General features: G+C 50.5%; 2 protein-coding genes across 7 annotated transcripts; both read right to left on the bottom strand.

Annotated features, from left to right (window-relative positions):
* Positions 1-16,222: 16,222 nt before the first annotated feature.
* On the bottom strand, positions 16,223-36,238 carry LOC131742022 (solute carrier family 2, facilitated glucose transporter member 7-like). The gene is given in 13 exon segments (XM_067026388.1): positions 16,223-16,503; positions 17,119-17,246; positions 19,048-19,123; positions 22,749-22,829; positions 24,902-24,985; positions 24,987-25,016; positions 25,653-25,840; positions 26,304-26,429; positions 27,939-28,142; positions 28,881-28,945; positions 31,276-31,436; positions 34,876-34,974; positions 36,113-36,238. Coding segments are annotated over 13 exon segments (1,590 nt in total). The 3' UTR covers positions 16,223-16,281.
* Positions 36,239-43,726: 7,488 nt separating this feature from the next.
* Positions 43,727-68,614, bottom strand: SLC2A5 (solute carrier family 2 member 5). Of its 6 annotated transcripts, XM_067018067.1 has the most exons (13): positions 68,050-68,341; positions 59,985-60,083; positions 59,009-59,169; positions 55,013-55,042; positions 54,323-54,447; positions 49,479-49,631; positions 46,583-46,708; positions 46,294-46,481; positions 46,089-46,199; positions 45,538-45,639; positions 45,179-45,254; positions 44,593-44,720; positions 43,727-44,500 (listed from the first exon to the last, which is right to left on the bottom strand). In XM_067018067.1, exons 1-13 carry the CDS (start codon positions 68,080-68,082, stop codon positions 44,297-44,299), a joined length of 1,536 nt encoding a protein of 511 aa, XP_066874168.1. In that variant the 5' UTR covers positions 68,083-68,341; the 3' UTR covers positions 43,727-44,296. The 6 variants fall into 6 exon arrangements, with proteins under 6 accessions (XP_066874168.1, XP_058908363.1, XP_066874198.1 ...); XM_059052380.2 differs by lacking the exon at positions 55,013-55,042 and having other exon boundaries at positions 68,050-68,614; XM_067018097.1 differs by lacking the exon at positions 45,179-45,254 and having other exon boundaries at positions 68,050-68,326.
* Positions 68,615-70,678: the final 2,064 nt, after the last annotated feature.

Genomic DNA, 70,678 nt, shown 5'->3' with positions numbered 1-70,678 from the left:
CCAGAGCAAATCAGAAAAGGGGATGAACTGACAATTTACAGAGAGAGAAAATGGGAAGGATCCATAAATACATGAAGAGACTCAATCTCACTAGGAATTAAGGTAATAAAAATGAAAACCTTAATGCGATACCATTTCACACCCCTAGTTTGGGGTCTGACAATACCACGTGCTGCTGAGGATGTGGAGCAAACTTCCTCGTGCTGGTGGGTGTGTGAGCTGCTCCAACAGCTCTGAAAGCTCTTGGATGATACTTGCAAAATGTGCATATCCTATGACCCAGAAATCCCACTCCTAGGGATTTACCTTAGAGAAACCTGCATATATGCATGAGAAACAAAAGTGTTCACAGCAGCATTACTTGTAATTGAAAAATAGGGGAAATATGTGTTAACAGGATCACCTAAAATAATCATACTGGACAGCAGTCAAGAATGAATGAACCAGAACTACACCTACCAACATGGTAGAAAGTCACAAGCAACAGAACAAGTAGCAGGAAAAATATAGTGTTATATTATTTATAAAAGCTGAACAATAACAGGAGAATTATATACCTACATAATTTTAAGGTGTATTTAATAACACACAGTAAAGGTGATTCAGAATGTTACTGAATGCATAGTGAGGCCAAACAAACCGAAATGTCAGAGTTTGGAGCAGAGAAAGATTTGTTGCAGGGCCATGCAAGGAGAATGGGGGGCTTGTGCCCCCAAGACCCTCAACTCCCCAAAGGGTTTTGGCAACACATTTTAAAAGGCAAGGTGAGGGAGGGGCATTGTTGGTCGTTGCAGACTTCTTGGTGTTGGAATCCTTTGTTCTTGCAGCTGTCCACGTAGGTCAGGTCATGATGTTCCTGTAAACCTCCAACAAGAAAAATGTTATTCTCTGTTCTGCAACTTTTTATCTGTGTATGAATGGAAAAGTGTTATACACTTACAGGTCAGAGCCTTGAGAATAGGCTATCCTATATACTTCAGGCTATAGGCGACATTCTTAAATGGAAGCAAAAGTACTAGAATACAAAGGTTAAAGTAAAAGAAACAGATCTAATAGGGAGTCAGATTTGTTCTTCCCTATTACAAGAGTATGGTTGCATCCAGCATGGGGAGGGGGGGGTGGGAAGAAAGAGCCCTCAATTGTGTCTGTAATGACATTGCTTAAAATGGGTGGTGGATACATGGCTGGTCATTACTCTTTGTTAATTACTATTTATTCCCTTTAAAATATGGAATCACTTTCCTACTCAAAATTCTCTAATGGTTTCCCATTACATTCTGAATCAATTCCAAAGCCCTAATTTTGGTCTACATCATTTGGCTCCTGGCTACTTCCCGGACATCTTCTGTTACCACTTTCCCTTTTGCTCACTGAGCTCTGGCCATACCAGACATACCAAATATGTTCCAGCCTCAGGGCCTTTGCATATGCTATTCTCCCTGCATTGAATGTAGGGCATAGGCTCCTCCTCTTTCTTGCTATGCTTCTCTACTCACATCTCCACAAAAGCCACCAGACCACCTTCTGTTTTACCCTAGAGATTGACAATGAGCTTGAGATGACCCTGGCTCTCTTATGAAGCACTGCAGTGGGCTGCTTCTTCACCCTCCTGCCCTGAACTGTGATCCCAGGGTCGGGCCCATTGCCGTGTGGTCATTTAGGGCAGGCGCGTCTGTGGATGGGGGAAGAGGTTGTAAAATGGCTCTGGAAAGGATGTGTCATGTAGAAGGGGGGGTACTGTCATTGCGGGTAGAATCGTGGTGGTCTCCAGGGTCCTCTCCAATGAATTCCTGGGCCGGATGAGCCACGTGCTCTCTGCAGCCTCCCTGGGCCACCAGCAGATTCAGACATTGCTCTGGGGAGACACACAACTCCAAGTACAAGGTGTGAGGCTGGTGGAGGCTTTGGGATGAGCTAGGCAGGAATCGGACTCATCACTGACCCAGCTTCTAGGGAGATTTTAATTACATAAAATTAAAACTCACTCACATTTATGTTGTGCTTCAAAAGTTACCAAAAGTTCCCACAGACCTTATTGAAAGGCTGAAAATGAAAGTTTCTAATCATCAATTTTTTTTTGTTTGGCTGTACGCGGCCCTCTCACTGCTGTGGCCTCTCCCGCTGCGGAGCACAGGCTCCGGACGCGCAGGCTCAGCGGCCACGGCTCACGGGCCCAGCCGCTCCGCGGCATGTGGGATCTTCCCGGACCGGGGCATGAACCCGCGCCCCCTGCATCGGCAGGCGGATTCTCAACCACTGCACCACCAGGGAAGCCCAACTGATATTTTTATAACTTTTATAGAAACTGTAAATACTACTGTTTAATTGTATTATTACTTACTATTAATTTATGATGCTAACTTTTCACTATTACAAATGACACAGAGTAGGAATTTGGCTGAATTTAGTTTAAAAACTAAAAAAAAACAACTAAAACAACAAAAACAACAACAAAACCCCCCAAAACACCAAACACCCAAGGAAAAAAATAAAATGGCTTCAGGTGGTATTAATTTGGAGCTAATGTTATTTCTCTAGATTGTCACTGTGAACACTTTTTAAACTAAATTGCTGTCAACTTTGTTTTCCAGAAGTTTTCTCCTGGGGGCCGCTGAGGATGGAGAGCACATCCTCTCCCAGTGAAAGCGGAAAGAATCTGCTCTTTAAACAGCCTTAAAAACAGCTGCCGGTTGTCGTGGGAAGAAAGTCACCTGGCCGAGCGCCCCCCTCGAGGGCAAGGCTGGGTCCCCGGGAACAGACGCTGGGAAGACCACCCCCCTTAGCAGGCCCTGGGATGTCAGAACCCCAAAACTGGTTTCTGTGAGTGCGTGGTTCTCGAGAAAAGTTTTCAGAAACAAAATATCCCTTAGAAACAGCCCCTTAGCGGTTCCATGGTGTTCTCAGCTGATGCTCCTCTCTCACCAGTGCCAGAAATTTCCCCAAAGGCCTTCTGTGTCGGTGCCATTTTGTGAAAAACTAAGTAAAGCAAAGGTGTTTGTGGAGGACGTATCAGAGGGCTGAGTGGACGGGCTCCGTTTGCGGGGAAGCTGCTGCCCTCCAGTGGCCACTCTGAGGATGGCGAGGTCCGTGCCCAGGGGACCTGGGATATCCCGTCCACCCCTCCCATCTTTCTTATTGGTAAACTGGGATACACAGGACCCCTAAAGTCCTCCTGTACGTCACAGGCATATCAGGGACAAGCAACGCAATGCATGTTTCTGGACTGCCATCCTTTCTCACGCAATAAGACGTGGGACTGCACTGGGCTATGGTCCCTCTTGCCTCTATGTCCTGCTTTTAGAATTTCAAAGCACTGTCACCACGGATGATAGATACCCAACCGTTCCCATCTACCCTCTTGTCACCTGGGGTGCCACCTCCCCTGCCCCCGCTGAATGGACAAGGCTGGCCACTCAGATGCCCCCTCTCAGGCCTGAGTTAGCGACTTGAGGCCCAGCTGACACGAGGCCGTGCAGAGGGGCCCAGGACTGGCACCTGGTAACCCCACACCTCACATAAGTGGATGTTGGAGGAGCAGACACCCTGCCCTCCCAGGGACAGCTGTGTCCAGAGAGAAGGAGGCAGGTGCTGGAGAGCAGCAGAGGAGGACCTCCAGGCCTCAGAGAGGGGGGTCAGTGTGGCTGAGGTGGGGGGTGATGGTGACCTGCTGGTGACCACTGGTATGGGCTGTACTTCCTGCCCTTGTAAATCCCGCCTCTCCCCCACCCTCCAACTGCAGGTCTTGACTGAGCAGGTATGATTGCATTTTTGCTTTCCACAAACACACAATCCCCAACTAAGACACAACACGTCTTATTTTGTTGGAGCCTCAGAAGCAACCAGGGATGCTGGAGGGCCTGGTTTGAGCATCTCCAGTTGAAGAAACCGGGACAGGAGAGTGTGCTCTGACACACAGCATCTTAGTAGGGAAGCGGGAACTTGAAGTCCTGGGCTGCAACCACTTTCTCGTTGACCCGTTGGACTGTTGGAGCTGACTTAGGGAACAAGTCAGGAAGAGGCATGGTGTTCATTTTCTGGGGTGCAGTTCAGCAGCCTCAGCTCCACCAAGGAACACCCCTAGGCTGAGTTTTTGGGTGTCAGGACCCCAGCATCTCCCAGAAACATGGTAAATGTCCCGTTGGCCCCTGCTCCAGAGTTCCCCACCCCACCGCTGATAGCATAACAGGCTCCTGGGGGTGGAAGCTGAGAGAGAGAGAGGCCCCCCACTGCTCCAGGGTGGGGTGCTCAAGCACTGGCCCCTCTTTCAGGGGGGACGTGGGAAAAACCTGCTGATCACATCTTTCTTAGAGGCAGACACATGTGGGCAAACAGAGCCATCATTAGGCCCTGGATCAAAAATACCAGATAGGACCACTAACTTTTGTCAAGAATGAAAGGACCCACCATCCATGGGAGGGTCCTGAGGCAGTGCCCCCTCCTCATGTACAACAAGGAGGGTGTCATATGTGCTTCTCGCTCAGTCACCCCCTCTCCACCTGGTGAGCTCCACTTCACCCTTCAGGATGCAGTATTCTTAGCCACGAGATAGGGCACCCACATCATGCACATTTGAGAGTAAGGAACAGAGGTGAGGAGGTTAAGCAATTTGCTCCAGGTGCCTTGGGTACCAAATGGCAGAGCAAGATCTAGAACCAGGTCTGCTGTTTCTTAGGTTAGTTACCTTCCTACTCATTTCTCATTTGAGGAGAAGCACAGGGCTCCTGTCAGAAGTTTGTACCATCGGAGATTAACAACCCTTTATCATCAACATGCTTCTCTTTGAATCCCAAAATGTGCGACTGAGCACTTGAAATGTGGCTAGTGCAAACTGAGATGTCCCGGGATTTCATTGACTTAGCATAAAAAATGTCAAAGATCTCATTAATAATTATTTTTATGTTGGTTACATGTTGAAATAATGTTTTAGGTATGTTGGATTAAACCTAGAATATCATTAAGACTAAAAAAAAAAACCACAAGCTTCTCTGAAAATGAAAACACTACAGGGAGTTCATAGATTAGGCTGTTACCAGTTATTTAAATCTTAGTGTGAATTAAATGGCACAGCTCAAGCCCAGTAAATATTTGCAAGGTGAAGGACTGTGATACTTCTCCTTTGGGTTTAGAATGGTGGTTTTGATGAGGAGGAAGAGGTAGGAGTAATTTGGAGTGTCACAGGCTGCTGGAGGGCTAGGATTGATTGTGTGAGGGCCTGAGGTTGTTGGCTTGAGGGTTCATGGATACAGTAATGAAAGAGCGTCTGGAAGGTGAGAAGGCGCTGGAAACTATTTTCTCTGTGGTGACCCATGGTCTATCAGCCAAGCCAAGGGTTTAGAGGGCTTCAGAACCGAGCCAAAGGAACCTCCACCTGAGCCTGGTGGGCTGTGAGGTCACTGTACTGAGCCTCATCTCCTTATTGGGCTCTGGATCTGAATCTAGGAACCTCTGGGGCCACAGAAGAAGGTTTGCTAGGGCATCAGTGGGGCTGTTCCTGGAAGGATGGTGGCGGTAGGGGAGGTACAAAGTGAAATGGATATGAAGACACAGCCAAGGTCAGACAGCTCAGGGGCCAGGCTCTGTGGGCAGAGGCAGGGCTGTCTGTGGCTGAGGGGGCATGGCCTGGGACCTCTGAGAGTCCTGAGTTCATGGATAAACCTGTGGATCCCACCCTCCATCGCAGGAAGAAGGGACCACACCTGGGATTTTGAGCACCTGTATGGGCCTCAGGGGCTCTGTGGGCATTATCAGTAAAATAAAATTAGGATGTAAGTCTTCCAAATGTGTATATAAAAATAAGCAAAGTTAATCAATATAGCAAAAGAATGGAAATTGAAAAAAGAAAATAGCAAGAACATATAAGAAGCAAAACATAAAACAAGATGCCAAAGAGCAAAACGTTGATTATAACAAATATAAATGGATTAAACTCTGCTATTCAAGGGCAAAGACTCTCAGATTAGATCAAAGAACAAAAAAATCTAGAGCATGTCTAAAGCATAAGACACAGAGAGGTTAAAAATACAGGGGTGAGCGCTTACATACCAGGCAAATGCAAACAAAAAGCAAGTCTTGGTTGCTTGAATGTAGAATTCAAGACTAAAAACTATGAAATATAAGTTGAAAGAGTAGCTATAGCGTATATTTGAGATGTTGCGGTGTGATCAAGTTGGTGTTTCTTTTCTTTTCTTTTTTTTTTTTTTGCGGTACGCGGGCCTCTCACTGCTGTGGCCTCTCCCGTTGTGGAGCACAGGCTCCGGACGCGCAGGCTCGGCGGCCATGGCTCACGGGCCCAGCCGCTCTGCGGCATGTGGGATCCTCCCAGACCGGGGCACGAACCCGTGTCCCCTGCATCGGCAGGCGGACTCTCAACCGCTGTGCCACCAGGGAAGCCCAAGTTGGTGTTTCAATAGCACTGGCTGAGGGTGCCAGGAATACCCAATCCTGACCCAGAGCCCCCATCCTTAGAGGTCTCTGTGAGGAGCAGCTAATTCTCTGCTCCCTCCCCAACACTTAGTCCACATGCTTTGGGTGGGGTGGTCAGTCAGCGTGCTCCATCCTGTTGGCCACAAGGATTGTTTTCAGGGATACAGGGTTCCAAGTGGCCCAATCAAAGCCAATCCCAGAATTTGGGGGAACTCAACCACAACACGCACAAAACTAAACTCAGGGTTTTCTTCCACAAAACGCAGTATTCTTCTTGTGACCCCAAACCCTAAATGGTAGCACAATCCATCCAATGAACGATGTAAAAGAAAACCAAAACAAAACAGCAAACCTTTTAAACATCTCCCTCTTCCTCACCCACCATCCAATCCACTCCTAAGCCCCATTGATCTTATCTCCTAAACATCTCTTAACTCTCTCCGGTTACCTCTATTTTTCATTGACCCCTCTCAAGTCCATCATCCCTTCCCTGGGCTACTAAAGTAGCCTCCTCATTAGTCTCCTTATTTCCACACTGGGTTGCTCAATTCCAATCCAGCTGCTGTCAAAACCACCTTTCTAAAATGGAACTCTGACAGGGTCCCAGGGTGAGACTTGAGTGAAGGCCTTGTGTTAGGTTAGGGTCATCGGGAAGGCTTGTTAAAACACAGATTCCTGGGCTCCACTCCAGAGTTTCTGATTCAGGGGGTCTGGGGGTGGGGGGTAGAATCTGTATTTGTAACAGGCTCCCAGGTCATGCTGACAAAGCACTTGAGAATTGCTAGTGTCGCTTACCTAGTTTAGCAGAAGTCTGCATTGGGGTGTGGGTCTAAATCTCCAGTGACCCGTGAAGAATTTCTCTGACTTGCTTTGTTCCTTAAGAGGCTATTTCATTCAGGACTTTTGTTTTCAGAGACAGAAAACCCAAATCAAGCAGGTTTCAGCAACAAAGGAAATCTATTGGTTCACTGAACTGAAAAATTCAGGGGAAGCACAAAAAAATTCAAGCTCAGTGGGGTCCCAGCTCACACCATGTCGTCAGAACTAAGTTCATCCTCCTTCAGCCCTGCCCTCCGCCCTCCGGCCTTGCTCTCACGTAAGTGGTCCCTCACAGTGGGCGCCAGGAGCTCCAGGATTCTGTCCTCTGGGCTCAGCAACCAAGATGGAGAAGTTCCCAGGATGGAGAACTGGAATAGGGACCCCTATCTAAAGTGGGACCGTGGGGAGAATATCTTCAGCAAAAGGGAGAGCAGGACAGAAGTCCACCCAATAAAGGGAGACAGCGTCCAGGTCTCAGATCTAGGCGGAGGGTGAGAAGGTGGGCCTTGAGCAAATATTCATAAGCACCAGCTGGCCCTTCCCTGGCTTTAGGGTTCAAATTCCTATTATCTGTTTGTTAAAAGGACTCAAAAATAAAAACAATAGAAAAACACATACACCCAGCTAAATCAAAAAAAAAAACCCAAAACTAGAAACTTCAATGGCCCCTCCTGGTGCCTGACAGGAGCACACACAGAAATGTTTTGGGGACAATTGCAGATATTTGAACATGGTAGAAGTATTAAACAATATGAAGGGCTTACTGATATTTAAACATTTTTTATGTGAAATAAAAGTATTTAATAAAAATATGACTTTATTTTTAAAAGATCCATAATGAGGTATTTAGGGATGAAATCCATGATGTCTGTAATTTACTTTAAAATATATCCACTTGGGGCTTCCCTGGTGGCGCAGTGGTTGAGAGTCCGCCTGCCGATGCAGGGGACGCGGGTTTGTGCCCCGGTCCGGGAAGATCCCACATGCCGCGGAGCGGCTGGGCCCGTGAGCCATGGCCGCTGAGCCTGCGCGTCCAGAGCCTGTGCTCCGCAACGGGAGAGGCCACAGCAGTGAGGCCCACATACCACACACACACACACAAATATATATATATATATATATATATATATATATATATATATATATATATATATATATATATATCTACAAAGAAGGAGGAGAGGAAATATGGCAAATCTATAAGTGTTTTTTAAAAAAAATCATTACTGGGACATATCCAGGAGTTTGAGGAGACTGGAGCCTTTCAAGACCTGAAAATGAGGACGAGGGGATTGTGGCAGGCAGAGCGGGAATTAAGGACTGGAGTCTGGGAGCCTCTTAGTTGGCCACATTCTGTGCCCTCACAGGGAAGCAAAGACTAATTGCCAAGTCAGGAAAATCAACAGGAGCCCTGAGCCCCGTCCACTCCTGTTTCCAACCTTGGCCAATGGTGTTGACCCGTCCCTCTCAGAAACCAAAGCACACAGATCCTCCCCCAGCTGGTGACCTAAGCCCAGGGCTAGGGCACCAGCACCCACCAGTCTGTGCACGTACAGACTGTCAGCAAGAAAAGTCTTTCAGCTCAAAGGCCTGGACCACTCTGAAGCTCCCATCAGGATGACAGGAACGATGGTGAAAATGTTCTTGATTGGCGGGCCTCCCTTTCTGGAGCAAGGGCAGGACCTAGGGTCAGACTCTGGGGACAGAGGTGGTTGAGATGGTGGTATCTCTCTTTTTTATAAATAAATAAATATATATATATATATAATTTATTTATTTATTTAATGGCCACACAGGGTCTTAGTTGCAGCACGCGGACTCTTAGTTGCGGCATGTGGACTCTTAGTTGCGGCATGTGGACTCTTAGTTGCGGCATGTGGACTCTTAGTTGCGGCATGCGGACTCTTAGTTGAGGCATGTGGACTCTTAGTTGCGGCATGCGGACTCTTAGTTGTGGCATGTGGACTCTTAGTTGCAGCATGCGGACTCTTAGTTGCGGCATGCGGACTCTTAGTTGCGGCATGCGGACTCTTAGTTGCGGCATGCGGACTCTTAGTTGCGGCATGTGGACTCTTAGTTGTGGCACGCATGTGGGATCTTAGTTCCCCGACCAGGGATCGAACCTGGGCCCCCTGCACTGTAAGTGTGGAGTCTTACCCACTGGACCACCAGGGAAGTCCCAGAGACGGTGGTATCTAACTTTGACATAAAAACACAACAAACTGAATGACAAGGGGGAACGTAGTGGGTGAGCATCCTTATGGAGATGCCGGGAAGGTGTCTACGACAGGACACTGGGCGGGAAAAACACAAAGGTGGGGACCATGGGGCCCACCTGCAAGGAGGAAGGTTTGGGATCAATGGAGGAAGAGTGTCTTATGGCACAAAGCTGCTGACGTCAGTTGCTAACATGAACACGCACACACTTCATGCCAGTCACTATGCAAAGCGCTTCCAACGTTGGCTTAGTTCGGGTTCCCCAGAAGCAGAGCCCGAGTCAAGGGTAAGTAGTTCATTTGGAAAGTGGAAGAAAACATGGCAAAGGAGTGGAGAAATGATCCTGGAAAGAGCAAGGAGCCCATGAAGGGTGTGTTATGGGGCCAGCTACCAACAGGCATCTGTTGCTTTAATCCCAGAAGGTACGTGAGAAAACATGTAGGACACAGTCACATTGACCTGGCGGGGGTTGTGGAAACCGGAGCATCTACACACCACCTCCGTCAGCCAGCGGTGCAGGGCACCCACCACCCAGCTCGTCGGGCTCACCTGGGCTCAGAAAACTGCCTTCAGGTGAAGAGAAGGAAGGCAGACACGGACATACGGTGTCAGCCAGAGCACGCAGACGGTGTCTGCACCCCACACATTGACACATATAATCCTCTCAACAATCCTACAAGGCAGGTGTGAATATTACTATTATCCCCATTTTTCTGATGGGAAAATGAGACAGAGAAGTTAAGTAACTTACCCAAGTGCAGAGCCCGGCAGTCTGCCTCCAGAACCCATGCTGGAATGGGCTGTCTTTGGAGGTGGTGAACTGCCTGTCAATGGAGGCATTCAAGAAGAGGCCTGATAACAACTGCAGGGGTGTTGAATGAGGGATTCCTACTGGGGACAGGGACTAATAGACAGCTAAGGCCCCTTTCAGTGTTGAAAGCCAAGATCTTATCAAGAGGCAGGGGGAGTACCTGAAAATCTGGTCCAGGCAGACAACCTAGGAGGCTCTGATGCCAGAAGATGTGGCTGGGTCGGGGGGGCCTAGAAGGAATCTCTGCTGAGCGGGTTTTCTAGTGGCCACCTGGATCCACATCTTGAGGAGAGAACCCTGAGGGACTGCTGGAGCCCAAACCTTGCTAGCCGTGCAAACAGCCAGCTCTTTCTGATGACCAGGAGCCGTGTCCGCCTCAGGCGAACTCCGATCCCACCAGCACAAGTCTGGCTCCACCCCGCACCTCCTGGGCTCAGGGCTCTCGTGTGCAAAATGATGGCGGTGATGTGGGACCCACCTCTGGTTCCTCTACCACCAAAGTTCTGTGACTCTGGGTTCAGACAAGGAGGTGGAGGCCAAGCTTCTAGAACAGTCCAGTCACTCTTGGTGTAGCTGAGAACAGCACAGTGTGAATTACAAAAAAGCCTGGATTATGGCATAATTGCAATATAGTGCATGTTTCCTTCATTCAAGTACACAACGAATGGCAAATTAATTGTTAATCAAGTATCTATGAGAAGAGGTCCTATGAGTCCTGCTTTAATACATAATTAATTTTCAATTGCCAATATTTTCTTTGTTTTTTTGTTTGTTTTTGTTTGTTTGGCTGAGCCTTGCCATTTGTGGGATCTTAGTTTCCTGACCAGGGATTGAACTCCAGCTCTTGGCAATGAGAGCTCGGGGTCCTAACCACTGGACCACCAAGGAATTCCCCAGTATTTTCTTTTATGCATGAAAACTGAACTGGTATGGTTCTTTTTTTTTTTTTTTTTTTTTTGTGGTATGCGGGCCTCTCACTGTTGTGGTCTCTCCCGTTGTGGAGCACAGGCTCCTGACGCGCAGCTCAGCGGCCACGGCTCACGGGCCCAGCTGCTCCGCGGCATGTGGGATCTTCCTGGACCGGGGCACGAACCCGTGTCCCCTGCATCGGCAGGCGGGCTCTCAACCACTGTGCCACCAGGGAAGTCCTGGTTCTTTTATTTTTTTTTAACATCTTTATTGGAGTATAATTGCTTTACAATGGTGTGTTAGTTTCTGCTTTACAACAAAGTGAATCAGTTATACATACACATATGTTCCCATATCTCTTCCCTCTTGCGTCTCTCTCCCTCCCACCCCTCTAGGTGGTCACAAAGCACCGAGCTGATCTCCGTGTGCTATGTGGCTGCTTCCCACTAGCTATCCACCCTACGTTTGGTAGTGTATATATGTCCATGCCACTCTCTCACTTTGTCACAGCTTACCCTTCCCCCTCCCCATATCCTCAAGTCCATGCTCTAGTAGGTCTGTGTTTTATTCCCGTCCTACCCCTAGTCTCTTCATGACATTCTTTTTTTCTTAGATTCCATATATATGTGTTAGCATACGGTATTTGTTTTTCTCCTTCTGACTTACTTCACTCTGGTATGGTTCTTTAAGAGCTAGTTTTCTTTAGAGGACTTCCCACTCCTCCCTACAAACTGCCAACCATGGCACATCAAGTCCAAGTGCAACTGTGAATTCCAAAGAGTGAGATCCGGCCATATGGAATTCCGTGGGGCCTCACCCTGAGACCTTGGCTCACTCCCTTCCTTCCTGGGAACCTTGATCTGGACATGCCTCCTTATCTGCAGAGTCACATCTTGACAGCAACTGGGCTTACGTGTAAAGATTAGTGAGTCTGTGTAAACCAAGCAAAGTACAAGAACTAATCTTCATTCTCAAACAAGACACAAGTCAGGGGCGCATGGACTGACTCAGTCTGAACCCCAAACCTCAGAACAACACAGAAGAGGCTGCACGGGGAGAGGCTGCAGCAGTTACAACTTGGAGCCATGGGTCACCTGACCTCGAATTAAACCCAATCAACAAGCATTTACTGAACACCTGCTAGAAGTGCTGAGTATGGTCAAGACTTTGCTCTCAAAGGCTGATCCATCTCCACGGGGTGGACCACGGAGGGGCTGCTGTTCCCGTGCAGCTGACAAGGGGAAGAAATCCCAAGGAATTCAAGGACTTGCTTTAGGGTCAGGGTGTCCATGGCAAGTGGGGGCTGGACTTCAGAACTCTTGATTTTCAAGGTTGCACGACTCCCCACCACATGCACAATCTCCAAGCGATAGCATGGTTTACTAATGTGAATTCTGAAAATGTTTTTATTAGCCATTTTATTTCTTATTTTAAATGCACAATTTGATGTTTTGACATCTGTACACACCCATGATATTATCCCCACAGTGAAGATCGCGAACATTTCCATCATTCCAAAATTTCTCCCAAGCAACCACTTATCTGTTTTCTGTCACTATAGATTAGTCTGCATTTCCTACAATTTTACATAATTGAAATAATATAGTATATACATTTTTGTCTGGCTTCTTTCATTCAGCAGAATTACTTTGAGATTCATGCATACTGTAGCATGTGTCAACAGTCATATCTTTTTATTGCTGCATAGTATTCGATTGTATGGACATACCACAGTTTGTTTACCCATTCACCTAGGGATGCACTTTGATACTGTGTCCAGTTTTGGGCCATTACAAATAAACCTGCTATGCACATTTGTGTACAAGCCTTTGTATGGACATATGCTTTAATTTCTTTGGGTAAATACCTAGGAGGGAATGCTGGATCATATGGTAGATGTATGTTTAACTTTGGAAGAGATTGGCAAACTGTCTTTGAAAGTAGCTGTACCATTTGCATTCCCAACAGCAGTGTACCAGCAAGAGTTTCTCCACATCCCTGTCAATACTTGATGTCGTTGGTCTTTTTAATTTTAGGCATTCTAAGAGGTAGGTAGAGGTATCTCATTGTGGTTTGAATTTGCATTTCCCTAATTACTAATAATTTAAGCTTCTTTTCATGTGCTCACTTACCATCACATGTCTTCTTTGGGGAAGTATTTATTCAAATCTTCTGCACATTTAAAAAATGGAGTTGTTTGTTTTCTTTTTTTTTTTTTTTTTGTGGTACACGGGCCTCTCACTGTTGTGGCCTCTCCCGTTGCGGAGCACAGGCTCCGGACACGCAGGCTCAGCGGCCATGGCTCACGGGCCCAGCCGCTCCACGGCACGTGGGATCTTCCCGGACCGGGGCACGAACCCGCGTCCCCTGCATCGGCAGGCAGACTCTCAACCACTGCGCCACCAGGGAAGCCCTTGTTTTCTTATTATTGAGTTTTGAGAGTTCTTTATACATTATACTTCTAGATACAAGTCTTTCTCAAAGATATGATTTGCAAATACTTTGTGCCAGTCTGTGGTTTGTCTCTTCATTTTCATAACAGTGCCTTACAAATAGCAGAAATTCTTAATTTTGTCCAAGTCCAATTTATCAACATTTTCTTGTAAGGATTGTGCTTTGGGTGTTGTTTTGTGTGACTCAAGCTCACAAATATTTATCTCTTATGTTCTATTCTAGAAGTTTAATTTAGTTTAATTTAGGCTTATCATCCATTTTGAGTTAATTTTTATATATGATGTGAAGTATGAATAAAAGTTCTTCTTCTTCTTCTTTTTTATTTTTTGCATGTGGATGCAATTGCACCAGAACATTTGTTAGAAATACTATCCTGTCACCATTCAATTGCTTTGGTCAAAAATCAGTTGTCTATATCTAAATCTGTTTTGATTACTGTAGCTTTACAATAATTTTGACATCAGGTAATATTAGTCCTCCAACTTCATCTTTCTCAAAGTTGTTTTGGTAATTCTAGCTCCTCTGCATTTCCGCATAAACTGTAGAATCAGCTTGTCAATTTCTATGCCCCCAAGATGTCCTGCTGGGATTTTTATTGGAATTGTGTTGAATCTATAGATCAACTTGGGGAGGATTAAGCCAACCTTGCATTCCTAAAATAAACCCCACCTGGACAGGGTATATTATTGTCCTTATAACACTTTATTGTATTCTATTTAAAGTTGGTTAATAATTTTCCTATCTATGTTTATGAGGGTGTTGGTCTGTAGTTTTCTGTCTCTAGCTTGGTTTTGGTATCAGAGTAATGATGGTTTCTAAAGTGATTTAAGAAGTATTCCTTCCTCTTAATTTTCTGGAAGAGTTTGTGTCACATTGGTATTATTTCTTCCTTAAATGTTTGGTAGAATTCACCAGTAAGTCCATCTGGGCCTGGAGTTTCCTTTGTGGGGAGGTTTTTAACTACGAGTTCAATTTCTTTAGTTGATGGAGGACTATACAGCTTATCCATTTCTTATTGTGTGGCCTTTGGCACTTAGGATCTTTTGAGGAGCTTGTCTATTTCATCTAAGTTGCCAAATTATTGTCATAAAACTGTTCATAATATTCCCTTCTTATCCCATCACCTTGCTGTATTCTATTGGGTAGAAGTGAGTCAGGTTTATCCAGGCTCAGACTATACGTCCACTCCCACCAATGACAAATGAGCCAGACCATCTTCCATTTTACTCCAGAGGCAGCTAATGTGTTTGGATGACCCGGGGCTCCTTCCGCCAACATTGTGGTGGGTGTCTCCTTTATTGTTTTGCTCTTGCACCACCAACTGGGCCCAGCACCATGAGACCTGGGCTTCTGCTTCAGGACAGGCTTATCTGTGGCTCATGGGAAAGGCTGGTGGAGAAGACCTGTAGGTGGGGTATGTGATCTAGGAGGGAGGAATCATCATTCTGGGGGAGAATCCTGGTGAGCTCCTGGAATTCCTGGATGAAATACCCAGGCTGGGTGAGCCACAGGACCTGCTGGGGCCACATCTTGAACCTCCTGAAGATTCAGTCACTGCCACAGGGCATTGGACACATCCTTGTAAAGAGAACGAGGCCTGCGTGGCGGCGGGGGGTGTGTGTGGTGTTGCGTTCTGGGATGAGTGTGCTGGAGGGCTCAGCTATCAGATACATTATAATAGTAATCATAAAAATAACCCCTGACATTTGTAAAATGCTTCTTAACTTACCAAGCGTTTCCACCTGGTTTATATGAGGCAAGAATGATCAGCCTTAACTCAGGGATGCAGAAACTGAAGCTAAACAAGATTAACTTACTTGACGAAGGACCAGAATAGGCAAAAATGTTGGGGTCCCAAAAAAGATTTTAAGATGGTTTTAAATGATTTCTGTAAATTTTTTGACACATGCCTCTGTTCAAAAGTTGCAGTCTGATTCCACCCACCCTCAGTGTGGGCTGGAATTAGTGACTAGTTTCTAAAGAACAGAATGTAGCAGAACTGATGCTATCTATGTGATGTTCAAAGCTAGGGGTGTGAGCGCGTATACCATTTTGTTTCTCTCTCTCCTTCCCCCACACACAGGAATCCAGCTACCAAGGTATGAGGAAGCCCTGATCACGCGTCCGTCTCAGCCAGCATCAACCATCAGAAATGCGAGTGAACAACTCCTGCAATCTGTAAACGTTGACCAGGATTAGCCCTGCAACCTACAGCCACAGAGAGAGAGGAAGCCACCCCAGGAAGGCAATGGAATCCAGAGCCTTGGTTTCGAGTTCTTTGATTCTCTGACACTTTGATCAGGATTCAGCCTCCGTATCAAATGTTGAACTTGAAAAATTTTACTTTAAAAAAGTGTGTCCATCCACCATTTGAGTTGCGATGCCGATGTAGAATCGGAGAATCTATTCTTGCCAATCAATACGCACATACCTGCCTGTCCTCCTAGGTCATTCCTCCCAGGGTTAGCGTTGGAAGCTAACTGCTTCTTAACTAAATCAGCGACCAAACTGGAAGACCGAAGTCTTCCATTTGCCACGGGGGGCACAGAAATCTCACAGGAGTCACCCCCCCTCGAGGCCTGGGGCAGGGAGACCCTTCCTCAGAGAAGGAAGCCTTAAATGTGCCACCTGGGGGACGTGTTGAGCCACTAAAAGGAAGTCTCCCTGGCAGGCAGAGATGGTACGTGAGGCCCAGCATCTGTGATTTCTTCTTTCTTCTCCAGAAACTCCACTCTGTTTCTCTGGGCAAAAATTCGCTTTATCTCCACAAATGTTCGGCCCTTGGTCTCAGGAATGACCACGTCGATGTAAACAGCAGTGAGGAGGCAGATTCTGGCAAAGATAATGAAGCTGTAGGCACCACTGACCTCCTCGGCCAAGAGACAAGAAAACAGGAGGGGACGGAGGAAGAAAGGAACGCCAGGGACAGCTCTGGGTGAGGCCTTTGTGAGTCACACAGGAGTTTCTCAGTGGCCAGTTCCACTTCACACCCAGAGGAGTGGAATAGCTAGACAATTGGGTCCTGCCCTCACATCAAAGAGGACTCGGCCTTTTAACAACAGGGACAGAATGTTCTCTAGACTTGACTGCACACCTTCAGAAACAGAGGAAAGAGGTGGACGTGGGGGAATCGTTCCCTCACCCTGGCTCTAGCTTGCTTTGCACTTGGCCGACCAGAGCCCCTACATAATGAACGCGTCACCGGTGGCCTGAGGGTGGGACCTCCTTTCAGTGGTGGGAAACTGGCGTAGTTACAGTTTGGCTGAAGTGGCACCACGTGTGTTTTATGGACCTTGGAGAGTCGCCCCCCCCTCCCCTTGTCGAATTAGCAGATGTTCTTAGCAGAAGAGGCACCCTGCCTATTTCCCGGAGCCCCTTCCGCCTGGGGCGGCGTGGGGGAGGCAAGGTGGAGCAGGAATTGCGGGCAAGGGGCCGCCCCCCGCCCCCCCCCGCCGACGTGCTCCCCACCGCATGTCCCCACTCACCTGCGTGGACGGGAACACGAAGCCCACGATGACGCTGGTGAGCCCGAGCACGGCCCCGTCCACCGCGAAGGCGGCCGGCCGCGAGGGCTGCGGGAGGATCTCGGTCCTCACCACGGAGGGCACGGGGCCTGGGGGCAGAGCACGCAGGGCCAGGGGAGCGGAGAGGGGCGCGGAGGGCCCTTTAGGGGCGCAGTCTGTTCCGGATGGCCGAGGGAGGAAGCTCACATCTCTCCTCCTGGGTGCGCCCCTAGCTGAGCTTCGAGCTGAGCCTCTGAGGGCCTCAAGGTCACACCAAGGCCGCTCGACCCCGTGGTGGTGTCATTTTGAAATTCGCAGGCAAGGGGAGGGGCAGCGGAGCGGAATGAGCGCTTGCGCCCGGGACGTGCTGCCCCCTAATGGTAGATCTGGGGATGGCAGGCACCTTGCCTCGGGGCGGTTTCTCAACCTTTTTTCATTCAGGAGTCTTGTCTAAAATGTCTAAGGCCATTTTTCCCCCTTACTCACCATCCCTCATGAAATTATAATACAACAGATATACTGTATATCCGTTTATTTACAGTAGGTCCATCTATGACTTTATATATTCTTTATATATTAACATATTTTCTATATTCTTCATTAAAATAATAAGATTCTGTCTCTCTCCCCCCAGTTAATTTCCGACCCTTGAAGATGGAAAGGAGTTCAGAGCCCCGGAATGAGCTGCCCTTGGGACGTCAAATGGGAAACTCCTACAACTGGTGAGGAGGGGGCCCTTTCCCCAGGGATTTGTGCCCCACAGGGGTAGCAGTGAGGGAAGTTATCCACGCTGCCCTCCCTGGCCTCCTCCCTCCTGCCGCCTGGGGCCGGGCGGCCAAGCAGCACTTTAGGAGCAGGCTCACATGTCACATCAGTCCACCATCTGATCCCGCACCTGCTGGCACAGCTGATGACTCTTGATCTTCCAGGAGGAGCCTGAGGCCCAGGGAAGCACATGGCTTGCTTCGGGGAACGCACAGGCAGTAAGGGTTGGAATGGCCCAGAACCCAGGTCTCCCGACACAAACACCAGCACTGCTCTCACCAGGCCCTCCTGCCTCTGTATTGGAGGTGTGCCGGGAAGGCTTCCTGTCGAAAATCCCACTTGAATATCCTTCAACAGGACCGTGTCGCTCTGATTCACAGCTGCATCCCCAGGGCCTGGCACAGCAGGTGTTCCGTCAGCGTGTGTCCAATGGATCGATACCTTTATTTTGGTTTATGGACAGCTCTTCCAAAAACCAAGATCCTGCAGGGAATATTCTAGTCTTAGGAGTCAGAGGGGTCTCTCCCCAAGCAGTGGGAACTGCGTTAGATTCTCAGGAGGACACACAGGGGAGGGGAAGCCTGGAGTCTGGAGGCTGCCCCCAAGGAAGGTGGAAGTGAAGGCCCAAGGCTGCCAGCACATGGACACGGGGATAAAGCAACACAGGACTGTAGCTGGAGGCCAGGGGACCAAAGACAATGGAGCCTCGGGTGGGCTGTGGGCTTGGAGGCTAAAGTGAGCATGTAGAGGGTTTGGATGTGAACGGAGGGGCCCCCAGTGGGGTCTGGTTGGCAAGAGCTCCTTCTTTGCAGAGGCTCATCTCCTTCTTGGGCACTGGAACTGAAGCTGGGCAACTCTGGGAGCCACAGGAGATTGGGGGGCCCCCAGCCTGGCCGTGGCACTGCTTGGTACTTAGTAAACGTTTGTTGAATGAATGAACGAATGAATGTGAGCTGGAATGGCCTTTCAAGAAAAAGGTAAACTGAACTGAGAATTCCAGTGTGGGCGGGGCTTGTGTAGGAACAGGGGAGAAGGTGGAGAGAACGTCATGAGAATCACCAATCAGGGGCAGCCATTCATTCAACAAATGCCAGGCACCTCCTATGTGTTAGGCCCTGGAAGGCAGTGGGAAATGCAGGTACTCACTGGGCCCGACGGAATGGCCTGCGATGTAGGCGAAGACACACATGATGCCAAGGTAAGACAGCCCAGGGACCGTGCTCTGTGGGGAGAGGCAGGGCTGTCCGTGCCTGAGAGGCCCAGGCCTGGGACCTCTAAGAGCCTGAGGCCAAGAGCCCCACATGCAGACAAGCCCACATGCGGGCCTCACCTTCCTGCCACAGGAAGGAGCCACACCTGGATTTCTCAGCACCTGCGTGGGCGCCAGGGCTCTGAGGGCAAGAGAGGGACGATGAGGAGGCCAGGAGTGAACCTAGCATTCTAGTCAATGGGGGCGTCCAGGGGCCGAACCTGATTGAGAGAAACGTAACAGCAGCAACGCCGACCACCTGTTTATTTTCTGCCCTTCACAGATGCTAACCCACTGAATCTTCCTGACACCCCTCTGAGGGCGGATATTATTGTTTCAATCCTACAAATGTGGAATCAGAGCACAGAGAGCCTGAACACAGACAAAGAGGACACTGGGTCCCTCAGGGGTCAAGCAATGGCCCAAGTCAAATGGTCAGCAGGGGATGAAGCCGGGACTCGGATTCTGCGCTCTCTGCTAGAATCCTTCCAGAAGGCATCAGACCAGGAGAGCTGGCAGAGCCCTCTCTCTGCTCCCCACTACCAGGGCAACAGATGACACAAACTCAGGGTGAACAGACTGCAACCAAACTAAGTATGCAGGTAACTGTTTCACTACAGTTATGAAAAACCCTGCGAAGGTGGGGTTCGTGCAGGGCTGGCGGTGGAGGTGGACCAAGAACGACTCCTTCGGTGAAGTTGTCTCCTGTCTCCTGTCGCCACCAGGGAAGCCCAATGTCCAGTTTTATTTACTTCTTTTCACCTAAGTCCCTAAATGTTCTAAGAACTTAGATTATTTTCAAATGAGAAAATGAGGTCTTTAAAAAGGAAACTTTGATTAAACCAAAACAGGACTGTAACTAGCTTTAAAAAAAAAATCCGTTCCGGGCTTCCCTGGTGGTTCAGTGGTTGAGAGTCCGCCTGCCGATTCAGGGGACGCGGGTTCGTGCCCCGGTCCGGGAAGATCCCACGTGCCGCGGAGCGGCTGGGCCCGTGAGCCGTGGCCGCTGAGCTGGGCCCGTGAGCCGTGGCCTCTGAGCTCGCGCGTCCGGAGTCTGTGCTCTGCAACGGGAGGGGCCACAACAGTGAGAGGCAAAAAAATCACTTCCTTTTTTCCTTGGTAAAGATTTATTTATTATTTATCTATTTATTTAATTTATTTTTGGCTCCGTCGGGACTTAGTTGTAGCACACGGGATATTCGTTGTGGTGCACGAGCTTCCCTCTATCTGTGGCACGCGGGTTCCAGAGCGTGTGGGCTCGTTTGCGGCACGCCGGCTCTAGTCGAGGTGCGCGGGCTCACTAGCCCAGCGGCATGTGGAATGTTAGTTCCCTGACCAGGGATGGAACCTGCGTGCCCTGCATTGTAAGGCAGATTCTTTACCACTGGATCACCAGGGAAGTCCCTGTAACTAGCTTTTTCCTCGATAGCTGCATCATCACCCCCCACCTCGCCTGTTCCTCCACAGGCTCCCCTGCCCTGCTGTTCCCTGAACACAGCCAGCTGCGTCCCCCTGAAGGCCCTTGCACTCACCCAGGAATTAAAAAGGAAGTCATGATGGAGAGGACAGCTTGGCAAAGAAAGGCAAAGAACGAAGACATTGTCTCTGAATTACAAGAATAATCTGTTCGCACATTCTCATCCTCACATACAATTGCGTTTTCAACTACAGACGGTCCCCTGACGTAAGAAGGTCCAAAATTTTCAACGTTACCATGGTGGGAAAGTGATACACAGTCACTAGAAACTATACTTCAGGAACTTTCCTGGTGGCGCAGTCGTTAAGAATCTGTCTGCTAATGTAAGGGATGCAGGTTTGGTCCCTGGTCCAGGAAGATCCCACCTGCCACGAATCACCACAACTACTGAGCCTGTGCGCCTAGAGCCCGTACCCGAGCGTAGCAATGAAGACCCAACGCAGCCAAAACCAAATAAATTTATTTTTAAAAGTAAGAAACTGTACTTTGAATGTTGATCTTTCCCCCGGGCTATCAATAGGCAGTACGATCCTCTCCTGCGATGCCAGGCAGCTCCCCCGTCAGCCACGGGATCGTGAGTGTTGGTGACAATCACACTGGTTTTCACTTTCTGTGCACTATTCGACAACTTACACGAGACACTCAACCCTTCTTTATAAAACAGGCTTTGTGTTAAATGATTTTGCCCAACTGTAGACGAATGTACGTTTTCTATAACCACATTGAAGGTAGGCTGGGCTAAGCGATGATGTTTAGTAGGTTAGGTGTATTAAATGCATTTTTGATTTACAATATTCCAACTTACGATGGGTTTATTGGGGATGTAACCCCATTGTAAGTCAAGGAAGATCTGTATATAGTTTTTCTTTTTTAAAATAACAGGAGAAAATCAAACAAAGTTTAATAACACGTACATAAGGCAGAGACCCAGGAAAACTAACTCTCTATCTGTGTATAGTTTTTTTTTTTTTTTTTTTTTGGCTGTGCCATGTGGCTTGTGAGATCTTAGTTTCCTGACCAGGGATCGAACCTGGGCCACCTGCAGTGGAAGCACAGAGTCCTAACCACTGGACCGCCAGGGAAGTCCCATCTGCGTATAGTTTTAACTGTAAAGGCACAGTTACTGCAAAAGCAACAACAGGGCAGAAACAGCTGAGGATATACAAAATGCTGTCTGCTTTCAGAATATTTCATACTATGGCCATCCTATGTATTTTCAAAATTTTTGTAGAACACATATAACAAAAATATGCTAAGAAAATGACAAATTAAAGTGATGTAGTTCTTGTTCGGGCGGCCTTTTGTGTTTTAATCTTACTCTGATACTATTCCCAGTTACTCCATAGTCTCTCGTTGCTTCTTTTCCTACTTCTTTCTTTCTGATCTGGGCTCCAAGATATTTTTAATAGTAGAGACCGACATGGTTGTTGACACGTGTTAGGATTTCAAGATGAGAGCTCTACCCCATTTTATACTTGGGGCCCATCAATCAGACCAAGCTCACCTGCCAGCACCTCACCTTCCTTCTTCACGTCCTCCATCCTAACCTTCCGATTGGCCTGTGAGTGGTGTTCCTACTTCAGTCAAGGTATCCTCCTCTTTGTCTTACCACATACGAATACGTTTGGTCCCGGGTCATCACTTATCCTCACACTAGTGTAGTCTGCCGTCCACGCCGACCTCTGTTCTCATTTTCTTCTGCTTGTTGAATGGAATGACGTCCGATCTTCCGTCTCTTTATTCTACTCCAGATCATTATTGGTGGACATCTTCTAGTGCAGTGCGCTTAAGCACTTGCGTATTGAAATATATGTTTTACGGAACTTCTTGTTTCTCTTTTACTTCATGGTTAGGGCATTCGATTTAATTAGTTATTTGCATGTACATGGGTAGGTAATTGAAGTCACCCACGAACTCTACTTCAGGACGGGGCATTACCTTGCACACGAAGGGGGCGTGGAGTTTGACACGTGGATTTGACATCACTGGCTCTAGCCGCGTGGGTTCTGCTACAGGGACCTCCCACCCCGCGGCTCGTCCTCCTCTGCGTGCCCCGCCCCCCGCCCCACCCCTCTGCGTGACCCCGCCCCGTCCCTTCCGGGCGGGAGAGCGAGGTCTGACCTGGAAGCGCAGCGCCGAGACGCGGATGCCGAAGCCGACTGGCAGGAGGCGCCGCCTACCCAGCCGCTTGACGGCGCCTGCCTGGAGGGGAAGGGCGGGCGGTGAGGAGCCTCGACGGCACCAGGCGGGGGACGCCCGGAATTCTTGGGCCTGGGCCCCCCACTACCTCCTCAGCCCCTTCTAAGTGCCCGCTCGCCCCTGCCGCCTGCTCCGTGGAACTTAGGCCCCTATCCCGACGGGAACTTGACGTTCGTGCCGCAGACTCTGCACCACTACTCCTCACTGTCTCAGGCATCTACAGACCCCGCGTCGAGGCTCCTTGACCACCTCCCCCCCGCCCCCCCCCCCGCACTGTAATAACTACGTTTTCTAGTTTCTGCGTCTGATGCTTTGACATCTGGGGGCCTTCCTGACACTGGAGGGACTGCCCCCCCCCCCCACCATTAGCCGGTTTCTAGAGCTAGCAGGCAGCTCAGCTGTGCGTGTGCATTTCACATGGAACCCGCCCGGAGCCGCCCCCACCCCACCCCCTGCCCCATCAGGCTCTCACCTGACCCCGCCGCCCCCAGCCAGCGTCCCCCTGCCTTGTCGCCCAGGGCAGGTACCAGACAACCAGGAACAGCACGGCATCGGTGCCCCGGAACTGCCTGAAATCTTTCAAACTAGGCAGCCCTAAACCTCCTTACCCTGCCTTGCCTGTTCCTTCCCACGGAAACCACAAGAAAGGCTCTTGCCCACGTACTGCTGCCCGCCCCCCCAGATGCTTCTCCGTGTGGCCTTGTGTGCACCTCTCTCCCTTGGGAACCGTGAGCAACGCTGTCTTTGCAGTGGCAATCATCTCACACCCCCAAGATGATAATAATACCTACATTTTCTCATAGCCCCTCCCGTTACCTGCTGCTTCAATTCACATCGAGGCTGCCCAGCACCTGGCCTCACATCATGAGGGTCCCTCTCATCCCCAGGTACTTTCTTTTCCACTGCCAGGACACACACCTCCGGATCAGCCTGTACCTTCTCGAATATTCCAAGCTTGGACAATGCTTCGTCCGACCAGCATGCCTGCCTTCCTTCTTGTTCTAACGCCGTTTTCATTCTACTCCATCCTCTCCAGCAGCATCCACAACGGTGCCATCAGCAAGGCATCACCGTCACTCCATGCCAGGCCCTGTACGGTCACTTTACACATGTCCCCTCTGTCCTCCCAACAACCCTACAGGCAGGGATTATCACTGCCATTCAGTGAGGGCCCAACAGGAGCAAAACGGCCATCCCAGGATTGTATAGACAAGGTAGAAGTCAGACCAACGTCTCCTTCTGTGCTTAGTACCCAGACACCGCTCCTCAGGGACAGAGAGGGAGGCGCCCCCGTCTTTCTGGCTTGGGTTTCTCCAGCTAGGATGATGGGCAAGAGGGTCCCAGTTACGACGATGTACCCTAGAGGAGGGGGGGGGCTCTGAGGACAGAGGGTGGACCCTGCCCTAGAGGAAGGCAAGGGGCTACGGGAGTCCGCTGGAGGAAGGGGTGCACAGACTCCAGGAAGGGTGGAGAATTGGGCCTGGGGGCCTCCCAGCTCCTCCCATTTCCAGCTCTTTTCCTTCACTCGGCCCTCCCCATCGTGCTGAATCCTCTGAAACTTGACTGGGGCTTAAACTGGTTCTGGGGAAAATACAGATAAGTAATAAATAATTTTCTAAAACACCTTTAACCTCCAAGGTAACTCAAGAAACAGGAACCAAAATAATAGTGAGATAGCTTGGAAAAGTTCTAGAGAAAGGACCATCCTGGTCACTTGACCTTGTAAATGAGCACACCTGTCTATTCGCTTTTTTAACACAGGCACAAGTGGTTCAGATTTTAAATATAAAACTCTGAAATAATAGTTTTATGCCAACAGTAACAACACCTGCGTCAGTATACTGGGTATTACAATCACCGTAGCCATTGTACGAAGGAAGAAACTTGAATGTGAAGGTGTTTAAGTGGCCTGGTTAAGGTCACACGGTGGTAAGTATGGGCACATCCGAAAGACAGTGTCCCTCCACTCACTGCAGGACCAGTGCCACCAGCAGTGGACCCTGGGGGGCTCTTTTCTGCCTGCGGGGCACCGACTCAGAGATGCCCCATGGGAAGGACACCTCTGGGTGGCTCACCGAGATGGCAGTCATAGCTATGTCGACCACGCTGGCACCCACTGTTACTTACTGGGAAGGAGCCGCCTCCGTGCCGGCCGAGGGAGGCGTAGGTCATGTCCGCGTAGTAACTGACCTAAAACAAAAGCTCAAGGGCCGTGAGGAGAGGCTTGAAGGCCCAGGCCGCTGACAACCTTCCTGACTCTATAACACACAGTCCTGAAAGCCTAGGGGATCCCTTGGACAGGAAGGAGGCAGTAGGTGGGAGAAAAGAGCCGTGACCTGAAGACTTGAGACCTTGGATGGAGGCTGGCTCTGCCGGAGCCCAGGTTATAGCTCTTTCCCTCTCGGGGCCTTGAGTTCTGCATCTGTAAAATGGGACCCCGAGATTTTTCCCTCTGTCGCTTTGTTAGTCTATGATCTCAGGCCCCACAGAACGACCCCTCGCCTCTCATTCCAGGCCTAGGCAACCCCAAGCTCAGCTTCTCTCCTGGCCCAGCCCCAAGGATGTGGGCAATGCAGCACTTCCGAAAGCCACCGCGTGCCCGGGCTCCTGCCTGGGCTGTGGACCACTCAATGTCTCCTGTCGAGCATCCGTGAGTCCTCGAGGGCCTGATGCCATCACTCCCTGACACTTTCCTTAAGCACCGTGTGGGTTACGCATCCAGTCTCCGATGTTTCTGGAGGCAGCCTCCCACCCCTGTTTTTGCAGATCTTCACCCTTCGCCTACACCATCAACAGATACAATTATAGCAAAAGAACCGCGCATACCGCATTGACCCCGGAGCGCTGCCGGCCAGCTGTGGGCAAGACGATGGAGACCAGCTGCCAGTGGACAGGCGGAAACGTGAAGAGGCTGAGCGCAGACCGGCGGCCCTCGGGCCTCTCGGCCTGGTCCTCCACGCGCATTTCTTCCACCTCGTCCTCCACATCTGCCCAGCCTCTCAGCTTCCGCAGAGCTGCAGGGAGCACAGTGGTCCCCTCCTGTCGCTGACAGCAGCTGACCCAAGGCTCAGGGAAACACAGGGGGACGGCTCTGCAGGAGCTCGGCCCAGCCCTGGCCACAGGCTCCCCATTTTCCCAGGGCAGGATGCTCATTGGACCCCAGCTAGGTCCCCAACACCGTGACCGTGTCCCCAGTCACAACCACACCCCCACCTGGGCAAGCTTGCAGAAGTCAACGCTCAGCAGCCACGATGCCGGCTCTGACCATGTTCTCCGCTGGACCCCACCCCAGAGCCTCCCTGGACTCCCCAGTGCCAACGGCCCACTGGTGCCTGCGTCGTGCAGTGCATTTGCCCACGCTGCACCCCGCCTGTTCTCTGCTTCGGGCACTAAGGAGGGATGTTTGGGGGCACGGGGAGGCGCTGGGAAGTGAACATGGTGGGAGGGGCTTGACGGAGCAGCCTGTATCTCCAGTACCTTGTGGAACTTCTTCTTCCTCTCTTTTCTGAATCAGGGTGGACCTCGGGCTCTCGGGGAAGAAGGGCGGAGAGGGGAGCCAAGACCCTGCGGGGACCCCCGTGAGTGCCAAGAGCACAGGCCAGCCTGGAAGAACCCCCCACTGAGAACATGAACACCCGACCCTGGGGCGTGCCTGCCCTCCAGCCGGCCTTCCGCATGTCCTGACTCTGTCCTGACTCTCTCCTCTTACAAACTCACTCACCCACATTGTTCCAGCCCTCCGTGAGAGCCAAGGACAGCGGGGACCTAGTCCTTGCCAAGAAGTGGCTGCCCAGAACCCACCCACAGCAGGGCTCCACATTTTAAAATGGAGAAGATAATTACAATTTTCAAGAGATTTGCTGTTAACTCATTCTGCAGGAAGGGTATTGCTTTGCTTAGGAACAGCATAGGATGGAAAAGTGGGAGCCTTAGAAAAAGTGAACCCATGTCTTGTTCCTAACTTTATGGCTGGAAATGGCATAACCTCTGCCTTGCTGGAGGCTGGGCTCGAGGAGGGTGCTGGAACCAGCACTGTGGCTGTGTGAGCTCCTTCTGGAAGGTCTGGGTTCATTGAGATTCATCCAAGCCTTACTAGCTATGATGGGAACCGGAAGAGTTATTTCACTTCTCTAAGCCTCAGTTTTCTCCTCAGTAAAATGATGATGATGATGGTGCCCCCTGAAGAGTGGCGAGGGGTGAGAGGCATCGCACACTAGGCCTCGGTACAAGGCAGCTGTTGGCAGCAACGGGCCCAGCCTGGCTTCCCCTTCAGTCGCACTGCGGTAGTTCGGGAATCGTTAAAACTAATGACCTTTCGCTGAGCATGACTGGGTCCTGAGTGGCTTCAAGGTGCTCTGGGGAATACAAAGTCATAAATCCACCCATTAAGGAATTCCTGTGGAATTTAGATAATTAGAAAATGTTTACAAGGAAAAAAGAAAGAAAGAAAGAAACCCCACTGTGTTCTTGTGGGCCTTTAATGCTGGCCTGCATGCAAGCCACACTCTCGGGGCCATTCTCTCACCCACTCCCCCCCGAGGACCATTTCCCCCTTTCTCCTCTGTCCTAAAGCTTCCCTCCCGCTTCCCCAACCCGCCCTCTCCGGCAATGGCCTGGCCACCTTTCACTTGGAAAGTAGAAGCAACCAGAAGAAACCGTCTAGAGGAGCCGCATCCACCCACGTGACAGTGACCGTGGCTGTGTGCCTGTCCCTCCTGCGTCGATTGCCCTCGCTGCAGGACCATTCGCACGGCATCCCAGCTGAAAAAACAAAACGAAACAAAAAACCCTTCTCTCCAGCCTGCTTCCCCTTCCAGCTACCCCCCAACTTCTCTCCTTCCTTTACGGCAAAACTCCCAAGCGTGGTGCGTGCCCCTTGTCTCCGATCTCTTCCTCTCAGTCCCACGCACATTTTGTCCCCATCGCTCACCCAAACCGCTCTCGTCAAGGTCACCGTCTCCAGCAAGCCACACGTTGCCCAACCCAAAGGGCACCTCTTGGCCTCACCGGACTTGATCCGCCAGACACGTGGGCACAGCCGAGCCCCATGTGTCCAGACCCGCCCCCTCGGCCCCCCCATAGCTCCCACGCTCCCTCTCACCGCCTCCCCACCCCGGACCTTGCCCAGGATGGCTTGCAAACCGAAGATCTGTGCCTGCAAGATTCCCACGATGACAAGCACCTCCGTCAGTGTTCCCAGAGCACCCCTAAGTTTCTTGGGAGCTAGCTCTCCCAGGTACCTGGGAAGCGCACTGTAGCAGATGCCTGGATCTAGCAAAACAAAAACCAGGGGAGGAGAAAAGAAACAGTCCCAGCCTCCTGGGGCCCGGAAACCTGAGGTTTAATTCACCTCAGAGTCCCTGAGTTTCTCTGTGGTGTCAGCACCACTGACAGGCAGCCTGTACCCCCCGCTTCCCCTCCATGGCGGTGGAAATTGGCCACGTGGACTGTTTAGTTCGCACTAAGAAGGAAACCTTTCCAGAGTCCTCAGACTCCCAGGGGACACGGCAGGATGTCCTCTCCTTCCCAGCTGCGGAGCTGGGGCCACTTGTTACAGGCGAGGACTGTGTTCCTGGGATGTGGGACTGAAAGATAACTCTTTGGCTTGGGATTATTTTCTGATTCTTCTGAAGCACAGGTTACTTGTATCACTTTTGCTTTTTTAATAGAAGAAACCACCATAGTTAAGAAACCTCGGTCCCCTGCTGACAGAGTCCCCGGATTCTCTACTCTTTTGCTTGAAGCCCCTCATCCTGAGTGTGAACCATACACCTTCCTTGGAAGACACCTTGTAAAGCCTTGTCAGTTTGTACTTCAAGGTAAAAGTGTGTTTTTAAAGATCTTCCCCTGAGAGATTTTGTTAAATAAGGGGAATGGGAGAGAGAACATGAGGTTTTCGAGAGTCCGGGGATGGAGACAAGAGGATGCCCCCAAAGGGAAAGGAGCCATTCAGAACCAGGAAGACCCTTGCCGCCCCTGCTTCCAGCTTTGGCCAGTGGTGCTGGGTGTGTCTGACTCAGACCCTGAGCTTGGGCTTGGGGCTTCGGCCATCACTGTAGGTGACTCCCTTCAGGATGGCACGGATGGCGAAGGCATTGTTGATCAGCAGTGCTCCCTTTCTGCACGGACAGCAGAGCCCAGAGGGCAGGGGGGCTGGGGCAGCAGAAGCTCTCCTGACACCAACTCCTATTCTCCAGGGCAGCCGTTAACGGAGTGCCGGGAACGCGCCTGAGAACGGCTGATGGCGGGGCAGCACGGAAAACAAGGACCGGTGGGCAGAGGTCCCAGAGAGGGAGGTTTGGGGTCAGCAGGGGTCGGGTGAGGAGGCGGATCATGCTCACCGTTGGAGCTGACTGGAGATAGAAGGGAAGGAAACAGGAATGGGCCGGTCTCTGCAGGTAGGGAGCTTCCTGTCACTGGGGGTATTCAAGCAGAGAGTAGGCCTGATGAAGACTGTCAGGAATGGTGAACAGCGGAACCCCATAACAGGTGGGAGACAGAGCTGGATTAGATGATCCCTAGGATTCCTCCCAAGGCTGGCAAACCATGAGTCTATGAAGTGGGGGGAGGGAGTGTCTGAAAAATAGAACTACGCTGGATGCCCCTGCCTGTCCCCCAGGGTCCATACCTACCTTCCAGACCGTGTTCTGTGCCCCATGCTGACTCTGGCATCAGTGGCTCCCTTGCCCCCTCATCCCCACGTGTGGCTTGGATTTTGCCAAAGGAGAAAACAGCAGTGGATCAGGAAGGAAGATGGTGGCCCAGCTATAGGGTGGCTGCTGGCTCCACCACCCTTGGTGCTGTCTCCACACGCTGCCCACATGCGAGGACCGTCAGGACCCTGACTGACACAGGTGCCTCATCTCTGATGCCTGGAGTGGGGGAGGGGGGATCTCTAAACAGAAACCCAGACACGCCTCCTGGGGGGATAGTCCTAAGAGTTCTACAAAAGTCCCCTGCTAGGCAACACTGAGGACTCATCAGATACACAGACTGGTTTTCTTAGGCCACCTTTCTCTTCCTGGGGTGGCCATACCCCTGAGAGAACTGCCATCAAAGCCCAAACTCAGAGCAGAGGATCAGCCAGCCCAGAGGCTGCAGGTCCAGAGAGAACGAGCAGCCCACACGAACCCCTTCCTGATGACCAGGAAGCCTTAGCTTAGCTCAGGGCTGGTCCCCACCCCACTGGGGCAAGGCCAGCTCCACAGCACCAGCTGGTCTCAGGGTCCTCATGTGCAAAATGAGGGCAATGATGAAACCATCTCTGAGGTCCCAAGTTCTGTGACTCTGGGTTCAGAAAAGGAGGTGGGGGCCAAGCTTCTAGAACAGGCCAATCACTCTTGGTGTAGCTGAGAACAGCACAGTCTGAATTACAAAAGAGTTTGGATTATGGCATAATTGCAATATAGTGCATGTTTCCTTCATTCAAGTATACAACGAATGGCAAATTAATTGTTAACCAAGTATCTATAAGAAGAGATCCTAGGAGTCCTGCTTTAATACATAATTACTTTTCAATTGCTAACATTTTCTTTGTTTGTTTTTGTTTGTTTGTTTGGCTGAGCCTTGCTATTTGTGGGATCTTAATTCCCTGACCAGGGATTGAACCCCGGCTCTCGGCAATGAGAGCTCGGGGTCCTAACCACTGCACCACCAGGGAATTCCCCAGTATTTCCTTTTATGCATGAAAACTGAACTGGTATGGTTCTTTAAGAGCTAGTTTTCTTTAGAGGACTTCCCACTCCTCCCTACAAACTGCCAACCATGGCACATCAAGTCCAAGTGCAACTGTGAATTCCAAAGAGTGAGATCCGGCCATATGGAATTCCATGGGGCCTCACCCTGAGACCTTGGCTCACTCCCTTCCTTCCTGGGAACCTTGATCTGGACATGCCTCCTTATCTGCAGAGTCACGTCTTGACAGCAACTGGGCTTACGTGTAAAGATTAGTGAGTCTGTGTAAACCAAGCAAAGTACAAGAACTAATCTTCATTCTCAAACAAGACACAAGTCAGGGGCGCATGGACTGACTCAGTCTGAACCCCAAACCTCAGAACAACACAGAAGAGGCTGCACGGGGAGAGGCTGCAGCAGTTACAACTTGGAGCCATGGGTCACCTGACCTCGAATTAAACCCAATCAACAAGCATTTACTGAACACCTGCTAGAAGTGCTGAGTATGGTCAAGACTTTGCTCTCAAAGGCTGATCCGTCTCCACGGAGTGGACCACAGAGGGGCTGCTGTTCCCGTGCAGCTGACAAGGGGAAGAAATCCCAAGGAATTCAAGGACTTGCTTTAGGGTCAGGGTGTCCATGGCAAAGTGGGGGCTGGACTTCAGACCTCTTGATTTTCAAGGTCGCACGACTCCCCACCACATGCACAATCTCCAAGTGACACCATGCTTTACTAATGTGAATTTTGAGTGACAGCAGCACTCTTCTTCTTTACCTGCCACATTTGTCAACCAGCAGGCCAATAAGCAGGGACCCCACCAAGACGCCCAGAGGAGACATGGACATGGTGCAGGACCACAGCAGCAGCATGACTTTCTCATCCATGAAGGCTCCGTGTCACTCAAAGTAGGTTTCATTATAAAAGGACTTCAAGACCTGGAAGACATTGCCCCATCCATAGACAATCAGGCAACTCACGAGAGACTAAGAGGTAACGTTCTCAGTTGCCTCTGGTCATTGTCCTGAAGGATGTGTCTACCAACACTGTCAGGACACAATTGATTCCCTGTTGTTACCTGGAGATTAAAAAAAAAAGCCCACTGTATGATGGGGTGAGATGAGGAACCAGACTGCTCAAAATTCACTGTTGGGAATTCCCTGGTGGTCCAGCAGTTAGGACTCCAAGCTTCTACGCCAGGTGGTGCAGGTTTGATCCCTCGTTGGGGAACTAAGAACGCACATGCTGAGTGGCACGGCAAAAAAAAAAAAAAAAAAAAAATTCACTTTGCAGAACCTTACTGTTCAAGAGGCAACATAAGAAATACTGTTACTTCAAGGCAGTATGGTACTGGCACAAAAACAGAAATATAGATCAGTGGAACAGGATAGGAAGCCCAGAGATAATCCCACACACATATGGTCACCTTATTTTTGATAAAGGAGGCAAGAATATACAATGGAGAAAAGACAGCCTCTTCAATAAGTGGTGCTGGGGAAACTGGACAGCTACCTGTAAAAGAATGAGATTAGAACACTCCCTAACACCATACACAAAAATAAACTCAAAATGGATTAAAGACTTAAATGTAAGGCCAGACACTATAAAACTCTTAGAGGAAAACAGAGGCAGAACACTCTATGACATAAATCACAGCAAGATCCTTTTTGACCCGCCTCCTAGAGAAATGGAAATAAAAACAAAAATAAACAAGTGGGAGCTAATGAAACTTAAAAGCTTTTGCACAGCAAAGGCAACCATAAACAAGATGAAAGACAGCCCTCAGAATGGAAGAAAATATTTGCAAGTGAAGCAACTGACAAAGGATTAATCTCCAAAATATACAAGCAGCTCTTGCAGCTCAATATCAAAAAACAAACAACCCGGGCTTCCCTGGTGGCGCAGTGGTTAAGAGTCCGCCTGCCGATGCAGGGTACACGGGTTCGTGCCCCAGTCCGGGAAGATCCCACATGCCGTGGAGCGGCTGGGCCCTTGAGCCATGGCCGCTGAGCCTGCGTGTCCAGAGCCTGTGCTCCACAACGGGAGAGGCCACGGTAGTGAGAGACCCGCGTACCGCAAAATAAACAAACAACCCAATCCAAAAATGGACCGAAGACCTAAATAGACATTTCACCAAAGAAGATATACAGATTGCCAACAAACCTATGAAAGGATGCTCGACATCACTAATCATTAGAGAAATGCAAATCAAAACTACAATGAGGTATCCCTAACACCGATCATAACGGCCAGCATCAAAAAGTCTACAAACAATAAATGCTGAAGAGGGTGTGGAGAAAAGGGAACCCTCTTGCAGTGTTGGTGGGAATGTAAATTGATACAGCCACTATGGAGAACAGTATGGAGGTTCCTTAAAAAACTAAACACAGAACTACCATACGACCCAGCAATCCCACTACTGGGCATATACCCTGAGAAAACCATAATTCAAAAAGAGTCATGTATCACAATGTTCATTTCAGCTCTATTTACAATAGCCAGGACACAGAAGCAACCTAAGTGTCCATCGACAAATGAATGGATAAAGAAGATATGGCACATATATACAATGGAATATTACTCAGCTATAAAAAGAAACAAAATTGAGTTATTTGTAGTGAGGTGGATGGACCTAGAGTCTTGTCATACAGAGTGAAGTAAGTCAGAAAGAGAAAAACAAATACTGTATGCTAACACATATATATATGGAATCTAAAAAAAAAAAAGTTCTGAAGAACCTTGGGGCAGGACAAGAATAAAGATACAGATGTAGAGAATGGACTTGAGGACTTGGGGAGGGGGAAGGGTAAGCTGGGACAAAGTGAGAGAGTGGCACTGACATATTTACACTACCAAGTGTAAAACAGATAGCTAGTGGGAAGCAGCTGCATAGCACAGGGAGATCAGCTTGGTGCTTTGTGACCACCTAGAGGGGTGAGATAGGGAGGGTGGGAGGGAGATGCAAGAGGGAGGAGAAATATATATATATATATATATATATATATATAGCTGATTCACTTTGTTATAAAGCAGAAACTAACACACCATTGTAAAGCAATTATACTCCAATAAAGATGCTTAAAAAAAAAAGAAATATTGTTACTAATTGTATGACTCTGGGCAAGTTCTACCTCTGTAAGTCTTAGTTTTCTCCTTGGTTATAGAAATAACATATCCAATAGAGAATTTATGAGCATTCACTGTGATATAGTGATGGTACATTGCTTGACTGAGAAAAAAATGTTCCTTCAATGGTAATAATGATAAGTATATTAATATAAGCCATGAGCAACTACTGCAGTACCTCCTATAAAGCAGAATAAAGTGTAGCTATAAAGTAATGACAGTAATTTTTAAAAGTAGAGCAGGACTCATACACCCAAATGTATGGGAACAGACATTGGGTGCTGTCCTTGCCCTCCCTTTCAGGGACCTTCTTCCTGTAACTATTTCCTGTCTGTTCTGCATCACTGGTTCTTTTTTTTTTTTTTTTTTTTTTGCCACGCGGCATGGCGTGTGGGATTATTGAAGCTTGTGGGCCCAGGTTCAATCCCTGACCTGGGCCTTCCACAGTGAAAGCACCATGTCCTAACCACTGGACCACCAGAGAATTCCCAGGCCATCTTTCTTTACTGCATCCTTCTCATCACAATACAAACATGACTCTTGCTCTATAAAACCCTAACACAGCCCCCCTTCTCCCTTCACTAAGCTTCATTTTTTGTTCCCCTGTGCGTAAAAACTCCTTAAAAAGCTGTCTCTCCTCCACCCTGCCCATTCTCCCAGAACCCACTCCAATCAAGCTTTTGTCTCAACTCAGCTGCTCTTGTCAAGGTCACGCATGCCCTCCATGAGGTCAAAGCCAGTGGTCAACTCTCACTCTTCATCTTTACTCGTCATCAGGGCCTGTCCCTCCCTCCTGACTCACATGCTTTACTAGGCCTTTGGGATACTCCTTTTCCTTTGCTTCCCCTCACCCCAATCCCAACCCCTAAGCGTTTAGTCCTTGACCCCATCCTCTTTGTCATCTGCAAGTGGCCTTCCCAGGGGTAAGGCAGTGGGACTAAGGCCCAAAGCGACTGGGCAGGGAATCCAAGCCCATCCCCTCCCACCCGCTTCCCAATGTGCCCGGAAAGGATGACATTGCAGGGCAGGGGGTGGGGGAGAGGGGGAGGGGAATAGCCCACAACCCTAGTCATTCCCTGGTCTGCAGAGGCCGGCCTCCCAAGAGTACTAGAGGAAGACAGCTGCTTCTGGAAAAAAGCCGGTGGCTTCCGGAAGAAAGATGGCGGCCACCACAGAGCAAGATGGCGGCCACCACAGAGCAAGATGGCGGCCACCACAGAGCAAGATGGCAGCCCTCTCCGGCCCACCCACCCTGTGCGGCATGTTAACCACAGCGATGTTGCAGCCGTATTGGAAGGCTGAGCCAAAGGCTGTGTTCAGCGTGGCCAGCACCAGCGAAGGTTGGAGGCGCTGCGGGTGAGGAGATTTACGGTCAGGGAGTGGGAGGTTAGTCCTCGGAACTTCCGGAAGTGGGGCCGAGGCTGGGCCGGAAGTGGGGGTGGAGGACCCCAGGCCATGCCCAGGGGAGTGGGGAAGGTGCCACCGGAGGCTGGGGGGAGTGGATGGCATCATTTCCTGTTCCTTGAACGCATCCCCCTGCTTAAAGATATATCTGCGTGTCTCCTCTGGGCCTGGCCCTGGATGAAGTAGGGGAAGCTTCAGGAAAAAGGTCCAGCGTACTGTGACCTTGAGGAGCTTACATTCTAGTGAGGGGAGGCCAACAAAACAAAAACACAGACACGTATGAGACCTCCAAATAACGATAATGCTATGACAATAAAACAGGTCATGGGGTAGAAGCCAATGGGGGACAGAGGAGAGGGCTCTCTGAGCAGGTGCCTTTAAGCTGAAACCTGAAAGGATGAGGTGGGCCTGTGAGCTGCTGGAGGAGGAGTTTTCAGACAGAGGAAGCAGTAAACAGAGGCATGGCTTGCCTTTCACTCCTGGACAGGCCCTGGGGAAAACCAAGGCAATCACGTTGTCATGGCTACTGCAGCACCTAGGGTAGTTCCCGGGAACTGGCCCCCCGGGCCAAAGTCTGAGGAGGGGGCAGCAGAACTGGGGCAGTGTCTGTGGCTGCCTGAGTCTGTGCTACCCAGGGCTCCAAGAAGCCAGCTGGTGCAGAGCCATGGCCCCAGACCATCCCCCCACCCCCCGCTTACCTGTTACCTGCTCCTCTGACCCCCACCCCACTATCTGCCTGACTGCCGACAGCCCTCAGCCCTGTGCAGCCAGCAAACCAGCCAGGCAGACAAAAGCAGGATTTGGGCAACTTCAGAGGCTGGGGGAGCAGGACGGGGACACGGGTCTCCCACACTTCCCTAGAGCTGGACTCAACCCCTCCTCTCTTGTGTCTGAGCTGGGATGTTTGGGGAAGCTGCTTCCCCTGCACTGCTCTCCCAGGGCTGCTGACTCCCCTGGAAAGCCAGGGGCAGTGTTGTCCTCTCCTTGCTAGAAGCATTTCAGGGGTCTTCCCCTCCCTCCACAGTCCCCTCACCTGGTGGCAAAGGGACAGTGGCAGCGGCAGTTTCCTAGACTTGGCACTTACCCCTTCCCTGGGGGTGGGGGATGGAGGAGTCCCTGCCTCTTTTTTTTGTCCATCCTTGTTCAGCTGAGAAACAGGTGTGCTCTGCCTCCCAAGTGACACCTGGGTCCTGCTCTGTGTTGACAGCATGGGGCCTGTGAGGCTTTATTACCCTTTGGGTCTCTGGACCCTGCTGACTTTCCCCAGGAGAATATTTTCCTTGGACGTGTTGATAAGATCAAGATTCACACTCAGTGTGAATTTTGTCTTTGTCTCCATCAAGCCTCAAACCAGAAACTCTCTGGTTGCACCAAGGAGAAGAAAAACACCACCTGCCCTGGGTCCCTAGAAATGAGGTGTCTTGGAAACCAAGTCAGGCCTGATTGCCTGGATCTTTTATGCGTCTCCTGTTTTATCTCTCCATCTGTGCTTCTTCTTATGAATTTGGACTAATTGTCCATTTGGGGGAAAGAGCAAACTAAATACTTTTAAAGAGATACAACTTAGTTATTTCTACTTACACTTATTAGTATTAAATAAGTCAATAAAATATAGAACCAAAATAGTGCTCATTTCAGAATTATCACTATTAGAAAGAGAAATATCATATGATATCACTTATATGTGGAATCCAAAAAGAAATGATACAAATGAACTTATTTACAAAACAGAAACAGACTCAGAGACTTAGAGAATGAACTTATGGTTACCAGGGGCGAAGGGTGGGGGAAAGGGATAGTTAGGGATTTTGGGATTGACATGTACACACTATTATATTTAAAATGGATAACCACTGATCTATATTTCTGTTTTTGTGCCAGTACCATACTGCCTTGATTACTGTAGCTTTGTAGTATAGTCTGAAGTCAGGGACAGATGACTGGATAAAGAAGATGTGGTATATGTATATAATGGAATATTACTCAGCCATAAAAAATGAAATTGATCATTTGTAGAGATGTGGATGGACCTAGAGTCTGTCATATAGAGTGAAGTAAGTCAGAAAGAGAAAAACAAATTTCGTATATTAACACATATATGTGGAATCTAAGAAAATGGTGCAGAAGAAGTTATTTGCAGGGCAGGAATAGAAAGGCAGACCTAGAGAACAGACGTGTGGACACTGGGGAAGGGGAGGGTGGGATGAACTGGGAGATTAGGTTTGACATAAATCCACTACCATGTGGAAAATAGTTAGCTAGTGGGAACCTGCAGTATAGCACAGGGAGCTCAGCTCAGTGCTCTGTGATGGCCTAGTTGGGTGGGACGGGGGGGTGGGGGAGGGAGGTCCAAGAGGGAGGGGATGTGTGTATGCATATAGCTGATTCACTTTGTTGTACAGCAGAAACAAACACAACATTGTAAAGCAATTATACTCCAACAATAAAAATAAAAATAAAATAAAATGGATAACCAACAAGGACCTACTGTAGAGCACAGGGAACTCTGCTCAATGATATGTGGCAGACTGGATGGGAGGGGAGTTTGGGGGGAAATGGATACATGTACATGTATGGCTGAGTCGCTTTGCTGTGCACCTGAAACTATCAGAACATTGTTAATCGGATATACTCCAATATAGAATAAAAAGTTAAAATAAAGTAAAAAAAAAGGAATTATCTCTATTAGCAAAAAAAAAAAAAAAAGTAGGGAATAACTGAATAAATTACGACAAATCAACTGGAATGCCAGGCTGCCATTTCAAGGGATAATTATGAAAATTACATAGGGACATGGAGACATGTTATGAACGTCATGTTAGGTGGCTAAAGCAAACTACACTTGTGTGCCTGGGTGAAAACATGTTGGCACATGGCCAGCAGCATGGCGGCCACAGGGATAAGAGAACATGGGGGCCTTATTTCTCCTGACTGTCTGCTCCTGACAATTTAGGTATATTCTCCCCAGTGCTACGTGGTTTGTCTGCTGTGCCTCGCATCCCTCTGAGGCCTTGCTAGCAGAGTGTTAACTCTTGGGAAAGGCCTGGGCCCGGGACTCTTCCCTACCAAGACATGAAGAGCCCTCACAGCCTGTGCTGGGCTTTCCACCCTGGGAGGGACTATCTTTCCGTCTCAGGCTCAGTGTGCGCTCCAGGGTTCTGCTTAAAGCACATTCAGCCGTGGCCAAAGGCAGGACCCCAGCTTCTGTACTTCAGCCCCCACGGGGTGGGGTGGGGAGAAGGTGGGGTGCTCCCACGCAGCACGAAGTGGCGCGTGTGCAGCCTCCAGGGCTGCGGATCCACTGGCTGTGGGGTGGCGGATGCTTTGCCGGGAGCTGGATCTGGCACGTGCTCTCTCTCCTCTTCTGCAGTAAGTAGACGCTGTACCACTGGAGCGGGGTGTGTGAGTGGTCTGTCCTCAGCAGCCTTGAATCATGCACTCATCTCTCCCCTGGGGGGCACTGCCCTGCCTTTTAACCTTGGCTGCACACCTGGTCCCCAGTGAGCAGTGAAATCTTAACATTTCTATTTCTACCACGTCTGTCCAAGGCCATCTAGGCTTTTTCTATCATGTCCCTGAAAGTTCTTCCAGCCTCTTCCCATTACCCCATGCCAAAGCCACTTCCATATTTTTAGGTATTTGTTACAGCTTCCCCTGCTTCTCGGCACCAAGATCTGTATGAGTTTCCTGTGGCCACTGTAACAAATGACCACACATTTAGTGGATTAAAACCACACAGATGTATTACCTGACAGTTCTGGAGGTCATAAGTCTGCCAAGGGACTCAGTGCGCTTAAATCAAGGTGTCGCCTTTCTGGAGGCTGTAAGGAAAGGCCGTTTCTCTGCCTTTTCCAGCTTCTAGAAGCCTTCCTCCATCTTCAAGGCCAACAATATCAGATTGAGTCTTTCTCATGCTGCCGTCTTTCTGGTTCTTCCTGCCCCCTGTGATTACATTAGCCCCACTTGAATAATCCACAGCAGTCTCCCATCTCAGGGTTAGCAGACCACAGTTATCTCTCAGTTTGTTCCTAAAGACTCTCGAATGCTAGTCCACTCCACCTTTCCACTTTATCAGCCCAATTCTGTATCCTTTTGGCAGAAATCACAATACCTAGTCCCAATGCTAACGGTCTAATAACATTGATTCAACACCGAATGCCTCCCCTCCTTTCTCTGAGTCAACCGCAGCAACAAAGTCAAGCTGATGGCAAAACCAAGCTCCTTCCTGCTGTTCCTTCTGCTTGAAACACTCCTCCCCCCCGGGTCTCAGGTCAAATGTCACCTCCTTGGGGCGGTCCTCACTAGGACCACCCTTTCGAATGTAACCCGCACCCCTCACCCGGCACTCTCCACCGCTTTCCCCTGAGCACTATCTGAAATGACCTCCAGTATTTGCTTACTTGTATTTTTTTGACCCTTGGATCCATTACATCCACTGCCTGGCACATAGTAGGTGCTCAACAAATATTTGTTGAGTGAACAAATGTCCTTGATTCGTGATGCTCCCTCCCCCACTACCCTCCAAACACGTTATCCTCCCTTGCTATACAAATCTCACCCACTCTTAGAGGTTCAGCTCACCACCTTTTCCTTGAAGACCACTCCAGGTCACGTCCATTCATCAACGTTTACTAAGTGCCATCAAGTGTCAAGCTCCCTATCAGGCATTGGAGCTGCTCGGAAGGTTAAGACATTGCTCAGAGCAGACTCAAAACTGGATGCAACCGTCTTCTGTCAATTCCTATTGCCCCATAATTCCTTTTTGCGTGTGCTTTGCATCTTCCTGCCTAGACTGTAAATTCCTTGAAGGCAGCAGATGCCGCATAGGCAACCCTGCCGTGTCGCAGTGCTGAGCTGAATGTTGGGTGACTGGAGCGCCCTCAGCAGCACTCGATCAGCTGGTTAAGGAATAACAGGGAAGGGGAGGAAGAGAACCAAATCACCACGCACTTTCACGATGAAACCCATGCAAGTGAGGGTCAGAATGGCAGCTACCTGCCGCCTCACTCTTCCTCTGGGAACTGAGGAACCAGCCCTCGAGGAAGCTGATCGGAGACGCCAAGACTCTGCGTCACTTTCATTCCAAAGTGGGACTTCAGACTCCGCCCTGCGAGGTCTTCCACAACAAACATCGCCGGGGCTGCTGCCCTCCCACTCCTGAAGTCTGTCTTTTGCTGGTTAAGTGACATCAGGACAGAGGGCAATGTAGTGGGGTTTCCACGAAGAAAAATCTATTCAATTTAAAGGACTGAAATTTATTCTGTGGTCACATCCTCCCTATACAGTAAAATGCCCTTTCTTTTAAATCACCTGCTTCTCGTTATGGTGGTAGTTGAGAGCTGTTATTATTATTTTAGGGTTTTTTTTTTTCTTTTTTTTGGCCACACCACGCAGTGTGGAACTAACCACGTGGTTAGTTCCCTGACCTGGGATTGAACCCACGCCCTTGGTAGTGAAAGCACAGAGTCCTAACCACTGGACGACCACGGAATTCCCTATTTTAGGTTTTTACTTACAAAATAAAAAGTAGGCAGCCCAGCGCTAGTTCACCCGGTTTCGGTCTGTGAAATCCACAAGTGTGGAAACCACTGGTGACAGCTACCTGCCTCACGGGGTTATGAACGTGTTGCCTCGGGGCTGGCAACCCCTCCCGTTATGCTCTCCCTACTGTCAGCTCAGCCTCGCGCTGCTCTGCTCTCCCTCTTAAAATCCTCCTGGCCAAGACTCATCAATTCAAAACAACACCCAGTGAGCCCTGCTGCGTGCTCTTGGCTCTGTGGATACACAGCAGCGAACAAGCAGCGTCTGTAGCCCCTCACCGCCGTCTCTCTCACTTGCTAACTGCCCTGACCTTGACTGACCTTGACTGACCGAGATCAGCACCCACGGACCTCCCATCTCCTGACATTTTCTAATGGAGTGACTCTGTACATTGCAAATCAGATCAGCATTGTCTGACTCAGGTCAGCCGGTGGCTTCCCCTCACGCTCTGAATAAAATGCCCCATCTTCCCCGGTGGCCTGCTGGGTCTCTGCCAGCTGCCTCCTTCCTTTCCCTTTCTACTCCAGCTCTACCGACCTCTCGCCACTCCCAAGCTGCCGCCAGCCCTCTCTCACTTCAGGACGTTCGCACCAGGCCGCTGCTTGTGCAGATTCTCCTGTGGCTGCCCCCTCCCTCCCTCAGGAAGGCCTTCCCCCCTCTCCCTGGAAAACAGCCGTTCTCCACCTGTCACCCTCATGCTACCCCGATCTTTCTTTAGCGCACCTCTCACTCAGTGACATGGTTTTCTTCACTGTTGCAGCCCCAGTGCCTGGAACACAGTAGCTGCTTGATAAGTATGCGTGTTTCCCCCAAATCTACATCCTTGCTCTTCTGGCTTCAGAGCCATACGGTCAACTTCCTTCTAGATGTCTGCCGTGTGTTCTGTGAGTTCCCCCATCTCAACAGGTCCAAAAATGTTAGTCTTCTGCTAAAACCTGCCACTCAGCTCCCCAAACCATTCGCCATTGGCCCCTGTTAGAAACCTGGCAGGTACGCCAGATGCCTCACCTACAGTGTCCGAGTGCCCCTAAATCCGGCCAAGTCTCCCTGAATTCTCCCTCACTTCTCGGCCTCACCACTGCTGGCTTTGCAGGGCCCTCATTATTCCTCACCAATCAGTCTCCCTCCCCAAGTCCTGCCTGGTCTTGTCACTGCAACTGCACTCTCTGAAACTCAATGGTCACGTACCACCAGGTTTATCTCTTTTTTTTTTTGGCTGAGTTGGGTTTTCGTTGCGGCACGCGGACTTTCTCTAGTTGCGGCGAGCAGGGGTTACTCTTTGTTGTGGTGCACGGGCTTCTCATTGCGGTGGCTTCTCTTGTTGCGGAGCACAGGCTCTAGGCGGGCGGGCTTTAGTAGTTGTGACTCATGGGCTCAGTAGTTGTGACACGTGGGCTCAGTAGTTGTGACATGCGGGCTCAGTAGTTGTGGCGCACGGGCTTGGTTGCCCCACCACATGGGATCTTCCCGGACCTGGGATTGAACCTGTGTCCCCTGCATTGGCAGGCGGATTCTTAACCACTGCGCCACCAGGGAAGTCCCGCCACCTTTATCTTGAGGACAAGGTTCAGGCTCAGGGTGGATCGCAGGGACCTACAGGATCTAGTTCGGGCTTTCTGGCTTCACGTTCACACCAAGCTACCTGGCATTTCCCTCAAACCCTCTCATCTCTCTGTGCTGTTCCTCGCCTGGAATGACCATTCTTCTCTTTCCTACTGCATTTTCTCCCGGAGAAATCCTTTTTGTCTTTCCTAATTCCCCATCTTCCTTCTGTGCAACCACAGCACCAGGCCCATCTCTTTCTCCTCCTGTTGTATTTTACCAACCTATGTAAATCCACATATCTATAAATACTTCTATGTGTAGCCTCCTGTGTCTATATTCAGCTGAACAATATCTCCAACTCTAGTCTATTACCACATGGATCATTCTAGACTCTCTCTCTTGGCTTATCTGTAATTTCTCACTGCAACAGTGAGATGGTTCCCAGCATCTGCCATCCACTTACTTGATTAATCCCAGTATTCATGTATAGTGGTCTCTCACTGTATTTGACCTGTGTGTTTGTCTATAAGATCAACATTCACTCCCGAGCGCTTAAAAATAACTAAGTGCTTAATACACACCAGGCACTGATCTAAAAGCTACAAGCATAGAATTTAATTCTCATAACCAACCATGTGAGGCATTTACTATTAGCTCAACCAAAAAGGAAACTGAGGTACAGAAAAACCAAATAAGTTGCCCAAGTCGCTCAATTACTAAGTGGCAGAACCATGGTTGACCCCAGAGAATAGACCCACAGAATCATGAACTCCAGAGCCTCCCCTGGGTTAGGGGTGCTGCAGGTAACATGAGCCGAATTCATAATGCCACAGTCCCTTGACTCTGACATTCTGGCCTGTTTCTCAGCACCGTGAGCTGCCATCTGTGGTTGTTTTCTGTGCCCCCTCACGCCGTAGGTCCCTGTGGCAGAAGGTAAGGATGGTTCAACCACAGGACTGTGCTCTTTGTCTGGGCCTCCACTACTTTTGTAAGTCATGAAACTCACCCCCCAGGGAATCTCCATTCCACCCCCAACCCCACCTCTGTCCCACCCGGCCCCTGGCCTCTGCCTCCCTAACTCCCAGGAGAAGATTTCACATCCTGTCAGAAGCCTTTCAGCAGGTGGTCCCTCCACTTCCTTTCCTACGCCTCAGTTTTCTTCACCTTTTTGTACACACCCTCTTCACACACACACACACACACACACACACACACACACACACACCCCTCTAAGAAAGCCTCTAGCTCCACTGTGTGTGTGTGTAGGGGGCACTGCCTCCTTCTCCCGACACCCTTTCCTGTCCACCTTCGGGGCCCCTCGGTGTTCGCTACGCACCTGAACACATGCAGAGGCTTCCCCAACCTTAAATCTTAAAAATCACAACTTTGCGACCACCTCATCTCTCACTCCTCCCCTTCTTTCAGCAAATATCGTCTGAGAGGCCTCCTCCCATGCCAGGTTCTTTTAGGCAGTGGGGATTCCAGGATAAACAAAACTGGCCAAACCCCTGCCCTTAAGGGGCTGACACTCCAGTGCAGCCAAGCTGCTTGAAGGGGCAGGGAATGCCCACCCCCTCCTTCCACCGGCTCACAGAAAAGCAGCACATCTTGGTGAAAAGTGATCATATTTGTTTTATTGAGTATACAGAGGCCATTCTATTGTCCTCTAATAATATAATTTGGGAACAATAATAACCTCTGACTTGGTTAAAGTCTACATAGGGACCCGCTTCCCAGATTCCTAGACATCATTACTTGTGACATCATACTTTTCAAAACTAGCGTTTCTGGAGATGGATCTGACAAGAGGACGGATTCCACCCTGAACGTGTGCCCGTGGCCCCCGGAAGACTACGGGATTAGAGAAGAATTAGTTTCTTTGGCCACATTTGATTCCTTCCATCTCGACACCACGGTAATGGTTTTCATTATAAGAGCCGGTGTTGCCAGGAGCCACATAATGGCTGACCCAGCACGGTTGAGGGACAGCTGCCCGGCATATGCCTTGGGGCTGGCGATGGGTCAACCTGGAAAGAGACAGCCTGGCTTTAAGAACTGCACAGAAGCCCTTACCACAGTCCCATCAGGGCCTGCCTTCCACACCGGACTTGTCCTAGTTCTGGATTCATAGCCCAGGAGGAAAGCTCCACGCAGACTTGATTCACAGGCTCCTCCTCGAGAGTTACTGCCCCGCAGTAGAGGGCGGAAAGTCCTTTAGCTCCTCCTTTTCTGGGTGCAGCTCGGACACTTTGTTCATCTTGGTGAAGATCTGATTGATTTCTATGAAGGTCTTGGACTTGGTCTCGGGGACAACCAGGAAGGTGTAGATGGTGGTGAGAAGACATATCACGGCAAAAACGATAAAGCTGTAAGCTCCGAGGCCCACCTGTGGGAGGGGAGAGGGTTCACATTCTTGACAAGGTTCTCGATTTACTGCTTGAGTGTTTTGTGCCTCTGGGGCCCCTGGGTCGCACTTACTTGGATGAATGGGAAGATCAAGCCCACAGTGAAGTTGGAGAGCCAGTGGACACTGCCCCCGACCATGTAGGCGGCCGGCCGGGAGGACTGCAGGACGATCTCGGTGATGAGCAGTGCGGGGATAGGGCCTGGGGGAGAAGAGGCAGAGCTGTCCTCCCTGCCGGCCGAGCAAGCCACAGAGGCTCCTGGAGCCCCTGCCCGTGCAAGGCTCCAGAGGCACCCGGCCCAAGGCAGAGCCGTGTGTCTCCAGGTCTCGTGGAGCAGCAGTGTGAGAAGACACCTGGCAAGAGTCGGGCACAACGGGTGACATCCTGTGATGTCCCTAAAGGGGACCCATGACCGCCTGTAAGACTCTCCGCGCCAACCACACGGGCACCGCGTGTCAGCCTACACAGGCTGCTTTACTGTCCTCGCTCTAGTCATGCTGCGCCCAAACCCCTCTGCCACAACGACACAGGCAGAGAAGCCATCTGGGCCGAATTCGCCCCTCCCTGGAGCCTCTCTAAGGAGCTCAGGCCAGAAGTTTCTAGGGCTGGTGGTACAGGAGGGGGCAGTGAAACCACAGAACCAGCTCTGGGGTACATACTGGGCCCAAGGGCATGTCCTATGACATAGGAGATGATGCACGCGATGCTGACGTAGGGCATCCAGGATATTGTGTCCTGCGGGGAGAAAACAGAGCTGGATCACACCTGGCACCTGGCAAAGGGGAGACAAGCTGGGACGGGAGCGTCAGGACGCTCGGTTCCCGGAGGGTCAGTAGCTCTGCCTGGGTTGGGAAGGCGGGCGCCGGGCACCTCCTACAAGCAGCGCCACCTGGATGCCCCTGGAATATCGGCCGGAAGCGGGCAATGCGCTGCCGGGGCGGGGATCGGGGCTGGGATCGGGGCTGGACTCGCGCATGCGCACGAGGGCGCAAGGCACCCCCGGCCCCACCTTCCTCACCTGCAGAGCCAGGGCGGCCGTCAGCACGCAGCAGGCGGCGAAGCAGATGGAGAAGCCTAGGAGGAGCAGGACTCTCCTCCCCAGGAGCTCCACCACGAAAACCTGGAGGGAAAGGGCGAGGAAAAGTGGGAGGCTCAGCAGGCCCGCCTCCCCTGTGCGCCCACCCGCCCGTGTGTGTGTGTGTGTGTCCGTCCTTGAATGGCCAGCGGGCCTCCGCACTGCGCAGTCCAGGGGCCCCATTTGTCACGCGGTGGCCCTGGCACAGGTAGAGGTCCCCAGTGTGAGACGTTGGAGAAGAGCCACTTCTCACGGCGGTAGCTTCCAGAGTGGACGGTGGGGACGGGTCTCCATCTTTGGGGCCACAGGCTACCCCCCGCCCCCCCGCAACAAGAGACAGGCTGCCATCTGAGGACAGCCCAGGGGCTAGAGAGGAGGGGACCGAGGGGCACGTCGCCACCGAGATCCGGGCGCCTTCCTGGGCCGAGACCCCCCACTCTCCAGGTGCTCCATCCTCGGTGGCAGACAGGGACTCGGCTCCCGGGGGCACTCACGGCGCAGACGGTCATCAGCACGTTGACCGCGCCTGTGCCCGCCGTCACATACTGGACATCCTGTGCTCTCACCCCAGCGCTCAGGTAGATCTGGTCTGCGTAGTAGTAGATCTGGAAGGCCACCCCCGGGGCTGGTGAGGCCGGCCGGGCGGCCTGGACCCCTCGGGGGAGGCCTCCCCGCCCCCGGCCCCGGCCGCCCTGGTACCGCGTTCACTCCCGATAGCTGCTGGCCGCCCATGAGGACGACGATGGAGATGACCTGCCACCGCAGGGACCTCATCCGGAGCAGCTTCAGCACGGAGATGAAGCCCGCGGCCTTCTCGGCCTTGTCCTCCTCCCAGATCTCCTGCGTCTCGGCGTCCACGTCGTCCCAGCCGCGCAGCCCCCTCAGCGCTGGGGGGGGAGCAGAGGGGCCGCTGGGGGCTGAGTCACGCGCCCCCCGCCCCCCAGCAAAGACGCCGCAACCCGCCTCGCTCCTCCTGGGAAAGCCGTACCGTTTTTGGCAGCCGCTTCGTCTTTCTTCTGAATGAGCAGGTACCTGGGGCTCTCGGGGAAGAAGGGCAACAGGAGGAGCTGCAGGGCCGCGGGGACCCCGGTCACCCCGAGGAGCGTGGGCCAGCCTGCAGGGAGACCAGGCTTCCGTGAGAGCGGGCGGCCCGGCCTCCTCTCCCGCTCCTCTCCGCCTCCAGCCCCCCGGAGCCGCTCTGGCCCACTTCCCTGAATGGCTTTCTTTGGAGCTGGAACACAGGCAGGGGGTCGGCGGTGGGGGCAGGGCCTTTCTCTTTCTCACTCTGCTGTCCCCAGCACCTGGGATGGGGCCTAACCAAGAGCGGACACTCTGAGTACTTGGAGAACGGTTGCTGATGAATCGCCAACGACCCACCTATCAGACGAGCCAAGTGAAAAATTCTGACAACACCAAGCACTGACGAGAATGCGGGCAGATGGGAAGTGTCCACACTGGGACACGTGGCGTCTTTAGGGGACAGTCTGGCAGGAGCTAGTGACGGCTGGACACCCACAGGCTCTAACCCGGCAGTCCCGCTCTGGAACGCATGCCTGGGCCACCCAGACACCAGGAAGGACAAGGGCAGAGCGGCACTGAGTATAGAAACAAAACCCAGAAACAAGGCGAATGTCCACACAGTACAATGGATGCATCAGTCATGGTTCATTCGTAAGATGGAGTTTTATACTGTGATGAAAATGAAGCGGGTCAGGACAGGAGCCAGTCCCACCAACGCGATGTCGGGTGCAGTGTGGTTCCACACGATGTGGAGCCATTGTATTCAGTCCGGAAACAGGGAAAATTAACTCTATCTTCTAGAAAAGTGGCGAAACTATAGGGAAGAGTAAGGATGCGATGATCATAAATGTTGGGACAGTGGCTCCCTTTGGGGGCGGGGAGGCGGTGACTGAGGGCCGCACAGGGGGCCGGCGTGGTTCTAGTTCTGGACCCTTAGATACGTTACATCACTGAATAAAAACGGTTAAATAAGTGAATGAGTGATTCAGGCTCCTTCGAGGAGCCGTGAATGCCTGACTCACCCCCTTTTCTCCTTTGCAGGAGGTGATAACTGCAGACATCTGTGTGCCAGGCACTAGAGTCTAATGGCTTTTCACACGTAGCCCACTTCCCCATCATAGCAATGTCAGGAGGTCGGTACCAGGATCAACCCCATGTTACACCTGCAAACACTGAGGCATGGAGGGCATGGAGCTCCCTTGCCCGAGATCAGGTATTTAGGAGCAAAGCTGAGATTCGAACTCAGGCACATTGAACGCTGAATCCCTATCCTCCCAACCTTCTCCCACCTCTTGGCTCCGAATCCAGGGCCTAGCCGATCCGGGTCCCGCTTCTGTCACCCTTGCACAGACAACAGCAAGTATGGACGTGCCTGCCATCCTTCCTTCCTTCTTCACTGAGCACCTAGTATGTGCCATTAATTGTGCTGGAGATTCAAAGATGAGGAAGGCCAAGCCCTGCCCTCCACACTCCTGTCTAGAGGAGGTACCGATGGCTGAATAGTCACCATAAAGGATGGAGGGACAAAGTGAGAGTCCACCACCACACCTGCAGCTCCCTGCCTGCACAAAGAACTTTATGCTTCCATCCCCTCTGCCCACATCTGGAATGCTGATCCGACCCGCCCCCCCGAGCCCAGGCCCTCTCTGAGACCCCCTCCCTGGGTGGAACCATGGTTCCTTCCCACACACCACAGAGCACTTTGCAGGTGCCAGGGACCCGTGGCTGTTTCTGGGTCCAGGTGGTTGGTTATGTGCCATCACCGGGGGCCAGGAACCTAGCTCCTCCACTCCTGGTCCCAGATCTTTACAAGGGCAATTGAAAGGTGGGAGAGATGGTAGTTAAACTCGGACTCCGGCCTGCACTGCCTGCATTTGTATCCTAAGGAGACATTGGACATGTGATCCAACTTCTCTATGCCTCAGGTTCTGCACCTGTAATATGGGTATACTAACAGTACATGCTTCATAGGTTGTTTGGAGGATTAAATGGATTATATAAAAGACTTCGAGTCTGGCCCATACGTTTTTGTTTGTTTGTTTGTGGTACGCGGGCCTCTCACTGCTGTGGCCTCTCCCGTTGCGGAGCACAGGCTCCGGACGCGCAGGCTCAGCGGCCATGGCTCACGGGCCCAGCCGCTCTGCGACATGTGGGATCTTCCCGGACCGGGACACGAACCCGTGTCCCCTGCATCGGCAGGTGGACCCTCAACCACTGCGCCACCAGGGAAGCCCTGGCCCATACGTTTTGACTGGTGCTTTGTTAGTGGTGATTTCCCTTTCAGAGGTTCGAGACCCAAGAGAATAAAAAAGGGAGGTCATGCAAAAACAACGACAGTTATGAGTTGCTGTGCACCTACTATGTGCCAGGCCCCAGGCTCTTGGGGTGGGGGGCTGCGGCTCCGAAGTCTGGGTCTGGTGTGGATACCGGCCCTGAGACTCACCACCTCACCCACGGAGGCTGGGTCTTGTGACCCTCTTTCCTGGTCTGTAATGGGATGATTGATCACGGGCCCCTGGGCAGCTGCATTGCTGGGAGGCTCCAGTGCAATGGTGCCGGAGGCCTTACGCAGAGCCTGGCACCCTGGTGGCCGTCATTACCACGCCCCGGGTCCCTGTGCGACAGCCACCAAGCAACCAAGAGAAAGACAGCAGCACCTCCTGCTCCCTCACAACTCCCTCATCCGTGTCCCAAGAGGGACCAGAGAACGTCAGTCTGTCTGTCCCCACCAACTTGTTCAGGCCCACTCTGGGCGACCTCCAGCGCAGCACCGTGCGGTCAGGGCCGTGCGGGCGCCCCGTCGTTTAGAGAGAAAAGACCAGCTCATCGGAACGGGCTGGGGGTCTGAGGTGTCCTGAGCTCACCTGCTTCATTTGCGAGGAGACTCCGAAGACCCAAGATCTGGGCCGCAAGGATGCCCACGGTGATGAAGAGCTGGGGTACCACCCCCAGGGCCCCCCTCAGGTTCCTAGGGGCCAGCTCCCCTAAGTACATAGGGACGACATTGGAAGACAGACCTGGGAGGGAGGGTGAAATAAAGACACCATCAGGAAACATTAACCTGGCAGGGATGAGCTCTGTCTTCAAACACATTTATTCTTCCTCAGCAATCGCATTAGTTGGGCTGAAACTATCTCAGAACTGCAGGATAAGCAAACAGCCCCTCTTGCAATTCTTAGGCCTTTTAACTTTAAGAGAAAATAGTCTGACCGAAGAAGCGCGTGGACAGTGCATTTGCTTCCGGACTGTGTCACCTGGGGACCCAGGCCACCCGGACCTCAGGTCTTCCTCCTGATTGGCTTGGTCTCAGAGAGGAAAAGCCCAGTGCGGCGGTTAGACGCTCTCTCCTCTCTTGCTCCTTGGGGGGCGGGGGGAACCTCTTAATAAAAGGCCAAGGACCCCTGCCCACCAGCTTTACCTTCTGAGACTGTATATTACATAATAAGCTGATGCATAGACATTGAAGCACAAGCTTCATTTGTCAGTAAGCATTGAAAAATTAAATATATATTGTAGACTAACTGCATTCTGGGATTTGGGTAATGATTGAACTACTTCTGAATCCTCAAGATTTGAACTTGTTGGTTTTCCCATCTTACTGATATCTGACCCCCTTATGAAGAGGTGAAACTTAATTTTATAGGCTCTAAAGTGTTTTCATAGATATTATCCCATTTAGTTCTCCTAAAAGTCCAATGAGAGGTTGGGGGTCTGGGAGGAAGGTCAGTTGTTTTGTTACTGGTCCAAGTATCGCACATGGAGCCAGAGGCAAGCTGAAGACGCGGGGTCTGAGAGGGAGGCTGTGGCCGAGGGCAGACCAAGGGAGACGGTGTGGGGTGAGGGGAGGCTGCAGCTGCTGGTGATGGGAGGGCATTTTATAGCACTGAGATAAGAGGAAGCTGACCGCCAAGTTTTCAAAGCTCTGCAATTCTGCCCAAGGACATCTCTGCTTGGTATTTTATTTTATTTTATTTTTTGGCTTTTTTTTTTTTTAACACCTTTATTGGAGTATGGTTGCTTTACAATGGTGTGTTAGTTTCTGCTGTATAACAAAGTGAATCAGCTATGCATATACATATATCCCCATATCTCCTCCCTCTTGCGTCTCCCTCCCACCCTCCCTATCCCACCCTGCTAGGTGGTCACAAAGCACTGAGCTGATCTCCCTGTGCTATGCGGCTGCTTCCCACTAGCTGTCTGTTTTACGTTTGGTAGTGTATATATGTCCCTGCCGCTCTCTCACTTCGTCCCAGCTTACCCTTCCCCCTCCCCATGTCCTCAAGTCCATTCTCTACGTCTGTGTCTTTATTCTTGTCCTGCCCCTAGGTTCTTCAGAACCATTTTTTGTTTGTTTGTTTGTTTTAGATTCCATATATATGTGTTAGCATACGGTATTTGTTTTTCTCTTTCTGACTTACTTCACTCTGTATGACAGACTCCAGGTCCATCCACCTCACTACAAATAACTCAATTTCGTTTCTTTTTATGGCTGAGTAATATTCCATTGTATATATGTGCCACATCTTCTTTATCCATTCCTCTGTCGATGGACACTTAGGTAGCTTCCATGTCCTGGCTATTGTAAATAGTGCTGCAATGAACACTGTGGTGCGTGTATCTTTTTGAATGATGGTTTTCTCAGGGTATATGCCCTGTAGTGGGATTCTGCTTAATATTTTAAAAGGGACATCACAGTTCATTAATTAATACCAATTCTTTCTGATTTTCAGACAAAGAGGGACAGTCTTTAGAGCAGCTCTTAGGTGTCTTGTGTGGTGGACGGGGGGGACCCTGCAGGCGCAGTGCCTAAAGGGCTATGGAGAAAGCGAGGCCCCCGTGTTGCCCGGTCGCCATTCAGGCCCTGGTGGCCGCTTCTCAAGGCCGAGTGCTTCGGAACTTAGTTAAGAGCAACACTGGAGAGACAAACACCAGGAGGTTTGTGAAGAGATGGGACTCCCTTCGTGTGGGTGGAGAACAGTCTCATTCTGTCTTAAGAACAACTCCACGGGGCAACCCCCCGCCAGGCTGTTCTGACACCAAAGTCAGAGAAGCAGCTTTTAAAGTTTAAATTCCATTAGTGAAAGTCTGAAGTGTTCTTACGGAAGATTTTGACTAACAGCAAAGCAGCAAACTGAGCATCTGGGGGTCCAAGGTGCATTGACCCTGAACCCCAGGGTCAGAGTGGCTGTTTACTTTGTTTTTAGGGGTGTCTAAGTACCACGGGGCTTGATGACACCCTTTTCCTGACTTTTCAGGAAATACATGAAGGAATGAACAGCAAATAGATTAGGCTTCTGCTGGACTTCTTCAAGTATGACCTGAAGACACACGGGGTTCCTGACACCTTTCAGGGGGCCTGTGAGATCAAAACTGTTTTCAGAACCATCCTGAGATGTTACTTGTCCTTTTCATTCTCGTGCCCTGACCAGTTTTCCAGAGATCACGTGCCCTCTGACATCACACCAACAGAACACAGAAGCAGGTTTGAGAGTCTGGCTGTCTTCTGTTAAGCCAGACAGTCAAGAGATTTGCAAAAATGTAAAGCAATACCACTAAAATTTTGGGGTTTTAGAAAATAGAATTATTTTCATAAAGACATGTAATGGGCTTATTATTGCTATCTTAAAATGAATTAATACATTTCTTGGTTGCAATTTCTAACATGGTAAATATCGATCAGTATAACGCATACGAACAAAAGCTCCTTAGAACCCTCAATATTTTAAGAGTGTAAAGGGGTCCTGAGGCCAAAAAGTTTGAGAGCTTATTTAAAAGCAAAGGTTGGTTGGGAATTCCCTGGCGGTCCAGTGGTTAGGACTGCGTGCTTTCACTGCCGAGGGCCTGGGTTCAATCCCTGGTTGGGGAATTAAGATCCGGAAAGCTGTGTGGCACCGCCAAAAAAAAAAAAAAGATTGGGATGTTAAACTGTGATTTTTCTATTGGAGCCTAACATTTCTTTTTTGGATCCAACTCTGAATTGTTGGCTGTCAACAGAAACGTGACAGCACCTGCCCACTGCCGACAACTTCCAGGAATCGTCCATTTTTCATAAAGCTGAGCCCGGCTGCAGGGAAAACCCATAGGAGCAGGGCCAGGCACCTCGGGACTCCTGCCCACACGGTAGATAAATGTCCAGGTGCTCTCAGGGAAAGCTAGAATGAATGAAGTTTGCCAGGGGCCCATCGGTCCCTCCTTGAGGTGACCTCTTCTGTCTTCGGGAATCTCGTTTTCCTCCTTATCTCCCCAGCCCTGCAATCCCTCGCCACTTCCCCCAATACCAGGCTCCTTGCTGTCTCCTCTATTGTCAGTAAACTCCAGGGAAGGAAGGGGTTTGCTGACATCGGCCAAATTATCCCTTCTTCATCCCTATCCCTGTGTTTGGAAGGAGAAAGAGTCACTCGACAATGCCACAGCCTGGTGGCGGGGGAGTGTGAAGTGCCCAGGGTGCAGCAATTCCAGGGGCGCTTACCCTTGGGGGCCCACCCTGCAGCGCACGGCCCCGAGAGTGGGCACCTCGCTTGCCTCGACGGCCCTGGCCCTTCTGCCTACAGAGGAAGCCAACCTGGAGGAAGGCCACAGCATGGCTGAACCATGTCTCTTCAGTCTGAAGCCATCATGGGGGAATCTTCTATAACCGGGGAAACCCAGACTGGGCAGGATGCCTTTGGAGAGGTTACTGCCATTAACTCTTTTCTGGTAGACGGATTCATGCATCTGATAATTTCTCAAGCTTTTTTGACCACAACTCACGGCGCAAAATACAGAAATACATTTTACATCCAACTTGGTTCTCACATATGTATAAAGAACTGAAACAACATTTCAAAAGACGATCCTTATCTTTACTACATGTGACACAGTCTACTCTAGTTAAAAACAACAAAAAAAGAAAATACTGTTTGCTAAACAGATGTCTCCACCCACCAACTGATCCTGAGACAGGCTGGGATCTGGGACCCTTTGCTGCAGTGTTTGCACCTGGACGAACATCTCCTTGATCAACAAGCTACAGAGAAACTATAAGGGACTAAAACTAACTGTGTGCATGTGTAGTTGGGGCAAATTATGGACAAAAAGATGCAAAAAGACCAGAGAAAACCCAACTGTCACCTCTGAAGAGCCAGGAGAAAACACTGGATGTCTGAAGCAAAAGCAGTGTACTGCGCATGCCCCCTGCGCTCAACAGCACAAAGGCGTGGGTAAAACACCTAAGCCACCCCTCTGGCCTGATGCCTGGACACATCTCTCCTCTCACCCCATATAAGGAATGAGCTCATCCCCCGCCTCGGGGAGTGAGCAAGGGAAACTGTTACTTGTTTTTGCCGCCGCCCTAGGGGCCCCAGCAAAGCCCCGCCTGAATTTCTTGTCTGGCCTCTAGTCAATTTCTGTTGATTGGGGAAGGCCAAGAACCCTGGTCAGTATCAGTCCCGACCTGCAGTTTAGAAAACATTGAGATAAAGGATTGGATGGAAGGACCAGTCCCGTGTTAAGATTCTGTATCTCAGTCTTTTCAAAGAACAACTTTTCTTCACAGGAAACCCCACAGTGAAGATCTGCCCGCGGTCCACACACATCCCTATAACGCAGGGGCTTAAGCGTCTACCCACGGCAGAGGTGTAGAAACAGCGGCTTCAGAGACCCCAGATTGAACTGGTTCAGAGCCCAGGTTCTCCCTCCCTCCGACCGTCCGAATCACAAAATGGTTTACCTGCACAGATTCCCACCAAAAGTCTGGCCACGATGATCATCTCAAAGGACCTGGCAACTTCACTGCATCCCATTAAGATCGCAGGCACGATGGAAAAGACGTTGTTGAACAGCAAGGTTCCTTTTCTGCAGAGGACAAAATACCAGTTGGTTTGGTTTAAGGATTTGCCACCCTTTTAACAAATGTTTGCCGAGCATCTACTCAGTTAAAGTGGTTGCTGTTGTGTTGTTCGATTTGCTATTGACCTAAGATGGATACAGGTCCGGTGCATGGCCTGGTGTGGGAACATTCTCTGTGGGAGCAGATGTAAATGACCCCAGTGCAGAGGGCATCAGTAGTGGGGAACAGTGGGAAAGGCTCGCATATTACAATACAGTAAAGGGCTCTGCAACCATAAACTAACATGATTTTAGTGTAATCTTGAAACCCAGACTGGATGAGGACATTAAAGGAAAGGTTTAGGCCAATCTCACCTATCAACATAGATGTGAACATCCTAAATGAAATATTAGCCAATTGAATTCAACAGCATATATAAGAACCTTTCAAGGTTAAAAGCACCATATTGAAGATTGTACTGGGGAAAAATATAGGATTATCAATTGAAGTAGCAAAACAAGTCAATAAAATTTGATATCTATCATGATTTTAAAAAAAACCTTAACAAATTATAAAAATGAGGGAACTTACGTAAGCTGATAAAGGGTAGCTCCTGAAAACCTATAAAAAATCAAACTTAATAAAACTTACAAAGCAGTCCAATTTAAGTCAAGACTGGAGTCGGACTTGGGCCCTGGAGAGCCAGACAAAGGCAAAGGGAAAGCTTCTCTGGAGAAGCCCCTCCCATTGGGCTCCCCAGGAGTCCCCCAGCCAGGGACCCCCACCCCCTGAGATGAAGCATCGCCATTACAGGACACACAAGACAATCCACCACCTGCAAGAGGCTGCACACACAAACAGCACAGCTTCAGACAACAGGATTAGATAGAAGCCATAAAATATGTTTTAAATGAGTAGTGTCATAAAATAAGGAATCAAAAGGGTACTATAGAAAGAACAAGAACATACATAAAACAGAACTATCCAAAACAATAGCAAAAAAGATAGATTTTAAAAGCAAATGAATAAAACTTAGAAATGAAAAATATAGTAGTGAATTGCAGCTGAGGAGAGAATTAATGAATAGGAAGGCAGACCTGAGGAAGTTACATAGAGAGCAACACAGAGAGAGACAGAGAGAGAGAGAGAGAGAGAGAGAGAGAGAGAGAGAGAGAGAGAAGATGGGAAGTATGACAGATTAAGACAGGGAGGATTATAATATCACTAGTCACAGTAGCCAGAAGGTGGAAGCAACCCAGATGTCCATCTACAGATGAATGGATAAACTAAGTGTAGTATATTCATGCAACAGAGTGTTATTCAGCCTTAAAAAGGAAAGAAATTCTGACACGTGCTACAATATGAATGCACCTTGAGGGCATTAGGCTAAGTGAGATAACCCAGTCACAAAAGGACAAATCTTGTAGGATTCATTCAGATGAGGCCCTCAGAGTAGTCAAATGCACAGAGACGGAAAGTTGATTGGTGACTTACGGGAAGACAAGAAAGGGGAGTTATCATTTAATGGGTACATGGTGTCCGTTTTTGTAAGATGAAACGTTATAGAGATGGGTGGTGGTGATGGTTGCACAACAGTGTGAATGTACTTAATGCCGAAAACCTGTACACCGGGCTTCCCTGGTGGCGCAGAGGTTAAGAATCCACCTGCCAATGCAGGGGACACGGGCTCGAGCCCTGGTCCGGGAAGATCCCACATGCCGCGGAGCAACCAAGCCCCTGCGCCACAACTTCTGAGCCTGCGCTGTAGAGCCCGTGAGCCACAACTACTGAGCCCGCGTGCCACAACTACTGAAGCCCGCGTGCCTAGAGCCCGTGCTCCACAACAAGAGAAGCCACTGCAATGAGAAGCCCGTGCACCGCAGCGAAGAGTAGCCCCCGCTCACCGCAACTAGAGAAAAGCCTGCACGCAGCAACGAAGACCCAATAGAGCCAAATAAATAAATTAATTAATTAATTAATTAAAACAAAAACAACCTGTACACTTAAAAGTTGGTTAAAATGGTAAATTTTATGTTATGTATATTTACCACACTTTTTTTTTCTTTGCCGCACCGCGCCACTTGTGGGATCTTAGTTCCCTGACCAGGGATCAAACCCGGGCCCTGGCAGTGAAAGCATGGAGTCCTAACCACTGGACTGCCAGATTCCCACCACAACTTTTGAAAAATAGTTTTTTAAAGAAGTCTTTTTACAGACAACAACAACAACAAAGGCACAGAGAAACTTCCAGAAGAATATAGAAAATGGAGGAGAGAAAATATCTGTAGAAATGATAGCTGAAAACTTTCCAGAACTGATGACAAAGACATGAAACCTGAGACAAGGAACTGCCATGAGTTCTGGGATAAATAAATCGGCCATAGCTTGCTCGTAAAAGGAAAGATTCAACAGTGTAAAGATGTTTAGTTTTCCTCCAATTAAATGATAAATCCAAATCAATTCCAAGCAGAATCCTTTTTCAGGGATCTTGATAAGCTGATTTTAAAATTAACACAGAAGACTAAAGGAACATGAATAACTAAGATAAATTTGAGAGCGAGTGATTTTTTACATGGAAAAAAATTAAAATAAAATTGGCCTTCTCGCTCCACTCACCTACTAAATACAAAATAAAATTCCAGACCTATCTGGGAAAGACAAAATTGTAAAATTATATTTTTAATTATAGAAGATTATCCTTATGACGCCTGGTAGGGAAGACTGTCTTAAGACACAGAAAGCAAAAATCATAGATGAGTTAAATGTGACCACTTGAACATTTAAAGATTTTTGTATCAAAAAGATACTACATGTACAATTAAAAATAAAGCAACAGGGCTTCCCTGGTGGCGCAGTGGTTAAGAATCCGCCTGCCAATGCAGGGGACACGGGTTCGATTCCTGGTCCGGGAAGATCCCACATGCCGTGGAGCAACTAAGCCCGTGCACCACAACTACTGAGCCTGCGCTCTAGAGCCTGCAGGCCACAACTACCGAGCCCACGTGCCACAACTACTGAGCTCGCGTGCCTAGAGCCCATGCTCCGCAACAAGAGAAGCCACAGCAATGAGAAGCCCGCGCACCGCAACAAGAGTAGCCCCCACTTGCCGTGACTAGAGAAAGCCCGCGTGCAGCAATGAAGACCCAACAAGCCAAAGAAATAAATAAAATAAATAAATTTTTAAAAATAATAAATAAAGCAACGGATTGAGAAGACATGTGCCGGATCCAACAGAGTACAGTGTGGACGTTCCCTGCACGATGTGCTCAGAAGTGAAATTTCCTCCCAGCACCCTCTGTGCCTCCTTTTCCCATGTGTGTGTGAAAAGGGGATGGAGCTTTTGTAAGGATTAGTGCAATTAATATCCCCTAAAAGCACTTAGGATAGAGCCCAGCAAGTAGGAACCCATCAATTAATTGTTAGCTGCTGCTGATATTGAAAGAACACTGATAAATCTTTGAGAAAACCACGAACAACTGAATAGCATTCATCACATTTTCAGGTGGACTAGCAACTGTCAGCTCCATCTTCAGACCAGACGGCTAGCCCTTCACTCAAGGAGAAGCATCCTGCAGATCTGTGACTTGATTGAGGTTCTGCCCACCGGGGATCCACAGGGAGAACTGTGCGTTGGACACCAACCTCCCAGGAAGACTTCAGGACCTTAGATCCTGAATCACAGCTTGTATGTTTCTATTCTCAGATTCTTTTTGAAAAAGACTGGAGAAGGAACCAAGGTCTGGGGTCTGGCCGTGGGCTCACTAGATCTGTGGCTGAGAACGGGGGCTTTACTTCAACCCGCTTCCGTGTACCTGTCCTCGGAGGGAGGGGGTTGGAGGGGAAGAACTCTTAGATGCTGTTCATAACAAGGCTGCTTGCTCTCTCCTGCCCACGGGATTTACCAGGGCAGTGGGAGGGCTTAAGGACCTTCCTTGGAATCAAATGCAGAGTCTCTAATGCTTCTAGAATTAGGGGCAAAGATTTAAGCTCTGCTCTTGCCCTTGAAGACAGTCACAGTGAGGGTCCCCCTGGGACCACACGGTCTCACACTGAAGGGCTTGACCTTAATCTCAGCCATTTCAGAGTTGTACAGGAATTTAATTTGGGCTACACTTTGCATATAGCTGGATTCCAAGGTGAAAGAACAGAGCAGTGAGCTTGTGTTCACTTAGGAAGCAGAGTTCAGGAACATCAGTCTACGGTCTACATTGAGCCTGATGTCTTGGCCATGCCATCTGGCATTTGATGCTTCTAAAGGCCAAAAGTAAGTTTTGCAAAGGACGATTTCAAGGCAAGAGAGGGTGAGAGCGGGAGTGAGTCCTGATCTCTGAAGCACTCTCTGCTCTTTCCATGCCCACCCCAGACCCGGAGACCCATCACCCCCACCCAACTCCAGCCCTGAGACCTTCATTGCCTAAGTCCCCAAACACTTGGTCAATGTCTGGTCTTCTTAACCACATTAGGAAACAAAAATCGTCGCAGCAATCATTACCTGGTTTTCTGATCATGATTTCTGCTCCAGGCCCAGGTTTTAAACTCTGATGGGGTCTGTGGGTTTCAGGGAGTTGAACATGCACCTTCCCTTACCTGCCTAATTTATTCACCAAGGGGCCGACCATGAGGGAGCCGAGGAAGCCTCCGAAGGGAAACATGGACACAGAAAGCGACCACAGCAAGGTCAAGGAGAATTCGCTTATGTATTCACTGATCCTGTCATAGTAGGTCTCGTTATAAAATGCTTTCATGGGCTGGAGAGCAAAGCAAAACAGACACCAACATAATGTGAGCTGGTTTTGCAGAAAGAACAGTGTAAGTTGTTGGGCCACCCAATGGGGTGAGCTGGGCACGCGTTCACGCGGAGGGGTGATTAATCATCAACGTGATTAAGCGGAGGAGAGGGAGTGAAGATGAACAGCCATTAGCAGGGGGCACCCACGCCGGGGCGGGGGCTGCCAGGCCTCTGATGGGCAAGCTGCCAGGGATGTTTCTTTTTTTTTTCCCCTTTAAAGAATTTGATTGGTTCTCTTATTTATTTATTTATTTATTAGGCCACACCCCCGCAGCGTGTGGGATCTTAGTTTCCCCGACAAGGGATCGAACCCGCGCCCCCTGCAGTGGACGCTTGGAGTCTTAACCCAGTGGACCGCCAGGGAAGTCCCTGCCCAGGATGTTTCTAACCCCAGAACGGAATGGCTCCAGGTTTCCAATCACGGAATCAATGTTGGATGATCCGGGCCCCTCCAGACTCTGCTATGGATTATAAGGCTGCAGAAGATCAGAGTGCCCCGAAACCTACCCCCCACCCCTGGAGGCCAGCCCACCATGTGTCCAGCCAGGCCCGGCTCTCCATGAGAACCTGGTGTGTCCCCATGACCCTGTGCCTGCAAGTCCCTTGGGCTTGCGCTGTTTATTTCATGGGTTTCCCCCACCCTTCACTTGAGGTCCCAACTGTGTGCCCTCAGCGTCTGTACAGTCCCACCCTAGTGGCCCCCCGGGCACCGGCTGCTCCAAACCCACCTCCCTGTTCCCTGGGGGCTGCGTCTCGCCCACCATAGCGACCTACCTTGGCAGGGGAGTTAATGACAGCCACGTTGTACCCATACTGGAAGGATGACCCAAAGGCAGCTATCAGCGTCGCCAAAGCAAGCACTGGTGTCAGCCTCTGCAGGAGGAGAGATGACGCCTTTAGGTAAGGAAGCACCCGGGGCTCCAGGGAACTCCTGATTTACTCAGACTCTGGCAGAAAGATGGGTGTAATGGGTTCTGAAGACATGTGGTCTTTCAACCACTCCGTGTCTGGAAACCTACCCTCCACGCACCTCGGGGGGAGTAGGTTTCTTTAACCGTAGCACTTAAGCCTGGATAATCCTTTGTTATGGGAGGCTGTCCTGTGTGCACTGTAGAGACACCCCCCACCCCATCTGTGACAACCTAAATGTCTCCAGACATTGCTAAATGTCCCTGGGGGCAGGTGGGGAATTGCCCCTGGTTGAGAATCACTGGGTCTCAACAAAACCGAAGGGTCACCCCCTCCAACACTCCACCTAATGTCGGAGTTGCTTCTGTGACATTCCTGCCGCGGGCCTGCCTCTGCTGATTGCAGCAAATGCACTCAGGCACTGCCTCAAACACAACCCCGCCCCCCCCCCCAAATCAGAGAGAAAATGTGAAAATTTTTAATGATTTACGGCCACTGATTAACTTCCTTTAGCCTCTGGACTGTTGCTCTAAGAGGCAGAAGGCATGGTGAAAGACGTATTTAAATACAGATTTCTGGGGACTCTTAAACACACACATTCTGTGACGATATCCCCTCTGACACCCGGGTAACTGAACACTCATTTAAGACAATCTTTAATGACACGTGGGAATTCATTAGTAAAAGAATGAAAATTGGGAGAAAAATAAAAGTGGAGAGAGCTTCGCTCTTCGAATCTATGGATCTGTTTGAATTTGCTCACTGCCACTTTCTGCTGTGATCTTCAGTTTCCTCACCTTTAGCGTTAGGATAACACCACGTCTCGGAGTTACTGCAAAAGGATTAATTATGGAAGCGTCTAGCTGTGGAGGTGCATCCACTGACTGGGGTGGGCCTGGGCTCTCTGAACCCACCGCTGACACCCTTCATCCTGTACTGCAACCGAGGTCCCCATCACATGACATCAGCCCCTCTGGTGGCGAGCTGAGGTCCTCAGGTCTCCCCCGGGGCAGCATCCCTCCGAATCGAAGGGGGAGCCTCTTGAGAGAGGCAAGTAGCAGCAGGCCAGGCAGAGAAATAGGGGGCACCTGGGCCTCGCCTCATGCCCGCGGGGGACCGCTGAGCTAGTGACCCCCTCCCCGACCCCACAGAGCACGTGCAGGACCCGCAGGAGTCCTGGTCAACAGCAGAACCGCAAGTGAAACTTTGCCCGTCTCCTCTTCCACCAACTAATTAGCAAATGCTTAATTCACAGGAAGTTTCTGGTAAAGACGATAAGAGCCACAGACAAGGCAGCCTCTCCTCAGGCCCCACCACCGCCTCCGGCCAGGGGGTTAGCAGGTGACAGAAGTGGGGGAAGCTGGGGATGGTGCCCAGGAGGGGAGGCGGGTTCCAGGGCTGTTGCTACACCGTGTTTTTAAAGGCAGGGGGTACGCAAGTAGGCATACCCACCCCACCCCCAAAACCCCATCCAGGAGGTAGCATAGGGCCAACCATGTTACACTTCACCTCCTGAAGTGCTCTGGGTATTCATTCATTCATTCATTCATTCATTCATTCATTCACGCATTGAGCACCCACTGTGAGCCAGCCATGCTTCTAGGTTCTAGCTACTAGGGATATAGTGGAGAAGAAAACAAAGATCCCTGCCCTATAGCTGTCCTATTGCTTGATTTGGTGGAAGGGAGGAAGGAAGAAGGGGAGGGAAGGAGGGGAGGGAAGGAAGGAAGGAACGGAGGGAGGGAGGGAGGCAGGAGGGGAGGAAGGAAAAAAATGTTGATTAAAATTTCTCCTCCTTGGGCTTCCCTGGTGGCGCAGTGGTTGAGGGTCCGCCTGCCGATGCAGGAAACACGGGTTCGTGCCCTGGTCCGGGAGGATCCCGCGTGCCGCGGAGCGGCTGAGCCCGTGAGCCATGGCCGCTGGGCCTGCGCGTCCGGAGCCTGTGCTCCGCAGCGGGAGAGGCCACAGCAGTGAGAGGCCCGCATAACGCAAAAAAAAAAAAAAAAAATTTCTCCTCCTCTGGGCTTCCCCGGTGGCGCAGTGGTTGAGAGTCTGCCTGCCGATGCAGGGGACGCGGGTTCGTGCCCCGGTCCGGAAAGATCCCACATGCCCGTGAGCCGTGGCCGCTGAGCCTACGCGTCTGGAGCCTGTGCTCCGCAATGGGAGAGGCCACAGCAGTGAGAGGCCCGTGTACCGAAAAAAAAAAAAAAAAAAAATCTCCTCTTCTAATTCCCTTCCCAGTAAATGATAAACTATAAATGCACCAGGCTTCATTCATACTGCAGGTGCGACTCCAACATTCTGCTTTGATGGGTCCTAAGGTTTGAAGTCCTTAGCAAAGCTTAGTGGGGGAGCTGGCTGGTGCCCCGGGGCTCGTGCCCCAGACTGGGGGGATCCTGCCAGGTACGTGGATAGCCAGCTCTCTGACTGCTTTTATGGGATCCTAGCAAAAATGATCAGAGACCTCACGCTGTAGAGCGTCTAAGCCTAGAGCACACAATTCAACTTCTATTCCTTGGCTTCCTCCTTGAATTCAAGCCATAGGCACATTCTAAGGACCCGTGGGAATCAGGGCTCACCCTCTGTGGAAATAGCAAAGACATTCTGGGTAAGTCCTCAAGTTCTCACCGACCCTGCTGGTCCAAATGGCTTCATTCTGATAAAACAGAATTATTTTTAAGGCAGGAAAAGAAAAATTTAACATAAAATTTTCTCTGCCGTTTGAGCCACTTTCCCCTCCCCTTTAGTGTGCATTAAGCATATGCATTACACATTAACTAGATCCCCTCAAAAGACACAGGAATGCCTACTCACAAAAAAAAAAAGAAAGAAAAAAACAGCAGCAACAAACAATACCCTCCTGGCACCAGCAAGATAAATCCTTAGGAGATAACATTCCTTTCCCAATCCTGTAAGGGGTCACAATAACTCACTACTCACCTTGTTAGACTGTGTAAACTGTCAATATGTTACTTTGATGTATAACACTTCATCTCAAAAATTATATAACTGTGCTCTGACTTCTAACAGGAAGCACAGTGCTCAGATCTTTCTGAAAGACTGTCTGCCAGGTTATAATCCTCAGGTTGGCTCGAATAAAAATTTCTTTCTTAGATTGACTGTTGATTAATTTTTTTCATGGACGATGCAATAAACATTGCATTGCATATTGATTGACAGCTGTCTATGATCTGTGTACCATGCTATATAGTCCAGTGAGCAAAACAGCTGCCCCCAAGAAGACTGTGGCCCAATGGGAAAGACAGACATTTTTTTAAAACTACGTAATAATTTAATAATGAAACTAGAACTGGAGTAAGTTTTATGAGGAAAATCCACAGAAGTGGTTAAAGGGGGGAGTCAGAACAGTGACTGGGAGAGGATGGGGGCCTGGGTAGGGGAGTGGCTGAGGCAGGGGAGCAAGAGGTACCAGCTTTGGGGACTATTTAGGAAGTAAAATCAAGGGATTTGGTACCGCTTGAGAAAAATGGAAATCAAAGCCACAACGTGATACCACTTCTCACTCGTTAGGATGGTTAAAACCCACAAGACAGGTAAAGGTGTTGACGAGGAGGTTGAGACGATTGGAACCCTCTCACATTGCTTGTGGGGTTGTAAAATGGTGCAGCCACTTTGGAAGACAGTCTGGCAGTTCCTCAAAAAGCTAAACGCAGAGTACACATACGAGCCAGCAATTCCACTCCTAGGTATATACCCAAGAGAATGAAAACACATATTCATGCAAACTTGACCACAAATGTTCATAGCAGCAGTTTCATCATAAACAAAAAGTGGAAACAACCCAAATGTCTATGAGCTGATGAACTGATAAGCAAAATGGGGGCTATTCATGCAGTGGAATATTATTTGGCCGTGAAAAGGAATGACGCACTGATACTCGCTACAAAGTGGATGAACCTTGAAAACAAGCTACGTGAAAGAAGCCAGTCACAGCAGACCACCTGGTTCCACCTCTGTGAAATGCCCAGGAGAGGCAGATCCACAGAGACACAGATAAATCAGTGACTGCCCAGGGTTGGGGGAGAAGAGGAGGAGATGGGGGGAAATGCGGAGTGACTGTCCGTGGGTAGGGGGTTTCTTTTAGGGGTGATGAAAACGTTCTAAAATTGATTGTGGTGATGGATATACAACTCTGTGAATATATATTGAATTGTATACTTAATTTTAATTTTATTTTATTATTATTATTTTTTGTGGTACGCAGGCCTCTCACTGTTGTGGCCTCTCCCGTTGCGGAGCACAGGCTCCGGACGCGCAGGCTCAGCGGCCACGGCTCACGGGCCCAGCCGCTCCGCGGCACGTGGGATCTTCCCGGACCGGGGCACGAACCCGCGTCCCCTGCATCGGCAGGCGGACTCTCGACCACTGCGCCACCAGGGAAGCACTGAATTGTATACTTTAAAGGGGTGAATTATATGGTCTGAGAGTTATATTCTCAATAAAGTTACTATATAAAAAAGGCATGTAAGAGAAATTCAGGGCTTAAGCTTTCTTTTTCTTTTCTCTTTCTTTCTCTTTTCCTTTTCTTTCCTTTCCAAGAGGGGGCAAAAAAGAATTTGGTACTGGGCTGGATTAGGGCATGAGGGAGAGGAAGGGGCTGAAGAGGATGTCCGGTCTCCGACCATCTTATTGAAAATGACAAATGGCTCAGTGGCCTCAGACACGAGAGGGAACCCTCCTCAGAGGCCAAGGGGAGCCGAGAGCACGAGCTGTGCTTTTGAGAAAAACTAGGAACCAAATCCCTCACGCCCACAGTAAACTGGCTTCCTGTTTTTCAAAATGCTGAGAACATTCCGAGACTTCAGTGAAACAACCACCTTCAGGGCTAGCCCTCTGACAGGGTGTGATTCAAGCTCTCTGGGAAGAAAGCCCCACCCAAACCATCTCTCTCTTAGGAATTTGTCTCCAATTTCTCTTTCTACCACCAGAGACACTCTCAGTCTCAGACTTTTCTTTGTCAGGCATCTCCAGTCAGAATGCAAATATGCCTGGAAAAGTGAGTCTCTATGAATTATTAACACTGTAAGTCACTTTATCACACTATGGAATGAACCCAAAGTTTCACAAACATTCCTTGAGGTCCGAGTGACGAGCGGAGAGAGGAGAGACAAACGTCATAACATTTTAGAGCTGGAGGTGCCTGGTGTCGCTGCGGGGGGGGCGGTTTACGGCGTGGCCACTGCAGCCCAAGAGCAAGGGGTTGAATCCTGCCTCTCCTGCTGTGTGGCCTAGGGCCAGCTACTAAACTTCTCTCTGTCTCGGTTCCTCCATCTGTAAAATGGGGACAATGCTACTACCTTCCTCACAGGACTGATGTGGGGAATAAATGAGTTCATACATGTGAAACAGGCCCACAGCTGGCTCGTGGTGCTACATGCTCCAAGCATTACACATTATATCACGCGTTTGCTATCAATATTAATTATTGACAATGAGGACCCAGAGGGGAGGTCAGTAGCTCAACGACACCCAACTAGCTGGTGGTGGAGACATTCCACAAAAAATTCTGTTTTCACTTTCCAAAGCATTTTGGCATTTTTTTCTAATCATCTTATTTTGTTTCTTTCAGGCCAAGAGTCCTTTTTCCCGGCGGAAATTCCTTGATGCACACCAGATTCATGTCTTTTCTCTTTACATATGAGGAACCCAAAGGCCAGTGAGGCCGTGGTCACACAGCCACCAGGGGACAGACAGCCGGGCCCTCCCCACCAGCCCTGAGCGGCCGCTGGCAGCCCACTCCCACTCAGCTCCTAAATCCCTCCTTGGCTTCACTTTGGGGTTTGAAGGCTCTTACAGTCACCACTGGAAAGTTCTGTTTTGATGCCTCCTGGGACACCCAGCGCATATTCACCCAAAGGGCCAGGTCTGCCCTCAGGCACCTGGGAAGGGGCAGCCTGCATCCCCCTGGATGGATCCCTGGAGGAGGCCCCCTTCCTCGGGGGATTGCAGGAGCAGGTGGCTGTGATCAGCCCATATCTTTTGCATGTGACCGTTTAATCATCTCCTTTCAAAATGTATCTTCAGGGCTTCCCTGGTGGCACAGTGGTTGACACGGGTTCGTGCCCCGGTCCGGGAGGATCCTACGTGCCGCGGAGCGGCTGGGCCCGTGAGCCATGGCCGCTGAGCCTGCGCGTCCGGAGCCTGTGCTCCGCAACGGGAAAGGCCACAGCAGTGAGAGGCCCGCGTACCGCAAAAAAAAAAAAAAAAAAAGTATCAGTTCATTTTCAGGACCACCAAGCAGGGTGTTTCTGTTCTTTTGCAGCCCCACCTGGGGGCACAGCTGGGCGGTGCACTTCTTCTGAAGAAATGGCACAGACCAGACCAGGGCCCCCCGACCCCCAAATCCCTGAGTTTATTATTATTACCTCACAGCTCCTTTTCTATGAAAAAGAGGCGATAACATTTGACCTAACACGTTCTTGTTGTCATGAAGTCGACAAGACAATCCCCGTGAAGTGACGCAGTAATCTCTAAAGCAGACAGTCTCGTGGGCGACAGCGCTGCTGGCATCTAGTGAGTAGACACATGGCAAAGAACTACCCAGCCCCAAATGCCAGTAGCGCTCTGCTCTAAAGGATGATCAACAAATAATAACCCTTATGGGGGCTCCACTCTGTGCCAGGTAATTTACACACATGATCTCATTTACTTGTTCCAGCATCCCTCTGAGGTGATATGGTTCTTATTCCCATTTTATAGGTGAGAAAACCAAGGCACAGAGCACTTAAATAACTTGCCCAAGTTCCCGCAGCTAGAATAGGATGCAGCAGGAATGAATCCCACGTACCTCTACCTCTCAGACCCGTCCTTAATCTGTGAGCTACAGAGCATGGACCCAACCTGTCTATGGCAAAAGGCTCTCCTGTCCACGACTGAATGAATAATAATTTGCACAAATAAGTACCTCTCCCATCAATATAAGCAGATGCTGTTGTGATGAATAAAATTCAAATTTCTTAAAAGTGTTAATAAATTTATGTTACCTTTCTGTCCTTAGGCATTTTCCTCAATCAAAAGACTCTAGGGGGCTTCCCTGGTGGCGCAGTGGTTGAGAGTCCGCCTGCTGATGCAGGGGACACGGGTTCGAGCCCCGGTCCGGGAAGATCCCACACGCCGTGGAGCAACTAAGCCCGTGCACCACAACTACTGATCCTGCATGCTGCAACTACTGAAGCCCACGCGCCTAGAGCCCGGTGCTCCGCAACAAGAGAAGCCACCGCAATGAGAAGCCCGTGCACCGCAACAAAGAGTAGCCCCGCTCGCCGCAACTAGCAAAAGCCCGTGCGCAGCAACGAAGACCCAACGCAGAAAAAAAAAAAAAAATTTTTTTTTAAATTTATAAAAACAAAAGACTCTAAAAGTACAACGGCAATTATATGGAGGGCAAGGGTGGATGGGAAGAGGTTCAGAAAAATCTTTCGTCTCTAAAAAAAAAAGGATTCTGATTATCTAAAAGGGAGGGAACCTCTGCTACAGATCTGAGTTCAATTCAAATCCTGCAACATCTTTTCTATCTTCTTTTCGTGCCGGCTTAGCTCTTCACCTGCTGAAAAGGTTAGTGAAAATGCCCTGAAGCGAAAATCAAAACAAATCAAAAAACTCTCAGAGGCCATGTGTAAGGATTTTGTTGCTGGTTTCCGGAGCCCTTCACCTCAAGTTCGTACAGTGAGGGAAGTTGTGACAAACTCATCCTCTGAGTCTCATTTCGGTTCCAGCCCAAAGAACCTCTAAATCTAAATGTCTATAAATGTCTCCTCTCTCTAGTCCCTGTAAAAGTCCAGATGCTGGGTGAACTCTGAGGGGCAGGTGCCCCAGTGGTCCTCGCCGTGCACAGAGCTCCGAAGAGCATCCCCTCGCAACGCTGAACAGGCCCTGCCGTGGGGCTCTGCTGCCTCGACAGCAAACTTACCCCTTCCCTCTTGACTGCGTCCTGTTGCTCCATCTTTGCTCTGGAAGCGCAGCGTTCTGCTTATTTCCTTTCAGCCAAAATAACAAATGCACTGAATGGCTCGAGAAGACATTCTGGCTGTACTTTGGCCAAGCCAGGTAACAGCCAATAGCATTTTTATAGGCAGGCTAAGGCAGAATAACCCTTTCGGGAACCCGGAGGTTCGTCTCGTTTTCGCTTCTTCTTTTAAGGGAGCCGTCTGGGGTCTGGCTCAGCAAGTGGGCGCCCCCCAGGGACTGCAGGCGCAGTGCCTTCCCGATTGGGACAGTCTGCGGTATTTCCTTACTGCGAAAGTCAGGCTCGTGGTGAGTGACTGGAAGGGTTATTTCCGTCACAAACACGTGGAGAACAGCAGGTGCCAGTGACCCTACAACACACCAGGTAACACGGGGGCAGGAGATGGGGTCATCAGAGGCTTCTCAGGAGTGGTCCCTGCCAGGAAGCCTGCAGCCAAATCTCTCCACGAGGAAGTCGGCTTTTGCCCAAACTACCACACAACACTTTGCTCAGAAAGTTTCTTATTTTCCTTTTTAAGGAACTCAGAGTCGCCTAGAGATGAGATTTTCTGTGTAATCATCACTATTGCAAAAGCAGCAAATATTTCAAACCCCTTTATCTGCAGGGCACGGAAAGTGAGTCACAGCTGCTTGTCTGGGTCCTCCATGCATGGCCAGGCCCCTGTCGGCCCCCTGTGCTCAGCACGTGTTCGGCTGCCATGCGGCCACCACCCCAGGTCAAGTGGCCAAAATCCAGAGCAGCCTCTCAAAGCCGATGGGCTTTCATCTTTACAGGGCACGTGCCCTGTTTTATTTGCTGTGGCACAAATCCAGGTGATGTAGTCACATCTTCCCCTGCTCACCTTCAAATGACAGTTAACTGGGGGTCCACTGTGTGTCGGGCACCGGTCTTGGCATCAGTGGCAAACTCGGGAATTGTCATCGGGTGCCTCTGTGGGGGACGCTGAGAGGCAGGTGACAGCGTGCGTGTGCGTGTGCGTGTGTGTGTGTGTGTGCGTGTGCGCGTGCGTGTGTGCGTGTGTGTGAGCGCGCGCGTGTGCGTGTGTGTGTGTGTGTTGATCCCTGCTTCCCCGTTCACGTGGGGGGTTTGGGGGGATAGGGAGGTGTTGGGGAGCAGTGGGGGGCTGGACTGACCATTTCCTTTCTCTAACTTCATTTCCTGTCCTTTTTCTCCTGGGTCACAGCCCTAATACCATGATTTCCCACTGAGGCTTGGCAAGACCAGAGGTTCCCAATTATTTCAGAGTTTTGAAAATTCTCCAAAGAAAATGCACTTTAGTTGCGGGGCGGCGGGCGGGGGAGGGGTGGGGGGGTGAAGGGAAGGGGACAGGTTGGGAAAGCAAAAGGAGCTGTCAGAAGCTTGCCACCATGGGTCATTGCCAGGCCCAGAGGAAATCAAGAGAACCACTTCTAGGCCCCCGAGCTTCCACTTCGCTCCCTGGGGAGCTGAAAGCTGAGAGATGGAGCTGGTGTCCGGCAGACGCAGACCTCCCCTCCCTCGGCCTCGACCTCCCACCTGGAGTGGAGGTGGTGGGAGGAGCCGGCGGGCTGGCCTGGGCCAGAGGGGGCTCTCCTGTCCCGGGGGGAGGGGGAGGGGGAGGGTGGGAGGGGGAGGGGAGGGGAGGGGGGGGAGGGGAGGGGAGGGGGGGGAGGGGAGGGGGGGAGGGGAGGGGAGGGGAGGGGGGGGAGGGGAGGGGGGGAGGGGAGGGGAGGGGAGGGGAGGGGGGGGAGGGGAGGGGAGGGGAGGGGAGGGGGAGGGTGGGAGGGGGAGGGGAGGGGAGGGTGGGAGGGGGAGGGGAGAGGGAGGGGAGAGGGAGGGGGAGGGGAGGGGAGGGGGAGGGGAGGGGGAGGGGAGGGGGAGGGGGAGGGGAGGGGAGGGGGAGGGGGAGGGGAGGGGGAGGGGGAGGGGAGGGGGAGGGGGAGGGGAGGGGGAGGAGGGAGCCGCAGTACCTGGCTCGGTGGCCCCGGGGCAGAGCAGGTACAGCCTCGGCGTCACCAAGGCCTCAGCGGCGGGAGCGCAGCGCGAGCGGAGAGAACGCGGCGGGGAGGCCGCCGGGATGCTGGGCCGCGGGGCGCTGACCCCTCGCCGTTGCCCCGGGTCCCCCGCGGTCCTGCCCGCGGCCTCCTCAGCCGGGGACCCTCGAGCCGGGGACCCTCGAGCCTCGCGGCGGCCAGTAGACACCGAGGGAGGGCACCTGGGGGCCCCGGACGGCCGGGAAGGGTCGGGAGTGGGCCCAGAGCTCGGGGACCGTCCTCTGTGTCCCCTGCCCGGTCCTTCCCGGCCCCGGGACCCAGGCACAGCAGCCTCGGGGTCTCAGGCCGCCTTTAGGCCCTCGGGGGAAGGGGGTCCTTTGGGGGCCCAGGGATCTGGGGGCTCAGAATAAGGAGTGGCCCACCGGTCCGAGGCAGGGACTGTCCCTGCTGGGGTCTTGCAGGACCCTAGCGTCAGGGCGACCTGAGGTGTGCGGGCCGGGCTCGCCCACTGCAAGTGTCTTTTTGGTTTTGTGAACTTTGCACGTTTACTTATTACCCGCGGGAGCTGAAAACGGGGGCGAGGAGGAGAGAGTGTCCCA

This window comes from Kogia breviceps, chromosome 1 (genome assembly GCF_026419965.1).
Source record: "Kogia breviceps isolate mKogBre1 chromosome 1, mKogBre1 haplotype 1, whole genome shotgun sequence".
In the NCBI taxonomy this organism is placed as follows: domain Eukaryota; kingdom Metazoa; phylum Chordata; class Mammalia; order Artiodactyla; family Physeteridae; genus Kogia; species Kogia breviceps.
This window is presented reverse-complemented; position numbering and strand designations above follow the sequence as displayed.

Excerpts from the sequence above, each read along its gene's own strand:
- SLC2A5 (XM_067018067.1), bottom strand. The coding sequence starts at position 68,082 with ATGGAGCAACAGGACGCAGTCAAGAGGGAAGGG. Across the intron at positions 59,170-59,984 it reads TCATTAACTCCCCTGCCAAG|CCCATGAAAGCATTTTATAA; the intron begins GTAGGTCGCTAT and ends TTTGCTCTCCAG. Across the intron at positions 46,200-46,293 it reads AGCTATCGGGAGTGAACGCG|ATCTACTACTACGCAGACCA; the intron begins GTACCAGGGCGG and ends GTGGCCTTCCAG.